At 47.8% G+C, this 71,788-nt stretch overlaps 1 protein-coding gene across 1 annotated transcript; it reads left to right on the forward strand.

The window, feature by feature from the left end:
- The first annotated feature begins 18,469 nt into the window (after window positions 1-18,469).
- Window positions 18,470-39,927, forward strand: LOC144168971 (L-sorbose 1-dehydrogenase-like). The gene is made up of 5 exons (XM_077697976.1): window positions 18,470-18,617; window positions 21,438-21,598; window positions 32,252-32,429; window positions 35,844-36,066; window positions 39,761-39,927. The coding sequence occupies exons 1-5, from the start codon at window positions 18,548-18,550 to the stop codon at window positions 39,915-39,917; spliced, it is 789 nt and encodes a 262-aa protein (XP_077554102.1). The 5' UTR covers window positions 18,470-18,547; the 3' UTR covers window positions 39,918-39,927.
- The last annotated feature ends 31,861 nt before the right edge of the window (window positions 39,928-71,788 follow it).

A 71,788-nucleotide genomic window follows, 5' to 3' on the forward strand; every position in this document is an offset into this window, starting at 1 on the left:
AAAACAATCGTAGCATCGCTGTTCCTTCCTCAGAACCATTGACGTCCAATGCAGAATGGCGAAATCATTTATTGCGCGCCAAAGCAATTCTAGGATTTTCGCCTCGTACAGAAAGTTCCTGAAGGGGTCTAACCTTGGTAGATGCCACTTCAAGAGGTTCTTAGTAGTAAAAGGGCGTTCTTTAACGTAACAGCGAGGAAAACATAGCTAAGCCATAAAATGGTTCGAATAGTGACAGCTTCAATTTTGCTAGTTAACCGCCACTTGCGGAAGCGTTTCATTATACAAGAAATTCTCGAAATAAGGGCAACCTGTTCTGTACCCGATTCTTCTAAGCGAGCGACTTTCGAAAGCCTATAACATGTGGGCACCTGTTGCTGCCCAGATAACGCAAGCTCTAAGGCCTATAGTTCTTCAAATTCAGTTCTCTCGATTTCACAGTCACGTCGGGGTTCTGAGCAGTGGTTAATCTTATACTTATCTTTTGTGACCTCGAGCTCCGTCTCTGAAGACTAAATGTTGCCAACTTTTCTTGCTGCTTATTACCGTTCAAGGAATACGACAGGATTTGTAGGATCATATCTATTATTCTTTTATATACACGTGTAAGGGCCTCTTAGGGCGCTATGTCAGAAGTGGGTGTTCAATAATCGCAGGCCTTATTACATATGGCAAGTGTTACTGTAATGGGCCTTGCCCTCCACAATACACGCTTTTAATGGCAGGGTAAAGCTGCAATTAAGTAACTTGTTTTTATTGTTTTCTTACTATACGTGTACGATACTTTTGAAAGAATGTTAGCATTTTTGGCTCATTTGCATTAATTGGAAATCGTAAGAATGTGTTCAAAAGCGCGGTTTTGTCTGTTCCGACTTCCCATTTGATTTTTTTACTCCTGCTATAATGACACACTGAATGCATGCAGGGCAAAATTGAACGATTTGATTGCACTTTACGCAATGCAGCTGAGGCTTGAATAAAGGGAAAGGTAGTAGCATTTGTAAAATGGGAGATTAAAACTCAGAGATCATCAGACAGCTCAAATTCGCGTCGACTAACTTGACGGTCTAACGGTAGTTGGTGAGATGGTGAGATGACAAGAGAAAAAACACGAGTAGATTCTTTAGCTATGTGTTGGGTGTTGTTGCAACATTCACACCTTTTGTACTTGGGACTCGACCACGAAGCCTTTTGCCGATCGTGTGTCCGCCCCCCCCCCCCCCCCCCTCGTTTTTTTTCGATGGACACCACCTGGTGTACTTGCAATGGCGCACTGCGTGGCAGCAACCCATGGTGCGGTTGGGCACACGACCTTTCGCCGTTGTTAGAGCCACACAAGCGTTTCCGCCGTCGAATGACGCTCTAGTAATCGGAAGCAGTCGTGCGAAGTGACAAAAGCCTCGAAGCATCTGAATTTTCCTGTGCACGCCGCTTTTGATCTTTCCTTTCGTGGCATGTCCGACAGCACTGAGAATGCGGTAGTTGTACGATACGCAGAAAGTGGGAATACAGGCGACTGAGGCAGCCACATTCATCGTGCCATTACATCCAACAAGCAAGAACGTCCAATTTTGCGCAATTACAAACACCATGCCAGAACATTCATTGCGACAGTACATCAATCGAAATCTCCATCCAGTTTCGGCCATCCGACGCGTCACCCATCTATCGCGGCAACACGTCGATGGAGAAACTCCGCCAAAAACCGAGTCCTTACAATCACCGTAATTGTACATCGAACATGCCACTACACACGCCACGGCAGCACATCATAGAGCAGCCTCGTCTGTAGCTGACGCCCCCTATTGCCGAAGTGAGCCAGCCTAATAACCACAATTTCGGGCCTAATTTAACTCCGCAAGTAACTACGCTAACAACAGTTGTGATTGCCAAAAACCACATCGCATACTCGTTTGGTATTGTGGTTTGGAATTGTGGTTTGGAATCCAAACTGGTTTGGAATTCTTGTTTGATGGTATTTCAGAGTTCAAATTCTTAGTTTCAACCGGTTTTGTGCACTTACTTTCAATTAACGCACATGATATACAAGTTGCACTTGCAGTGTGGCGTAGTTACCACTCTTGTGTTGAAAGTACACCAAATAATTCCACTTTGCGGCCCAGGACTATATTGGCCTGAATTTTTACTCTGGCTGTAGCTTGAACTAACGCAACCATAGTGCAGTGCCGAGCGGGCTCATGAAACAGCATTATTTCAATCAAAGATGCTTGATTGGTATTGAACTGGTTCATGCTTTCTTGTGGGTAAATGTGGTGGGTGATTCTATAGACAAATGTAAAGCTTTAGACGAATCAGGAGCTCTTTGCTCCCAAGACAAGCAAAGTAGTATTGTGGACGACGACCACTGCACTCGCACATTCACAGTACCCGCAGCCGCGATGGGCCTCAGCTGTTAAAACAAAAATGCAAATTGCTACACCAAACCTGACCCTTTGCGACTGCCGTTTTTGCTGTTACGTCCACTGACATGGGGCTAATTTCTTATGGCCTCTTTTGTTGATTGTTGATTGTAGGTTTTAACGCGCGGGCGCAGCGCAGTTGATGAGGCACGCCGTTGTGGAGGGCTCCGTATTAATGTCGACAACCTTGGGATCTTTAACGTGCGCCGAAATCTCGTACACACGGGCGTTTTTTGCTTTTTGCCTCCATCAAAAAAGCGGCCGCCGCGGCCGGAATATGGACCCGCACCCTCGTGCTCAGCAGCGCAACGCCTTAGCTACTGAGCCACCGCGGCGGGTATGGCCTCTTTTGTTCTGACAGCAAAGTTACACCAGCTGTCAAACACTTCTGTTTAGGAGCTCATGTTTGTGAAGCGCATATTACCTCATAGTTAGGAGCTGAGTAACGCATACATTTTCCTTCGTGGTTTTAGACCCAACTGGTGAGCTGGCTCATTCTTAAAAAACTTTACCCTAGAACGAATCAGTTAAGCGCCGTCAACCACAGAAACGTTTTGCAAACTTTTGGTGAATATGATCGAAAGAAAGCTTCTTTCTGCATCTTGCACTACGTACATGTTTTACTACAGCAGCTTGAATTAGGGTCACGTAAAGCCACGATGTGACAGAGACAATAAAAACATTAAAGGCCATTACGACAAGACAAAAAAGGAAAAATTGCGAAGAGTAGACGGGAATGTCCTGCTGATACGCGCCTGTATTCTTGTACCGGCTTAAGGACATCTTTATATTTTTAACAGTTTTAAGTAGCATTATCCCACTTGACGACGCTCTAAAGACTGCCAGTCAGGTTGAGATAACAATGTTGTTCGCGAAAAAGATGAGTAGGTGAGTAGGCATGAGGTTCTTTTATTTAGTGCCATTGTCACTATGCAATAAAACCGAGCAAACACGCACAAAAAAGGAAGAGCGTGACACCGGAACCGCGTTCTGGAAAGTGTGTCTCTAAAAAAGTTAGTTTTAGCCACAGCAGCCAAGATGTATGTTACTCTAGTCCACGTGGTGCTACCGCCATCAACCTTGACATATTAATTAAAGTTACAGTGAGCAACTACAGCTAACTAGAAGCTACACCAAACACCGTTTGCATCCAACGGGCGGTTACCTCCAATGGACGGCTATGTTCATTCACCCGCTAAATCTAAACTGCTGTCAATGCACCTACAGAGAGCTATGCTGGAGTGCAATGATGGACGTACTGACTAGTTCGATGCGTCGACATCTAATTAAATACAGGACAAGATCCCAGTTGCCTTCCCTTATCTTCAACATTGATGGTCCCAGTGACTTTGACCTCAGGAAGATGGCTTTGCGAGGTCCATCAGGTGTTTACCTATTCGGACTTACACGTGCGCTTTCAGTGAGTGCTCGCCTGTTTTCAATGCTCCGGATTTTCGTGATCGGTTCACTCCTGACAGCAACGCGGAGAAATGCAGAAATGATAAACCCAAATATGCCTACTGAACAGAGAGAAAAAAAGAGAGAAATAGACCGTTTTAATGAATACCCCACCGGTTAGCACCCCCACATGGCCGAGCGGGGGGGTGAACACAGTTAATTAAAAAGGAAAATAACGGTATAAAAATACGTAGTAACAATGAATGACAGGTTGAGGAAAATAAAACAAATAAAAAGTTTACAACATCAGCAGAAAAAATCGAGTTACAGAACATCGACCAATCCCGAGTCAGACCAAAATTTCAAAAGAGCCTTTGTCAAAAGAGCGCCGCCTCACCGTGATTCTGCACCGGGCCACGAAAGTGATTCAGTTTTAAAGAGATACCTTGTAGCCTACGCATAAGAATTCATTTCGCTGTTTAGCGTAGGCTTTTATGCTGCGGGCGGTAGCACAAGAGATGCCGTATGTCCTCTTTCATAGAGCACACATAGGTATAGCAAAGCAGGGAACCAGTCCCGGTATGGCACTCGGTACACTGTAGGCCATCTACGCATCCGAATAAACGGTTCAGTCGCCTCTGCGCATGCGCAGTGGCCCCGGCCACATACCGAGTACACTAGGTGGAGGGATTTTTTCTCTCTGCTCTAACTCTCTAAGCTCGCGCACACAGGAACGCACTGCTGTCCACTCATATACAGAACGATGTACGTACTTGAACAGAGTTTTCCTATTAACGCGAAAACGCTAATGGGTCATCTATTCACTTTTTTGTGACCGTTAGCCACCCGTTATCAGCAGTACTTATCAAGCCTCCCCAGAAATACGTCATTGCAGCGAATCGGAACCTACAACGTAGGCAGGCAGATACGAGGGCTTGCCTGAATCTCGAATACGGCGCAGCGAAAGCTGGGGTGTGGAAAATAGGGCACTGGCATTACAGCAGAGACAAATGACGGATGCGTGAGTACAGCAGGTGCCACTCCTGCGCAGTAAAATTAGTTGAAATCTATGGTTGGACAGAAGCCCGTCTGGTCGGGGTGGGTCGTGATACAACGCGGAATAAAAAACACCGACGAAAAAATATATTTCGCAAAATAAAAGACGTTTCGGCTCCCACACGGGAGCCTTGTTCACAATGAATTCGTCACTACATCAGACCACGTTTTATGTACGCCTAAGAATGTGACATAGACAGTGGGAGTAAACTGGAGGCAGATTGCCCTGCGTTCGACTCAATGTTCGCTCCGTTGTCTGTATGATCTGTATGAACAATGATTCCAGATGAAGTCGTGACGTGAGATTCTTCTCTTTTGTAAGAATGCGTTAGTTATACTTCCTCCGTAGACATGGCCGCTAGCTGTGCCAGTAACTGACGTTATCACACCAAGCCGCCTCCCCCACTAGAACTGATTCAAGAACCAATATTGTGTCACGCAACTGAACAAGGTGGCAAAATATCAACACCAGTCTCTTCAAACTCACGGACAGCGAAGAATATGAGCAGAAACGGAAGAACGTGTGTCCTAATTTCAAAGAAAACCCATTATACCGCTTCAAATTATGCTGATTTTTAAATTACTCTTCAAGTTACCGCAGCTCTATCACCGCCACAACCCTATCTGGCTAACAAGGAATCACGCGGCATAATTAAGAATTGACTAACCAATAGGTAAGGATTTCATCAGAGGAAACAGCCACTTAAGAATTCAAGGCTCACCTTTACGATACTCTACTATACATCCAATGTGCGCCTGCAGAGGTGACAGCAGGTGTGGATTAAGATGAGAAAAGACTTTCACCCGGTGATTGCACTCCGGAGCGACCCTCTATATTGGCCGCATCGGCAATGCCGTCAGGCACATTTTGCTCATTGCGATTTTGTTAGTTTTCACCGTTGTGTCTTACCCTACTCAAGAACATTTTCAATTAAAATTTTCACAATGTCTGTAGCCTAACTTGTGAAAAACGCTGGAAAGATGTACCCTGTTATTTCTACATTCTTAATTTATTTCTCTAAAAGCATAGTTTTGTTTAGTCAAACTTTCTGCCACTGTGCTACAGCAATGAAATTTACCCTTGTTTTTATCGGTTTACAATACCATTGCCATAATAATTTTAAATATTTTCAAATGAAGAAATTCTTCTCGCGTCTTGCATCCCCTTTCGCAAGCATGAGGTTTTCAAAGCTACCTGTCCACTGCTGAGCTTTCTGTAAGAGCCCTGGTGAGAACCTGTCTGGACGACCAAGGCTGCCAATTCCACCCGCGCTGAATGCATTTCGGCTAAGGACACTGCCTTAAAAAATCAACTCAAGCACATCTCTTGCTATCAATAAATGTTTATTGTCACGTTTGTCTCTTTCTCTCCCCAATCGATATTCAACATTTCGTGCCTCTTTATGCGGCAGGTGATCTTCGAGGTAACCCGTGCTGTGGGTGTGACTTTCACAAGGTTGGGCCACGCGATGAACGTGTACGCATCCCGCGAAGTGATCTTGTCTGCGGGAGCCTTTGGGTCTGCACAGCTGCTAATGCTATCCGGCGTTGGCCCGAAGGAGGACCTCGAACGAATGCAGGTGCGCCATGAGCGGCATGCTCAGGGTTAATTTTCCAAGTCGCAGAAGCTGTTCAAAGGGTCTATTTGCTCTACCAGGCGAAACTTACATGCAGTCAGGAGCCAGTACCCGTGCAGAAGGTGTTCTATTTTGGAGTTTATGGCTGCTAAATGGTTTGTGTGAGAAGCTGAGAAGTCCTAGCAGAGGTTATACCTGAGCCGAAGTAACTGGCTGTAAAAATGGCGCATTGAGTTCACCAATAATTGTCAGAACTACTAACTACCGGCTTACGCTTGCTTCAAAAATTCTGAACCAGTTTCCACAACGCTGCAAGCCTGGTGCTACAGCGGGGCTCTGTTCGACTCACTTATCTAAGAACTAGACGACTGCCGTATAAGCAAATCAGAACCATTTACCCTCACCATTGGAGGCCTGCACTACTTCTTGTTATTCGGGGGGACCAACTTTTTGTCATTCCTGTAGATGCATCCAATATTCCGTGATCATGAGTGCCTCCGCTTCTTACTCTGCTTGGCCAAGATGGGCTTAAAATCACTATAAATAGACTGGCAGTGGCATCAAATCTCAGTAAACTGGATGTTGGCGAAAACCATATTAATTCAAGTTCCCCGCATGGTAGTAAGACACAATTTAAGCGTGAGACAAACCATCTCAAACTTTGAAAGCATGTACTTTAGGAGCCACTTTTGCTTGACAACGTCAACGCTTAAGTTCCCAGCAATAATGATGGGTCCCTTTTTATAAAGCTTCTTCAGCTTAGTGCCGATGAATCGCATCAAGTCATTCTGGGTAGTTAGGGGCAATGTAAAGTTCTTGCAGGCACCAGTACGGGATCCACGGCTCATCGCCGCCGATTACATACTCCCCTCGCAGCGCGGGGCGCTTCCTGACAATCCGACTCTCTAGGCGTCCGGATCTTTCTCGGTTGCCCCATCTCCCATGTGCGCGGCACGGCGTCGGAGGTAGCTCTGCAGCCGGTAAATGTCACCAGAAAGCTGCGTTTCCTTGTTGAAGGAGCTTCCTTAAAAGCGGAGCTGCGCGTAGAACAACCAGAAGGAAGAAGTAGTTCAGAAAGCTAAACAGGCCGAGCCGCTCGAATTTTGAACAAACAAATCCGCTTTTCGGCTTTACCAACTAGCGAAGTCTCGGCATTATTAGTGTGGCATGTGACTTCAGTAGCAAAGGACAGGCCGCGCGTGTTCATTGATGGCGCTAACGAATTCTCGCTTCTTATCTTTGTTCATTCAAGTGGTTAGGTTTCTAATTTAGTTTTGTCTAGCGGGCCCCTTAGCCTTCCTTACGCCATTTTCCTGACCAATACGCCACGTGGATACCAGCCATGTTAAAAAGAACATGACGAGAGAGAGGCGCATGTGCGTTCGGTACTTTTTTTTTTGTTTTTTCTGTTCGTTTCCAGCGCAAACAAGACAGCTCTGCTGTTATAAGGAACTATATTTGGATTTTTATTGTCATTGCGAAGGGTTAATTTGTGAATATACTTATTTACTTAGTTATTTGTTCCAAGTATCTGCAGTGCTTAATGGGCAATAATATAGGGGGATAATTTGAAATCTTAATGATAAGTATACAAACAAACACGAGCCGCAGAACGACAACGAGATCGGTATTCCGAACACAGTAGCGAAATATACCAACAGCAATGATTTTATACAGTGGCATTCAGGAAACGGCTTGAGTAGCAGTTAAAACATTCGTTGATCGTTAGAGGGAAGGTTCCTAGCTCGCCCACTGGGTGTGCAAAAGAACCTTTACTATTTAGAGTAGCTTCTGAACAAGCAGGTTAAATTCGGTTGACGGAGAGGATAGGGGCCAAACAGTACAAAAGTCCCGGTTGTCAGGGGAACGCCACTAGTGAGTCCAGGTTCGGGTGTTGGACTTCGGAACATTTCCAAGCCAAGAAACGCCGGGCGTCACACTTTAAAGCATTTTTGGCAAAAGAGACCACATAGACAGCCAGCTTTCCCTTTAGATTTATTTCAATTGCCTCGATGTTAATCCAGTTTAATGAGCAGAAACCAGAATTATGTGAAGCTCCGCTGTGGATCCCAAAACAAACTCTCTGGGCGATAAGCGGGCGGCCATCTCTGTGAAGGGCCCAACAGGCCACCCTGTAGTGGGGCAGATATCCAGCGCCCATCTCACGTCCCGCTATCTAAGGATGGCGAAAACACCATTAAGGAGGACGTGAAGCTGTGGTAGAACTGACCGATCTTGATGAACCAGTCATCAAGATGATGAGGCATGGCAAAATAAAGCTGTCATCATTACTGCGGTTGAAAGTGATCTGCAGCAATGTCCTGATGCACACTGCCAGTGCCATTGCACGTGCTAAACCCACATCTAGAACGAGGAGGGCAAACTTGATAATATCGGCTAATGGTTGTTTTTTCTTCAAACCGGTTTAGTGTGTGGCATGTGGTGATGCAAGGCAACAGCCATTCCTCATAAAATACAATTGCACCCTTTGTTAGCAGGCCAGCCCATATTTGCCGTCCCATACCATGTGGAACATGCTTCACTAATTCTGGCGCTACTGAGGATCATCTGCTATACCCCTAAATCATAATGGCCATCTTCATGTTTCAGATATTACAGCACGGTAAATTACCACGTATATTCCAAAGGCTCTTAACACTCATACAATGAATATTTTAGTGGTAAGAAAACCGACAAACAACCGCACGTATGCGTTTTCTGCATTCTGTACTTTTGCGCTTTCAGCGGTACCTTACAGTAAAACGTTTGTAATGTTCTTAGGGTACTACTACGTAGGGGCTCGCACTGCATCGAATGCGGCTAGAACGTGACATAAAGCGACACTGCATGGAACCGTCTTGTTGCCTCGCTGATTAACATGGTTCAATTATTATTTCCCTTTCAACAAAACAAAGCATTTGACATCAGCTGTCGCATTAACGTCAAAGAGCCGTCACCGCATAGCAATGCACTTACCCTGGCAGGACATGAAACGCTGTGCCTTGTTGAGAAAGGAAATAACAGGATGTAAGCCTGGCTTCATTGAAATACCTTCCTGCAAATTTACTGTAGGAAGCAGTAGGGCCTGCCTTACAGAGGATCATCTCAGGCCATGTGAAAATGGCTCAAGATTGGGCTGGTAAGCCTTTTTGATGCTGAACGTAGTTTGAAAGCTTCAATACCAAGTGGGACACCACTTTATCGAATATATTAGTGCAATTCATACACGCCAAAGGTCCCAGCAAACCACTAACATCTCTGCGACGTCCCAAAAAGATCCGAACGTCTATGTCCCAGCAGTATCTCTATTAGACATCCGTACAACGTGCAATATTTTAATGAAAATTTTTGGATGTTGACATAACGTTGCTGGTACCTTAATGTCGGACGTTCTTTCAACTTTGCTAAAGACGTACTCTCGATGTTGCTGCTGCTTCATTTGGGGACGGTATTTAGACATATTTTGCTGACGTTGTTCAGATGTTTCTGGTATGTCCGTTTTTTACTTCGAACATGTCTATCGCAGTTAAATTATTTTAGCTACATCTGCTACACTTTATTTTCAAACTTTCCGCAGCCGCACTGTACTGAAGTTACCGAGGGGTTTTGAATGTGTTTTGTAAGGGTTTTGTACCGAGGGGTTTTGTGCAAGTATTGTAATCCACCACTATTGCTTTTAACCTTTGACCTTCAAAACATTTGCCCAATACCGAACCTCATGGAAAGAGGCAGGGACTTAGTGCAGAATTCGTTTAGAAGCGACGTTGCCAACGAGCCTTGTAAGGTTTTTTTCGATGGGTGGGGGGGGGGAGGAGGGGCGGGGGTCATTGCCGTCAAATATGAACAAAATAAGATAGGATGATGAACGAAGACTCAATTGCACAACTTTACTTGCTACTTGATTTAACCTTGATGTTACGTACCGACTGCAGCTTCATGCATTCAAAGTGTGAGCAAAGCAGATTTCGGGGCTGCCTTGATACTGAGCTTACCGTCAAACGTCACTTGTAGGTTAAACGGCAAGGTACTCTGCCTTTTTTTGCCTTAAAAAAAAGTCGATGACACCCTCATTGCAAAAAAAAAACTAAAAAAAATCCGTGAGACTTCGCTAAGATTCGAACCACAGACTTTCAAAACAACACAAGCACCTAAGCTCCAATCCACTTGACCACGCCAGGAAACAATGCGTGTACCCAAGAATTTGGTACCTTTTTTTTTTATTTTTTATTACATGGGAAAATACGCTCGGACGTTGCAGTACGACGAATATAAGCAAACAAAATTATACCCTGAAGTTATGAGAAGCAAATATACATCAAAATTCAGTCAAACACACACAAGCGTTCAAAAGAGGGAACCAGTCAGGTGGTTGATCAAGCGAACTATACACACTATGTACAAATGCCACAGTTTCTCGGAAATAAGACTTAGTTTATCTTGGTGGCTCAGCATGCCTATCACATAAGCGGCATCGCCACAGACTGTACAAACCAATCAACACGAACATGTCATAAGGTGGCTCACCAGGATAGTCGAATGGCAAAAATCGGATAGAGAAAGGCGTAATATCCATGTCTTTTTTCAGCGTTCGCTGTAGAATGTCCCAGAAAAAGACAGCATCTCTGCAGTCTACAAAGCAGTGATCAATTGTCTCTGGTCGAGTACAGAGCCGACAGTCTCTGTACTCGACCAGTGTGCCAGTGCCAGTGTGTAATTTGAAGAAAAATGTTTTAACACCTGGCGGAACACACATTTTACACACTCTATTGAGGACATCCTGGTACGGACACTGTAGGTACAGAACACGATATAGAGGTGTGGGAAAAAGCCCAGAAACCAGGGCATCAGAAATAGACTCGCGTGTAGCAGTAAATATGTACTCAAGGCTAAACCGAGCCTGTAAGAAGCGAATTGTGTCAACCACTTCTTTGAGGAAACCTCGCGGGCTTCGGGATGCGTCCACAGACAGCGAAGACACCACAATATCTGGGAGAAAATGTGCAAGACGTATTTGCAGTACAGCTTTCAAAAAAGGATGTTGAACATCTCGAAAGTAGAATAAACGAGATAGAAGCTGCCAAAGAAACAGGTGAACAAGCCCCAGTCCCCCTCGCACAACCGGAAGAAAAAGGTTATCTCGACGCAATGGCTCACTACGCGAACACCAAATGAAGGTTGCAAAAATCCGGTGAAAAGCCTGGATCTTGAGTCGTGAGCAATGTAACACCTGTAGGACATAAAGAAGTCGGGTCACAAGGAACGTGTTACACGCCCGAGCACGAGAAAAGATGGACAGCTGCCGTCCCCGCCAGTCATTCACTTGGCGCTGTAGCTTCACCGCCTGCTCCGACCAATGCGAGTCAGTATTGCGAAACTGCGAGAGGGGTACTCCTAAATAAGTTAGGTCTCTATTCCAATTGATTCCGGCGAAACAATCGGGTGTGGTTCCCCATTCTCCTAACCAAAATCCGCAGCTTTTCTCGAAATTCAGGGCCGCACCTGAAACCTCGCAAAATTCTTGTGTAATGGCAAGAGCATTCTCCACACTGGCCTTGTCAGTACAAAATAAAGCGACATCATCGGCATATGCTAAAATTTTCACTTCGAAGGACGATAGCGTGAACCCTCTAACATTATTGTCCTCTATTATGCGCATGCACAATGGTTCCAGATATAAGCAAAACAGGAGTGGTGATAATGGGCACCCTTGACGAACCGATGAAAGAAGGTGGATTGGTTGGGTTAGTCGATTGTTGACTATCACTCTTGTCGAGCCATTAGCATAACATATTTGAATACCTTCGGTAAGCCAAGATCCTGCGTTCACATGCTGTAGAGCACGAAACAGAAATTGGTGACTGACGCGATCGAATGCCTTTGCCAAATCTAGTTGTACTAAGGCTACCTGGGCTGACGTACCCGAAACACACTCCAATATAGACCTTGCTATGTGTATGTTAGTTTGAATAGATCGCCCACGGATGCCACATGTCTGATGGTCACGAACTAGTAGCTCAATCACATTTTGAAGACGGTTGGCCAAAATCTTAGCGAAGACTTTATAATCTACATTACATAAGGAAATGGGACGATATCCTTCTACTTTACGCAGTTTGTCAGGATCATTACTTTTGGGGATTAGAACAGTGTGGCCTTCGTACAGCGTAGGTGGAAGAAATCCAGTCTTGTAAGCCTCGCGGTAAACCTCAAGTAAAAATGGAGCCAGCAGAGAACAGAATGTGTGGTAAAATTCTGCAGTGAGACCATCAGGTCCCGGGGTTTTGCCTTTCGACAATGATTCAATGCTAGACACCAATTCTTGAATGCCAATCTCCTGGTCAATGGATTCACACTCGTCCTGGTTTAATTTGGGCAGCAAACTAATGAATTTGTCAATGGAGTCCTCGCTCACTGCTCTTTTGGGAGTTTGGAATACAGTTCTATTGTAATCGACGAAGGCCATCATTATCACAGTAGTGTCATCAGTAATTTTCTCTTTATACTCAATTTCAAGTATTTGTTTAGACAGAGCATGACGGCGCTCATCACCTAGTGACCGGCGACACGGTTGTACTTCAGCAAAGCGCTGTGATCTCGCTCGCACTAGTGCTCCCCGGTATTTCTCAACATCAAAAGCCTGTAGCTGCGCCTTGACATTCCGAATGCAGAGGCTGCCAACGAATATTGTCGGGTGATTCGTTTTGGCCGTATTTGACAAATTTCGGCAGTGCTAACGCTTGTTTCTTCCGCACCGATCTTGGAGGCGAGGTCAATTATGCTAATACTGCAAGTGATGTAACCAAAGTTCCCTTATCTAAGCCAAGAAAAGCTATCGCGCTTCATCGTTCCCCCTATGCAGGCTACGGTAGCCGCGAATGAAATTGAATGCACCGCTAATTTTCTGGCGTTGATAAACTTTGTTCGTTACGCACCGATCTTGCAGACAAGCCCTCCATGCTAACACTACAAGCGATGTAGAGAGAGCTCCGGTATTTAACTGGCAAAAAACTGTCTCAATCCCCCGATCTCCCCGATTAAAGCCAAGCTAGCCACGAAGGATTGCGCAGTTTCGACCAGAAATAGCTTGTAATTTGCCTGAAGGCACAAAATTACCGCACGTTAAAAAAATGATTGTTTTTTGCGAATGTAATGACCCCAAACCAGGAGATGAACATGGAATCCGGACGATGTCGCGGGCTTTCGGATGCTTTCTGGCGCTGCGTCGACGCTGATATCTGGCGAGCAGCATAGACATCGGCGTAGCTACATAGGAGCAGTCGGAGAGTGAACTTGCCAGCTCGGACCTAAGTAAGCAGCTTTAACTCGCTGAAAGGGCGAAGACGGCAGGCCGCACCAACGGAGTGCTGGACTGAGGACCCCGCCAACTTCTAAGCTGGATCTACCTGTTCGTTCAAAGTTTTCTTCCCCTCCTCCTCCTCCCGCGTCAGCTCACGGCGCCGTGCATTTTACCGACGCCGTCAACGCGGGGCGATGTCGACGCGCGAAAGCACAGAAAATATTCTGCAAGTGGTTGCAGCCTCAGAACAAACCGTAAAATTACGGCGCCCACAACCACACGGCAGCTGCATTTCCACCGCATACCCTGAAATTGCCTTAAATGCCGTAATCTAGATTGTAGGTACAATTACTATTTTCTTTAAAAAATACTCACGCCCAAGCTTTTCTTGTACATAAATGGCAACTAATATCTTTATTTACCAATAACTTGGCCATATATTTCGCAACGCGTTTTTATCAAGGTGGGTGTCTTTCAGGAACTAGTTTTTCCCTCATACGAACACAGACAGGAAGTCGCTGCGCGCAAAGTCCGATCGTCCGACAGTGTATTAACTGCACTCCTTACCGATACGCGTGCTACAGGCCGGTGACGGCACGGCGTGCACGCCTTCAACTTTCGTTATTTCGGTGACTTGACTACCATGGATTTATCTACCGGATGAAGAAATACTGCCAAGTAGTGGAGGTAAGCGAGTACTAGTGAACCTTGTTTTCTTGTCATATGTATTTAACGTAGCAGAGTTGCTCTCGAACTTCGGTACGCGTAAGCGGTTAGCCCTAATGATTTGAGGGACTCGCTTTGTGCGTTGCGGAGATTTGTCGGTAGACCTTTGTACCTGGATGCTGCGTTTGTAAACAGAATCAGTTTTCGCGCAGTTTCTAGCCCTGTGTTTGGTGAAGTGTTTGTGTTCTGTGCTGTTTTGCTAGGCGAATGTTTTGATATGAAATGAAATAAGGGAAGCCGGAGAGTGCGAATGTAAGTGCGTGTGCGAATGCGTTACACGCACATCGTGTACTTTTAGCGTGATGTTGGTTTTTGTTTCGTTTCTGCAGATGCCGTTTTTTTCGTCATAATAGTTCTCGGTTAAAAAACGTGCACAATACATTGAATGATTGCCGTTCGTGTAGCATTAAAATAAAATATTAATCCAGGGAATTCCGAGAGTACAGCATTAGATTAAAATGCAATCTGGATGCTGTTTTCGCGTTTTCATTGAGTGTTCAATTTTTTCGAACGCTCAGTTTGGTCGTGAAATGTCGGAATGAACAACGTGTATGCAACCCGAATCTATTTGTAACGTCAGAACTACACGCATGTCGTAACTGGTACAGTAGTATGAGCAGCGCTGGTTGTGCTTCGTACTCTTACTGCAGCATCGCAAACGTAAATTAACCTTTCAGAACCTAGTAAAATTATTCAAAAATGGCTGTTAAATTTCTGTCACTTATGGAATTTTCAGCTTAATGAATTTAGTGTGTAACACACCTTGGTGATCAGAGTAACACAGCATTTGAAATTTCGCAGGTTTAAGGCACAGTATGATTCTGGTGTCTGGCCTGTCGTTTGCTAATACCTTAGATGTTGCAGGCTGCTGTCTGGTGCAACTTGGACTATGTGTGAATGTGATTGTGCTGTAAAAATTTCTTGCACTACTTCGATGCTTCCCGCTGTACAACGTATTTCAACTAAAAATGTACGCCTAGCAGGACAGGCGAACAGGACAACATGACGAGTGTTTCAGTGATGTGCTTTTTGAAGGTTTAGTTATGCATATATACCAACTAGCCCACCTCGCCATTCTGCTGCACGAAGTATACGTCCATGGCAGTGACGTTGTCCGGTTTTGTTCATGTTTCCTTTTGCCACATTTTGTGGACATGGCTTCATGCGTGTATATATTGTCACTTCAATCCACCAAGCGGTTTGGATAGACACAGAAAAATATTTTGCAAGTTCAGATGGGACCTGTAGCTGGGCTAAAATGTCCTCAAAATCCCCATTCACGAAATGTAGTTCTTATATTTAGTGGTACCTCACATTAGCTGTCATAGTATTAAGGTTGCCTTAGTAGTGCCAATGCTGGCATTAAAGTATATCCACTCCGCTCTCTTCCTGTCCCTTAATGTTACACCCATCCTCTAGCGTTCTGTTGCCTGCTAAGTCGTCCTTAATTTATGTTAGACCCTTTTAGTTAGCCTGGAAGTTTCTGCCCCGTAGGCGAGTACACTCTCTTTTTCAGGGACAATGTAAGCGGCTATTCCGTATTATACGAGTCTTAAAAATCTGTATTACAACACAGATTTTCCTGTACCCATGCCTAGATTGATGAACTGGCTTGCAAGGGAGGTGCTACTGCAACTGTCTGCACAATGCGCCTGCTCAAGCTACTGTTGACGGTCAACTTGGCGCAGGACTTCTCCTGGTTTGGAAAACAGGGAACACGCTTTTTTCCACCTGCGAGTGGCATCCTGCATTGTGTGTAACTAGATATCTTCGTGTTGTTACATACATCAAATTCTTTAATGTATACGCCCCAGATTTTTATTTTCAGTCCATCCTGCGCAGATATCAGCTTTGTAGACAACCTGCGGCTTCTTAGTTTTTATTGCTAGAAGCGGTATTAAATTTCTTTCAGCCTTTGGACCATGAAATTTTTACTCACTTTGCCAGCAATCCGGTTTGCTGAAACTATTTTGGCAGTTTCTGGCGCACCACAACGAAGAACGCAAACTGTTCAAGACTCCCTACCATAACTGATGATGGAGGCATGCACCATTGAACCACTATTGTATCATTTCCGTGCTTCCGTGCGTTTTTATTTTGTGTGATTGTTCTTTGAGCGTATCACTTGGTGTGAATCACGTAGTCAAGTAAATCTGGCTTCTTGTAACTAATATTCAATCATTTCCGTGTTCCCCGTTTTTTCGTTTGTTCCCAAATCATATCACTTTGTGTGAAATATTGAAATAGTGTAACGTTTTGTTTTCCTAACCAGAATTGAATAAGTTGTTTCTAAAGTTTTTTGTTGTTTTATTGTTGTCCTGCCATTTCGCTAAGTGTGAATCATTTCATCACGTAAATTTCTACTGCTCTTGTAACCGCCGTACAGTCATTTCTTTTACACACCTTTTCTATAGATCATAACCATTTCCCTAGATGTTGGTTTGTTTAAAGTAGCTTAAATTTGTATGGCACTCACAACCACCACTCAACAACACCACTTCTGTGTTTCCTAGGTGCTTTTGTTTTATTGTTCCAAAAACTTTTCATAGATGTGAACTATTTAGTTCCGTAAATTTGCTGTGTTTTTATAACCACCATTCAATAATTTCTTTGTTTTCACACTTTTCTTGCGTTGTTTTTCACCCAATTATTTTAATGTGCGATATTTAAAGTTGGATAGCTATCTTGTGCTTGTACCCTGGGTTTACATGTTTGCTTTTTTCCCTATTTTTTGTCAACCTTTCTGTGTGTGACTTGTTTATTGTCATGAATATCTGTTCTATTCTTGTAATTGTACAATGTGTACCCTGTGGTCCAGTGCAGATAGGAATGAAAATTAAAGTGGTTGTGTTGCGAAAGCATGTTATATAATTTGGAAGTCAATATAAACTGTTTTACCCGAACTCTTTTGGTTTTTATGTGTGCTTTGAAAGCGTTCTTACTACCCAGCTGCAGGTACTTACAGATAGGATGGGAGACTGTCATTTTAATTAGATTAATTTTTGAATTGTTTCTGTGATAGTTTATCTGCAGAAGGTCTGTACAGCCGTGCTGTATGGTACAATTCGATAACGCCACTGTGGTTGCCTTAGTGTCCAGGGCGCTTGTGCTGATCAGGACTGGTTTGCTGTTACTTACTGCTTCTTGTTTTCGATGCGACATTTCTTGTTTAGAGCTGTGCTTCGTGTGCTTCTGCGAGAGTGTGTGGTCAGCTTGGCACTTCACATATGAGACTTCATGCAGTATGCAGCACTTCAAAAGTGGAAACACATTAATCCAGAAACCAGGTGACAAGTAACAGCAAACAGTGCTGAATAGCTAGTAAGACATGTATTTGAGGTATAAATGCCCACAACACGGAGGCAACCTTGGAAAGGGGGCTGGCCAAACTTCGAAATAATGTATAAAGAATGTAAATTTCAGGCATACAGGTTCATCTCAACAATATCATACTAACGTACACAAGTCATGAATATAAAAAACTAATGCTTGTGCCAAAGACAGAAAACCAATGTAGAACAGACATCTATATACGTCTTGCATGCGTACCACGACAACATCCATAAGACGTACCACTAAAGTAACATCCCGTAAACAGCGTATAAAAGTACCAGGAGACGTCTACTGGACGTTATCCTTCGCGTTATTTGGATGGGTTTTTTGCGGTTGTAGCAACGTTGAGTATATGTAACTCCGACCCCAACGGTACGTCTCCTGGACATCTGCAATGTCGATTGCTGACGTCTCCGGGATATCTGCACGACGTAACGTGGTTTGCTGGGGTACTATGTGCATAAGAGCGTCATTTCCTGGTGGAGTATTTGGTACCCAGAAAGGTACTTTGTGTACTACTGCTATACTTATAGGTCTGATATTTCTGCTGTCTTTGCACCATTTATGTCCTACTTACATATAGTACATCACCAAACATTTAAAAAAAATGTTTGGCTGATGTATTATTCCACAACCCTACTGATGCTTCCCTGGGTCTTCAGATTCCTGTGATTGCAGATCTTCCGGTGGGGAGGAACCTCCAGGATCATGTAATCCTGTTCCCGGGGATTCCCGTCACAATGAGCTCTGCAGTGGGAATAGAGCCCCAAAGCCGGAAAGATGAAGAAGAGTACGCCCGGCACAAGAGCGGTGAGAGCATCATAAATGACAGCAAAATAACGCGTTTTAACGGAGCCGGTTAAAAGCTTGCGGCCAGAAAATACGGCGCATTATTTATCACGTAAACGTTAATCAGTATTTTAAGGTTTGATCTAGAACACTTTTTCTTCTCTATCGTTGGTGGCCGCTAGCATGGCGATACCTTCAAAAAAAATTAGGACATTTTAGGAATCAACGACGGCGGCTCCGTCTTCACAGCCCAGATAATGCAAGATATACTACGGTTAAGCCTAACAAGTAATCCCAAAACTACGCCACACCGCACGCCAGCGCCTGAATAAGACGATTTGACATGTGCTAGCAATATACTGCGACGCAGAACACCAAACGTAGGACGAAGTCTTGCCATTCATGAGCTTCGCATAAAAAACCGCCGTCCAGGACACTACAGAGCTTTTTCCCTTTCAGCTAATTCGCGACCGGCAAATCACCACAATTTGGATGCCATTCTGCCACTCCTGCCCAACTAGTACACTGATGAAAACGCCCAACTTTTATCTCAGTGCGCCGGGGAGGCTCGGCAACAGCAAGCATCCGGATTAGTACTCAGCAGTCCTTTGACGCTGCCCATGACGATCTTTGCCGACGTGACGCGCGCTTTAGGTACGGTCACAAGGTTTCACTTTTAACGCCTGTAGGCCGCCGTGGACTATGCGAAAAGCTCATTAAACTCTACTTCGGGCCATACAAGATAGTGCGAACGTATTTGTCCCGTCAACTACTAGGTACCTCCAGAACGTGCGTGTTGATCATCTCGCCAAGTTTGACGCGCGGACGTGGTTCATGTTGCAAACGTGAAGCCTTACTTTGACTGTTAGGACGTACCCGTCGCTTTCTGAATGCAACGCGTAACACATTTTCTGTACAGCCGCGTCGGGACGATGTGCTCTTCAGGGGAAGGGAGGGTGTAGGTAATGCTGCAAGCGTAAGCACAAAATCAGTATCGGTGCACCAGTCACTGCAATGTTTGCTGCGCTGTCAGCTGCTCTAAAGCTCAGCTCTGACCGGGCATTCGGTGAGACCCTCTGCCCGACGCAAGAAAACAGCTCTGGGACACCGATACGGAAGCACGCAGAGGCTACTGTTATGCTTTCAACTAATTTTTTGGCAATACTTCCACCGTTACTACATGTCAAACACTGAAAAATATCGCCTAATCGCTGTCAATATTGTCTTTACAGGCGAATACTAGGTATTTCCTACAAAATACGACTAAGTGTTGATACGTAAAAGAAGAGTTAAACCAAGAAAAACGCGATTGCTAAAAGCCAGGCTTACTATTCTCTAAAAGTTTATGCTGTTTATAAGATTTTGCACCTGTTGCAAGAATATGGTAAATGATAAGGAATTGCAATGATCGTTCGTGTTAATGTGGCTCAGTTTTGATCGCTGAGTCATTTTTTCCGAATACATCACTTAAAGAGTCACAAATTTATGGTAGCGAAGTTATTTTCGGGCACATTCGACTGACTGAAAAATGTCCGTATGTGGGCCCCTCCACAACACTCAAGAACGACCAATAAACAAGAAGAAATGTGCAAATGTGGTGAATGACGAGTCCCAGCATGCGATTTGAGCAAAACATCGTATCTCAGCCATAAAAACACCGCAAGGCGTCAAACTGCACTCATAGTGCAGATACTATTTTTGCTCTAATCGCATGCTGCGCATCGTCATTCGCCAAATTTGCACATTTGGTCACGACTATTTTCCGTACTGAAGTGTCGTGACTCCCCAACGGCAAATAGAGTGTTGTGACTACAGAATGGAGTGTTGTGGCGATTTTTAAGAACGTAGACTGCAGGTTCAGCTTATGTGGTTTAAAGCACCAAAGCTGCACCTGGGCTGTAAGGGGTGACGTAGTTGGAAGGCTCCCGTTAATTTTGGCCAGCCAGGGATGCTTAACTTGCTCCGAAATCTTGGAACACTGGAGTGTTCTCTTTTTGCGTCCATCAGAAAAGCAGCCATGCCGGCTGAAATCAAATCCACGCTCACTGGCTTGACAACACAACGCCTTAGCCACTGGGCCACCTCGGCGGGTAACATGGGCTGCATATGTGCATGACAAATCAGAGGTGCTGTGATGATGTCGGCTATACAAGACACAAGATTTGGCTCGGAAGATCAGATACAGACAATTAGCTGCGGAAAATAAGGAACGGAAGACTAGGTACAAAACGTTTGTAAGGAACATTTAGCGTGGAAGATTGCATGCCGAGGACACGATGTAACACTGCGGGCAAAAAAGTGTGAAAGACATGATAAGTATGCCACAGTATTTGTGAATAAGTAGAAAACGGCAACATCGTAGAGACAATTCATAGTTCAAAAGTAGAGAATTCCTTCGCTCTCCAGTATTAAGAGCGAACGAGATGCAACAGGAGAACCCTAGTTACCCCGGGAAGTCCATGCAAAACACGTACTGATCCTTTTAAAAGTCCCTTTAACTTCAAAGATCTTTATTATATGCTCATTTTATTGCCTTATGCGTCAAACGAGCGGAGATTAAAGAAATGAGTCCCGGAAAAATTCATCAGACATTATCTAATACCAATGTGTGCAGTTACTGCAGGGCTTACGCGTTCTATGTTGCCTTCGCAGGTGGCATACTCTAAAGGAACACTTGTACTATCGCGCCTAAGCAGTCTGAATATATACAAAGCTCAAGTAAACCATTCTTCCTTCGAAAAATGTGCTGAACTGAACCTTTCGTAGCGCGCTCGTCCAAATGCTGCAAGTTCTGCTGGTCAGCAGCGCTCACAAGTATAGTACTTTTCTAAATCTCTTCAGGACCACTGGCAATTCCAGCCGGCGTGGAGGCATTGGTGTTTCTACACACCGATTACGCTCCAAGACCCGACCTCCCGGACATTGAAGTGATCCTTGTGTCAAGCCAACCCGCAAACCAGCTGGCGAGAACAATGTGGCAGAACTATGGATTTTCTGCTGAGGTATGGCAAACAATCTACCATACCATTAGGCAGCCTTGTACCTGGTAGGCAGGCAACTTTCACGGGTGAAGGTTATTGATGTTGTGCATCTGTGCCCACCGATTTATTACATGTTTCCTGAGAATGCCGAAAAACAACTTGCCTTTTTATAAGGTGATGCTAGAATGGAAATGCTTTTTTTGCCTCCATGCATCCAACTTGCGTCCAGTTGGTCCTTGTAGCGGTGAAAGGGGTGATGGTAATTAACGGGTGGACCTAGCCTTGTGTGGTATGCCGGCAATTTCTCCACTCCTATTCCTTTCTGATTTATTTTGCCATACCTGGTTTGCCTGTCTCAATCTAAAGCAAATTTCCGCGCTTGTCACTTGTACTAAGCATTTAGAGTGTGCCTTCTCACTGTTAAGCGAGTTTGTTGTTTTGCGCCGCCAGCCTTCGGGGAACGAAGGGGGCCACCGAGCAAGCCAGCTTCGAACAGGCCCTTATTTTTGCTGAACTCTGGGGCACAACTTCCATGATGAGACCAGTGCAAGGGGAAAACGGAGCATTAAACACTTTAGAAGAATAAATAGACGACGCGAGCGACAGGTTTTATATACATCGCATTACCAGGTGAAACTTTATTAGGGCTGCGCGTGGTAAAACCGAAGAGGTGCAAAAAATTACACAAGAAACAAGCATGACCATGTACATATCAGCATAAGCCACCAACGAGAGCTTATGTCTTTCCTTCGTACCCAATATTGTAGCGGCGAGGTTGCGTTTTGCACTCTACTTGAAGGCGACCAAGGCGTAACTTGCACATATGTCGCATCTAGCAATGCTATAGAAAGACTACGATTTCTCCAGTTAGCGTATCTTTGTGACTACAAACACGCGTACTTCAGAAAAACATGGCATGAGCTTCAAACCCCTCCGATTTGCAAATACACTCGTATTTTTGCTGCTGAAACTTTCTCCCCTAATTTAACATTTGAACACTTGCACGTCTGTCCGACGTAGTATCGCCTGCCGGAGACAGGAATATTGTACACAACAGCTGTTTCCTATTTCGTGAATCTCTTTAAATGTGAAAGCGCCCACGCTCCCGTCCGGTCATGGTCGTCTTTCGGAAAAACGGATGAAGGCGACTGCCCACCCTTGGGCACAACTTTTAAAGACGACAGCCTTTCTTAGACAACTTTGACGCGGAAATTTTGATCTCCCTGTCTGTGGGTCCCTCGATTCAGCCGCCGGGCAAAAATTAACGCGGTTGTCGAATGAGACATCTATATAGGCTACTGCATTTCTGAACATAAATCTAGTGGCAATATTGATACAGTTAAAGCTCGTTAATTGGAACTGGAAGGGGACCATAAAATCGTTCGAATTAAGCGAAGTTCGAATTAGCAGGCGGGCACTAGAATGAATCCACATCGCGCCACATTGCGTGGCCAGAACACAACGAAGCCACCCCTGGATTCGTTATTGCAAATGAGGCGCTACTACACTCCACAGCGACCGCGACACAAAGACATCCTGCAACGGAATGCGCCGGGCACTGGCATCGCGGGGGCGGCGCCCGCTGCGGAAGCGAAATAAGCTGTCGCAGCAGCGTAGCGCGCGCGCTATCCTCTGGTTTTTTTGGTTCGTTGTTGTCCATCACTAGTAAATTGGGTTTGGTTAGGATTTGCAACACATTGTAATCACTTTCGGCTAACTACTTCTGTGAGGAGCGCTGGAAACCAGGGAATCGTTGTTCCAATTAACCGTTCTGGATATCGACACTCTCCAATTATCGGACGTTTTTCCCCAATAAAATATACAGGGCTGTACCGGGTCCAGGGCGCCAGTTAACTGTAATTTTGAATTAACGATGTTCTAATTAACGAGCTTTTTCTGTACTTGTCAAAGTAGTTGAGTAAATATAATAATACGCATATCCGAGGCAAAATATTAATGCATAAGGAATATGTGTAGTTTTCCTGATACATGATGCTTGAAATGAAGTACTACATCCACTGTAAAACATCCGTCGCCTGCTGTCGGTGGTGTTCATTGAAACGTTTAGCTGTCAATTTCTTCGGTTGGCAACACGGGAACCGGCCACAGACATGGCCGCTGCGCCACGGACATGGCGCGGATTGTGCCACTGCGCCTGCACGCTGCAGAAAAAAAAATACCGGCCTGCGTCACCTGCTCCGTTTTAACCCGATTATCAAAGGTGGTGTCAACAGAGATCTTATTAATCGCACTCACATTGGACTCGAGGCATTACTTTGCGTTCGGGGAAGAAGAGTTTGTAACATCCAACACACATAATACCACAGAACCCGACGTTATCAGTGACAGCGCACTCACATGGTTGCCTGCATGCGTGCGTCGCCAGAGAGGACAAGCTATAGCTCCTGGCGGCATTAAGTTGTTCAACTGTAACGAAAGATTTGAGTAGATTACGCGTGGACCGCGCGTTGAGAAGGGCGTCATCGTGGAGCAGTGGAATGCGGTAAACTTGAATTTAGTTACGTGGCAGGGGCAACAGACAACTATTGTCTTTAGGCGACATTTGAAACACACTCATCAGATACGCGGCGAATTTGTTCAGCTTTACGAAGCATAGAACATGGTTCGAGCTGCGTAGCATGCTGCCGTTTTATTTATTAGCCCATGGGACACCTTGTGAACATAACGAAGCACCAACGGCCTACCTACTCCTGTCGAATCGGCACCTGTACGTTCGCTTTTATGCATAACCTGTACAGTCGTGACCAGGTTTTTGCATGTACACAAAATTATGCGTTCGAGGTACCCAGCTCTTCTGGGTCTAACTAACAGGTCCTGCGTGGTGACCTGAATAACACCATGGGGACCAAATGAGCGACACAGTTATGGTGTTGTGCATGGCCTTCTAGTAGCCAGACACACTGTTTGAAAGTGGTTTCTCTGATTTAGACTTATACATACGGCAGACATCATCCCTCTGGAACCTCGTTCTGAAATAGACGAACTGATGATCGTTGAAACTTTGCAGCAAGAACGTACATTAGGTCCCAAAGCATACCCTTTGAACAATTAAAAAAAAGTACACGTAGCGCCACTCTCGTCCTTGGTCCCTGTCAAACACAACAAAACCATCAACGTATTGGAATGTTTCAAGAACAATGCCAGAGAAGGCCATAATTAAACCACTGTCTGCCCGATCAGGAACCACTGCAAAGGAAAGGAACAGAGAGTGGCGCGTGCAGCAGCTGTCTGCTCTACCTAACAGGTAATTTCGAAAGTCGTGAAACTTCTCCGTCGTACTGGGAGTCTGGTTAGTGTGTACGGTGCTGTTAAACTACTCCCACAACGACGCAAATTGACACACCACTTCATTAAAAGGATTGATGGTCAGTGTTTGGAAATGAAGCCCCAAGATCTGGGATACAATGGTCGTGGGGCAAGTGGGGTATTACAGTAAAACCCGTTTATAGAGAACTGGAATGTGCACCGCGATTTGTTCGATATATCCAATAGTTCGATATACCCGAACCGGCCTATAACGACCTTATTGTAACGAGTTCGCATTGCGCAGTAGCCCCCCCCCCCCCTCCTTGACTCTACCATTCCCGCATGCAGAAACGAACACAGTAAAGTAGCCATTAACCATACCCAAAATAATCCATTTATTGCAATTAATAAAGCTTCTTTCCGCCTTAACTGCCTACTTTGCAAAAACAGCGGTGAGTTTTGTTTTCACTTTCGCTTTGGCGGCTACTACTAGCATAGCATTCTCTACACGAAACATTGTTTGGAGCAGTACGAGTCTGCGTTCTCCAAAATTGAGGAAGCATTGGCGGAGCACATCGACTGCCGAAAGCGCTTCACTATAAGCATCGGACGGCTTTCACTCGCGACATCATCGGCAACGTTGGCGAGCTCTTCCCACAGTTCACCGATGCTCATGTCTTGGTCCGGACTCGCTGACTGGGCGGGTTCCGTCGTAAGTCCCACCATTCGGAAATACTTACGGAAAGTGTCGGCCGCCGCGTCGCTCCGTGCAAGGCGCAATGTCCCAGTCGCGGCTCTTGCTCCGTGGTCGCGGCCAATCCACATCTCATCCACCGCTCCGAGACCATGCCTTTCGGCGGCCATTCTAGGCCCGCGGAGTTCGATATATCGGATGTGCATTTCGTTATAAGGAATATGTTTCCCATGTATTTCCGTAACTGAATTTTTTATGTTCGATATATAGCATAATTCGCTCTATCCGGGTTCGTTATAGCCGGGTTTGACTCTAATCAACGTCGATGCAGCAGACTGAATCGTCCTCCCTAAGCTGGTTTTTCCAAGCAGGCTCTGGCGGCCAGCGTCTCGTAATCCTTTTCGGATTGTTAAAGGGAACCGCCTCTTCAACCACGGCGCTTATCTTCTGCAGCTGCGGACGACTTGCGTGGAGCTTGCATTATTCTTCTTCAACGCCGTTCGGTCATTGCAGCCGCTTTTAAAGAGCATCATCGCCTCTTAAGGAGTTTCATTGGTTCGGCTGGCTTAGCGGCACGTTTTGTTTTGAACCGGTCCACACCCAGGTTGATCTTAGTTTACTTGCTCTGGAGGCAGTCCGTTCCGCGTGTTGCTTGGCGAACTAGTGGAACACTGTCGAACTAGTGGTTTCCCCCACCTTCAACGAAGATGTCTACAGCGTGCGTCCTCTTAGGTCTCAACCTTCCCACTAATTGCTGCTGACGTCACGGAGAGTAGCGCGATTTACCTTGAGTTCGCCTGGGGAATGGAGACGTTAAACGCTTCTCGTAACGCCTCGTATTTCACGGCACCCTAATCGCTGCTCATGGTTCCCAAAATCAACTGCCACGCCAAGCAGAACACACTTCAAACATGCCATACGCCTGCTCTTTTCAACCCAGCTATGCAAGGCGAAATATTCACTTCAGTCGAATCCTACCTATACCAGATATCCTTGAATGTTTCATGTATATTATTCAATGGTAAAAGTTCGCTCCCACAAACATTATTTACTAAAACAACCTTGCGCAGTATTTGGCCGCTTAAAATGTGGCTAGGTACTATGTACACGCACCCGAATCGCCGGCCGGAGACCAAGCAAATAATACTCTTCCCAGCAAACGACTGCAAGGTCTTCTCCACAGATGCAGTCACCTGAAACAAACGACGATGAAAGTGTAGATTCTGACTACGCCCAATTTTGCAAGTTCCTCCCTCATGAAACTGGGACTTCTTAGGCAGGCCTCCTTCGTTTCGATGATGATTTTCTGTATATTCAGAAGAGTTGTTGCAGCTATCAACGAGTCCGTATGTTTTATCGGTGGGACAAAGAGAAAACATCTGAGTTAGTATTACAGATGTATAGCGCAAATAAGACGAAGGACAAAAAATGCACGAGGACGAAGCGGTAACTTGCAACTACTGGTTTATTGAAAGAAGCACACATTTATAACAACAGCGTACAAAATAACAGACAACCTACGTGACACATATCAGAAACAAGAAAAAAATTTGATACCCCACTAAGCAATCTTACCGCCCCCTTCCCGAGCCACGGGCTTCCAAATAAGCAATCTCTTTTGCCGATAAAGCAATTGATGCTCGACTAATGCATCCGTCTCGGGCTTTGTGGATTTCTAGCACTTCCACTATTTTCCTGGTCGTTTGGTTCTTACTATTTTCCTGGTCGTTTGGTTCTTTCTTTTGAACAAAATCTTGCACTGTGAAAACAAAGGCACGCAGTGCTGCCCAATGTGGCCCTGTTTGTGCCGCACGTTATAGTTGTGCTCCCTCAACCTGCATCGACCGGTTTGGCCTATGTATTGCTTGCCACACCGAGTCGGAAAGGAGTACACCACGCCTTCTGCGCATGGTACGAACTGGTTTTCGTGCTTTATCGAGCACCCTTTCGGTTTTTGGCCAACTGGATTCGTCTGTTTGCAGAGCCGCGATAGCTTATTTCGCGCGGTAAACAAAACGTCGACCTTGGCGCGCTTCGCAATCTTTTTAATGTTATGGGATATCCTGTGCAAATATGGTATTGCCACTCTCTTATTACGTGGTTCGTCAGCGTTTTGTGCGTGCCGTTGGTTTTTAGCGTCATGTTTAAGTTTGGCGGCCAACCCTTCACACACTGAGATAAGTAAAGGTTTTGGATACCCCCATTCAGAGAGACGTTCCTCTTGCTTAGTAAAATTTTCTTTTATCGTGTGAGCGCATGATTTTTCTCGGGAGTTGCTGAAGCACAGCCCCACAATACCTCTCTTAACAAGCTTCGAATGCGCAGAGTTAAATGGTAAAAGGGCCTTCTGGGCACGCGGTTCGTACAGCCAGCAAATATGGTCTTGGTAAAAACGGATCCTATGATCTAGAAATTTTATACTGTTTTCTTCGGGAAACTCGTGCGTTAAAGTAAGAGGGCTAAGATATTGACTAAAAACACATAAAATGGTATTAAAAATCTTTCAACTTGCCCGTCGGCTGCGTCAATCAGTACTAAAAATTCGTCGACATATCTAAAAACATTAACAATTCGAGGATCACCCAAGTCGTTGTACATAGCGTTGCTACATGATCCAAGGTACAGATCGCTAATGGCAGAGGCAATGCAAGAACCTATACAAATTCCTTTTCTTTGCAGGTAGGTGCCATGGTCCCATTCCGCGTAGGTGCTATTAAGATAGACATCTAAAAGTTCTAAAAAACCAGCTACACTGATCCCAGAGGCAGTTTGGAAGGCAACATCTCCATACCTGTCAATGGCATATTCAACACAACGAAGAATGCCAGCATGAGGCAACGAGTAAAATAGGTCCTTAATATCGACTGAAAAAGCTGATAAACTTTTCTCCTCATTACATTTTAAAGTATCAATCACTTCTTCAGAATTTCTAATCACGTACGGATCTTCGCAACTTAGTTTGTTGAGCCTCTCCCACCGCCACCACAACCTGTAAAAAGAGCGCTACTGACTTCTGCCAAGCACCCGTCTCTGATACTATTACTCGGAGGGGCGTTCTCACTTTGTGTGTTTTGGCTGCAAAAAGTAAATCCAGGCTGCATTTTTTTTCCTTTCCGACTCGGCGTGGCAAGCAATACATAGGCCAAACCGGTCGATGCATAAACTGCAGGTTGAGGGAGCACAACTATAACATGCGGCAGAAACAGGGCCACATTGGGCAGCACTGTCGCGATTGTGGATGCGTGCCTTTGTTTTCAGAGTGCAAGATTTTGTTCAAAAGCAAGAACCAAACGACCAGAGAAATAGTGGAAGCGCCAAAAATCCACAAAGCCAGAGACAGATGCATTAGTAGAGCATCAATTGTTTTATCGGCAAAAGAGATTGCTTATTGGGAAGCCCGTGGCTCGGGAAGGGGGCGATAAGATTCAGTAGTGGGGTATCAATTTTTTTCTGATATGTGTCGCGTAGGTTGTCTGTTATCATGTACGCTGTTGTTATAATTGTGTGCGTGTTTCAATAAACCAGTAGTTGCAAGTTAGCGCTTCGTCCTTGTGCGTTCTTTGTCCTTTGTCTATTTTGCGCTATACATCTGTTAATAATGATCGACCAACTAGCCCAACAACGTAGTTTAAAGTTAGTGTTGTTTTCATTTAAGACGCTGTCCTATATAATTTGAAATTCATGAAAACACCCCGAAGAACTGGCCATTCAAGATGCGTTCTTAAAACGTCTCACATTCTTTTACGCAGGATGCGGTCTGCACTCTTTTTTCACGCAACACCCAAGCAAATCCACACAACGCTCAAATGAATGGGATCGTAATACTGGTTGAAGAAATCAAGTTGCTCTTCCGACGTCCTAACCATAATATGATATATGAAAAGAAGCTGATCTTCTTAATCCGTGGGTTAAAACACGAGAAGTTCTATGGCGTCGCTTGTAGCTCACAAACAAACGTCGATAAGTTGTCAGTGCACGCCATATCGGTGGCGATCCTCTAAGTATACTCGAGGCGGTACGCCCGGAAAGACAACACAATCTTCCGGCGAATCCTTTCGACACCGGCGGAGTAACGGACACTTCACTGGAAAAAATCCTCGCCATAGTTCAATAGGAACTGCGGAAACTCTTCCTAATCACACCGCAACTTGTAGCCGCAGCTCTACCCGATTTAATCAGTGAGGTAATGCAATATGCACTAGCTAACTCTACTAATCAGGGAACACGCCGACAGCCCTACACTTTTCCGTAAACCACTGTCAATCGTTATCCCGCCCTTACCTCGTCCGTCGACTGTACACCCCGCGTAACCGCCTTCCAACCTCTCACCTCTCCCGCCCGACCACCACTAGTCCAGAACCCTCCTCTCTTAAAGACCGACGTGTAGCGAACTCCTGATCATCACCTGCTGTGCTACTACTGCAAAGAAGCCGGCCAATTTTGCTGCTGCCGCCCCTACAGGCAACTCAATTGTTTAGGTCTCTTGGTGGACACCCCATTCCTCCTTCTAGGGCAGCGTCCGAACGAGATCAGCGAATAGCTTTCTCCGGCTAGTTCATGCCGAGTATTTTAGAAGTGTGCCCAAGCACCATGTCCGTACGGGCCACCCGCATCAGCAATACCGGCTTCACGCGTGGAAGGGTGCTAGATCACGTGCGAGAAAGCGAACGCAGCAGCGTCGGAAACTAAACTTTTTTTAGGGGAAGAAACTTCAACTTTCCAACGTCGCAACCAATGCCCAGAAGACTAAGACCCTCGACGCGCCTACAGCCCTACAGCCTGTTTCATCCCTGAAATTACGCCTGAACAACGAAAGCATCACAGCATGGCGGATTCCTGACATTACCTGACATCCTGAACAAGATATTCATGACGACGACAGCGCATTGCAAGCGCCGTGTACGTGCACTAACCGTGACACCACTCTGCGAAGCACCCAAAACGCGAAGGCTGCGATATCCTAATAAAGCTATTTGTCGATGTTCATTATGGCACTGATAGGCAGAGAAGCTGACTACTAGAGATGAGCACCAAATCCGTGTTGAAGCTGAAGACACGAGAAGTTGGGGGGGGGGGGGGGGGGGTAGTAGATCGATCCGGCAGGCGGCAATGAAGTCACGCCAAGAGCGGCGTGTTCTTTGCGCTCCACCACAAGCGGCGCCATACCATGCTTAATTCACCATACTCCCCAACTGATTCGGGCCTTTCTGACAACGGCCCAATAGTTTAATCGTAACTAAGTGCGTAAGTCTTTTTGTCGATTACGCTTTAACGCGAAATCACAGCTTTAAACAAGGTAATTATCCCACAATCACCGAGGATCACGTCACTCTGCCACGTCGCCAGAATATCACGTTGCTGTTTCTTACACCGAAGCTACAGTGAACAATGTCAAGAGCTCGCTTCTCGCCCGTGATGTTTCTCTCACAAGAACCATTGTGCGCTTCAAACCAAGTAAATTGCAATTTCGCAGAAGTTTTTCTGAAGAGCATCAGCACCTCTACAAAGGCGCACTTGAATTTCTAAAACATTTCCAGGAACCAAGTGACATTCGTGCTGTCGCTGACTTTCAACATGACTGCTACGACGCCTGGAAGACTGCTGAAGACCCGACTGTATCGCAAAGACAGCAAAAAAGTGGATGTTTTGCTTCCCAGCTACTGCGGTTGTCTTTAGTCGAATTTGAAGTCACGCCGGGTGCCCATTCCGCAGCATCGAATTCTCACCGAGGCCTGAGACTTGCAAATCAACGTCCGCAGACCTCAGTGCCTGCACGTCACGTCTCCCAAACGGAATGGTGTGAAATGGAATGGAATGGATGACTTTATTACAGGAGGAGGCCAATAGGCCCTGGTGTGGGACACGGGGAAAAAGGGGAGGGGAAGATTGTCCATATAAAGTCTGCACTGCACTGTGAGCGTTCACTTAGCACGATCTTTGCCTAAAGCCGACTAACTCCGATGATCAGTGGCCTGATATAATGTCGAATTGTTGCTGTAATTACCCTATCATCGACGTCACCATCATGTATGCCTACTATCCCTCTGTATCGGCGTGCGCTCCCGCAAGATCTTATTCTTAGTCATCAGCAAAGCTTACGAAGGCCCAGTCGCTCCTTCTTGGTTTGTTATGGTGGCTTATTACAGAAGCTCCCCATGGGGCCTATCTGCTGAAAAACGTATCGCTGTACCACCAATAGAAAAAACAATAATAAAGCATAGCTTTATATGGCTAGGCAAAGGAAACATTTGGTGGCCCCGTGTATGCAGAAAACTCCTCCGGCACAACTCTATGCGGATGCGCAAAAAATCATCCTGTAGAGGGGTTAGAAGTAACGGGAGAGAGATCGGCTGGGTTTATACATGACGCACCTGCACTCTCTCATCTACCGACCCTTCTTGAGTGGGAATGGCGCATCGAAGAGAGCAAAAAACCGTCTCTGTCGCCGCAGAATGCGAGTGCCGCGAAATACAGCGTGACGTACTGCTCGGTGTTCTGAAAGAAAAATTGAGCGTGAAGCACTGCTCAATGCTGTATGCCCTGAGGGTAAAATAAATAAATAAAAAGCGACCGCGGCGGGCAGGGTCTGGCGGTGCGGGTGGATCCGCAAGTTACAGCTGCACTGGTTACCCATCTGTACGGAGGTCAAGGGCGGATTTCGTTGTTCAGTGTAGATATTGTCTGATATATTAACATCAGCTGTTTCTTTTCAGTCGTATGACAGTTACCTCGGTCTTATGAACAACAAGCCTGGATTTCAAGTGGCCGTGGTTCACAACAGACCGAAGTCACGAGGAGAAATCAGGTTGCGGTCTGCAAACCCTACCGATTACCCAGACATCGACCCTCACTTCTTCCAGCATCCCGACGATGTCAAGGCGGCTGCACAAGGCATGTTCCTAATTTGGTATGCTAGAAGTCGTCAATGAACGATTACGACGGGGAATCTGCTGATGAGTGCCAAATACAGAGACATCTCAAATTACATACTTCTGAAGCGGGGTTTTAAACTACAATGATGTAAATCGCAGGCACCAACTGGCATGACAGTTTTATAGATTGCCAAATTTTAGCCTTCAATCTAAGTTTCAGCAGCAGGTAAGGAACACCATCTTAATGACAGCTCACGCACATAAGAATGCGCCCTACAACAAAGAAGTTATACAATTACCTCCAGCAAGAAGTTTCTTGTTACGGCTCATTCTCATGGAGTTACAGTATATGAACACAGTGGGTATTTTCTCTTGTGCCAGGAGCAGTTCGTAACCTTGTGAAAGTATTCATGCACTGCCTCGGAGTGGTAGCGGACCTGATGTCGCCTATGTCGACAGAAAAGGCAATTTCCGGGTTATGCTTTCACTGTACTCGCGAAATGTGTCGTACGGAAACGCAGACCTACAATTATTGGAGCCGCGGACTTGCGAATCGCAGTGTTGCAAATAGGGATTCTTCTACGATTTTAGCACGACATTTCCGAGGAAACGCGTAGGCATGCTGTGCAGAGCCCTCAGTTAGACCTTCAACTTCACCTGTAGTGTAATTCGCTCAAACGGCGTACGGCATGACTCTTGCATTTACACGCAGGCAATCGACACGCACGCTTGAAATTTCTATGGCAAGCATGCGGACACAAAAGTCAGCTGGCCAGTGGTAGCAGTTGGTCTTTTGGCGTGTCTTTTTCCCCAACTATGCTGTTTGGCGCTATTAGGGAAACACAAATGATTGGATAGAAGTTCGCATTATTCAAACACTTGGGTACACATATTGTCCTATGAATGGCCATGCGCCACAGCAATCCAGAAAGAGCTCTTTACTTTAGTAGCATACACATTTTTATTCCTAGAGGTGCGTGCAACTCTAACGGAAAAAATGCATAACACTTCTACAAAATATATCTACATAGACAAACCGGATAGTGCGCAAGCGTGCCGCAAATAAAACTAACGAAAAGTCAGCAGCGAAGAAGGGTATGATGAGAATTCAACATTTGGTGTTACTGACGTGCGCAAAATAAACAACCCAAAGACAGATAGCCTTTCTCTCTTACACAAAGACCATCTTATTCCACAGAAACACGACAGGACAGGAGAAGTGAACGAAATACTAAATGGCAAGATGAAATCTGCACGCCTACACTATGTACTGTGCGAACGACCCTCAACCCAAAGCAAGACAAACATGCTCTACGTTCGTGTTACTCACTTACCCAAACTACTATTTGGCTCAGTAAAGAGCTCCTTACATTCACTTTTTCCACTATTTCTAGAAACCATCAATGGCATACCCGCCTTAGGGCATTACCATCCCTCATCGAAGTTTTATGGTAACGTTACGGTTCACAATATGGTTCACCAATGGCTGTTCTTCCAAGCGGCGGCCAGAAACCTCTGTTATGAGGTTGAAGCTTCGGATAAATTTTTTTTCCGTTTTAGGGCGGGTCAAAGAACTGCTGATTCAAAGGCAAACAAAACGAGTTTTGTTTTTCATTCCTTAAATGAACAAACATTAATGTAGTGCACAGTACATTCTCTAGCATTGTCAATCGACCTGACTCCATTATCCGCTGAACACTTTGAACGTCGTGCAGTTGTCAAATACACAACAAAAGAAAAAATACAGGACGGCGCAGACCTCTGGGCTGATGTTATAAAAACGTAACGCATAAATAAATATAAGCCCAAGCCAACGTATCTGCTCAACAGTACGTCTTACACAACATCTGAGAATTGTGCGGCAAATCTTGAAGCAACGACCAGGGCAATGACCAGGGCAACAGAGAAGATCAAGAGCTACAGTGAAAGTACGCCTCAGTCAAGCAAGTGGTCAACATGGACGTGCTGACCACGGTCGTCCACATACTATGACGGCTGTCGTCACCAACCTAAAAGATACCCTGGCGATCCTAACTCTCCGCCACACGACCACGTTGAAAGCGGAAGAAACGTGGTAGAACTAGCCATCGAGCACACCGACCCAACCAACATCATCACCGATTCTGAATAGGCTTGTAGATCCTTCGTGTACGGAAGGCTTCTCAATACGAGCACTGACCCTTCTACAACGGCCACCCTAGCGAAAGGTCACCTTCGTTTTGGCACCCGCTCGGTCCAGTCTCCATGGAAACCTCGTCTCCCACACGACTGCCCGACAAAAATAGCTTTCCACACCCACAGCACGGTCACAGAGTGCGGAATAACCGCTACTGATATTAAAGGTCATAACCCAACCTTATAGACTCATTCACAAGATGTATCCACCGCGCCACAACTCCCTCCGCAAAGAGCATGAGAAAGCGCTGACAGGGTCGAACACTTTTTCTCTATCCATCCGCCTACAAGCCATGTTCCTAATCTTTAAACCTCTACGCGCCCATATTTTGGAGAGCCTGCCCATTCCACCACATGGTGTGCGCGGTCAACGGAACACGGCACTCGATGCTATCCCCAACCCCAGTTACGAGCAGTGGGATAGGGAGCTGACACACTCACACATTAAGGCCCACCTTGGCTGGTGAATCAGGCGATGGCGGCTTCTAGATCAACCGGGGCCGTGAACTAAGGACTCCGCCCACTGCGAGCACTGCTGCTTCGATACATGTATACTCCTTCTCATCCTCCAGAAATTGGGTTTTGTTCAACCCCTGCTATTAACGAGTACGGATTCCTGGGCAAGTTCGTGTGACAATCCGGAGAGCTTCAAAGCGCATGCCACAAGAACACCGAAGAAAAGGGGGTCCCTGCTCTTTTCTATCAGTGTTGTATGCGCTATAAATATTTAGAGGCCTAAATACTGCACAGTTCAGTTGCTTATTGAAGTAATATATCATTTTATGAATCTACCAAAATACATTCATTCTTTTGGATCCAATATTTTCATAAAGCTTAAATTATACTGTATTGGCTTATATTTTCGATGTCGCATTTACCTTTTCGATGGCGTGGCTTTTTAGCTACAATTTAGACGCCGCTCTCGCTGAAGTCGTCATTGTAGTTCATTGTGTGATTTTATAGCCATGTGACATTTTAGGCCTATACTGCGAGCGCTGCGATGGTAACGTAAACAATATTTGCAACATTTTTTCTGGAGTACCAAGAAAACCTTCTTGCTAATAATACGTTTTATGGTGTCTTAAGCACACAACACCACCGGCACGTTTAGTTTGCCGTTGCCTTTAGAGCTTTACAAAAGGGTTAGCCATTTTCTACCCTACTAATGAAAACAGGTAATAACTGCTAAATGGAATAGTAATACGTATTACGTTTCTGGGCGCTCCTAGAGTTATGGCGTTTCTGCGCGGTTCTGCAGGGATGAAAGTATTCTTCGAGAAACTGTTTAGCACAAAGGCCATGCGGAGCATTGATGCCAGCCCCTGGAACGTGGCGTTTCCACCTTGCGCCTATAGCGGGGCCCTTTGGAGCCTGGCATATTTCGAATGCCTGTTTCGCCACACCGGACAGTCCACCCATCACGCATGCTGCACGGCGCCAATGGGCTCGCATTCGGGCGCAGTAGTCGATGAACGCCTCAGGTAAGAGAAATTAAAGCATCCAATACCACTGCTACACGGGCGTTTGAAAGTACATTCAGGTCACATGGACATTGAAATTTCAAACGCCATTTGACGTGAAGATGTTCCGCCGATCTACATGATGATTTCCGGGGGCAGATTAAAGTTGCCGTGTTCATCCGCCATGTTTTATTGTCACAACTGCTGCCGTCTTCCGTTTCACATAGCTTAAAAACCTAATTTTAAAGATGACTTGATCAAAAAAATATACTACTGTGCGTGATAAATTGATCAGAACCTACAAACATGCGCAATATTCCATCGGCAGTACGGCTTCCAAAGAGAGTTTGTTGTACCGTTTTCAGCACATCCAGTGAACAGTGTCCAAAGTTACCTTTTAATTGTAGACTGAGTAACAGTACAAAAAAACAAGTGAAAACGTATTAAGCGCGTTTTTACTGAAAACGAAGTTTTACTTGTAAATAACTATTTTTGTACATGTGACTTGAAGGAACTGCGCCCGAGATTACGAACGTTCCCCTTTCAAAGTCCTTGAGAACCTCAAAGGTTGGTAGGGGGCTCCTGGGACTCTGTCAAAGACAAGAAAGCAGCAAAGTGGGTTACACGAAAACCAGGTTATTGCGACCTGGCGCTGGTGATTCGGTTGAGGAAGATGATGTCACTGGCCTCGCTCATCCCTTGTATTCTGGCTTCTTTGCTTCTGCGTCGTCGTCTTTAAACTAGATCACATTATGTAAGACTCATATGGCGTTTCAATCCAGCGTTCTTGAGAAAAGTCTTGTAGTAGCTCAAAGACGGCATTTGAGTCAAGTTACATTTGGTTCAAAGGTCTTTGAAGCGCCGTTGTAACAGGGCTATCAATTATAGGGGAGTCTGTCACGAAGCTTGTGGTGCTGCGTCTTTACCACGGGTAACCTTCGCCCAAGATGGTTTCCCGTCAAGATGGCTCCAAAATCACGTTGATCTTGGAGCACACACGAAACGCACCTTTCTACCAATACCTTCATTTCTCGGGACTTCCAATATAGCTTCATCTTAGCCTGAAAACTTTTAAACATCGCTGACACATGAATTCTGCTTACATTAACGTTTACCTCTTTCACCTTGGACTACCGACAAACACGTACGGCGACAACTGTTCATCTACGGCTACAGTTGAACATAATTTAATAGAAACTGTCTGAGCCTACTTAACCCCAAGATCGCAGTTATTTCACGACATTAAGCTCATAGAACAAGGACGGGTATCTCAATATTATTCAAGGCCCAATGGCTTGCCCATCGAAGCAGCTCCAAGATCTCAAAATGTGGTCTGCTATTTGGACAACATTGGCCTCATTTAGAAATTGCGAATTCAGTGGCGCAAGCTAAAAAGATAGAGCGCACTCGAACGCCAAGCCCACGTCAGTGTTTCTTTTTCTTTCTGTCCGACTACTCCTGGAGCCTTTTTTTGTACATCCCCAATCCCCAGCAAAGAAGCATGTAAGCGATTTTAAACACCGGTAAAGCTTTGTTACTTAAATAAAAAGCCTTCTCTCTCTTCTCTCTCTGAACGTATTATGGATGCCACACAAAATATATAAGTCCCAAACACAATCGCGTAGAAGTTGTATGAAGCCTAAGAGTTTGACCTTTTAGCACTCATATCCGATGGCACTTGCGTTCCTTGTCATGGCTTTGGAACAGCAGTGCAGAAAAAAGATGACTGACCCTCCGGATCAAGACGCGACGCACTTGGTGTAGATTGTCTTACTATGGCAAAGCAACGTTTGCCTGCTTTATGAATAAACTCTGCAACATAACGGGCGTACGGTACTTGGCTACGGCCGATCGTCCCGCTGCGGAACGGGCCGCGTACACTTAGGCGCTCCTGTAACGCGCACACCAAGTCCCCTTTCTCATAACAGCACCGTTCTTGAAGACATCGCGCCGGAGCCTTGCATAGTGTTGTGGGCTGCTGCAGCGCTCTCGCTTCATTTTTCTTTGCGCCGCCACAATAACAGCCTCAGCCTCCCAAACTCAGTTCAATCTTGAATGTCTTGGCTTTCGCCCTACTGTTTTTGTGTTTTTCCATCGGGACCGCAGCACTGCAGACCTTAAATGACTTTAGTTTGCACAGCATTCTCTCTATGAAAGTATTTGCTGTAAAAATAAGGATTTAATTAACCTTGCCTTTGCAGTCTTCTCGAACAGACTCCCTCTAATTAAAATACCGTAGATTATGTTCATAGCCACTGTTTATACACGACGTTGCCCCTAGAGCAGCAGTTGAAGGTGGTTTATGACGACGCAATTGACTTTACCAAATAATAGGATCAAAATCGTGTTCATCTCTCCCACTGAATTCAAAGCATTTTTTTGTGAACATTTCCGCTGGTTATTCTTTTCATGGCACTACAATATATATCACGATGTACGTAATTACTCTGTTTTTTTGTTATTGGCTCTGTAGGTTACAGTGGGTCAGTGGGTCGGTCAACTGTTTGTCAATGTCAAGTAGGTATGGTACTCGGTTTTCAGTTGCGCTTTCGCAAAAGCTGAAGTGGTTACTTCGTCGTATTTGATTAAAGGTTCCTGTTTTTGGAATGTAAAACACACTCTAAAAGAAACACAGGCCCTTGTTTCTGGAAATCTTCAATATCTGTAGAGGCTACGTGAAGGCTGTGCATGCTCATTTTAAGACATGGTCACTGTGAACTCTTAGAATAAATGTTCATATTTTTAAGAACTGTTTTTTATTGATTAGTGAGTAGCTATTCGTAAGTTCCAAAATAGCCTTTTAATTTCCCCAGTACAATTTTTTATGAGGTCCTAGTTTTTCAGGTGCCTTCAGTACAAAACTTGTCTCGATTGACAGCAGGAAAAAAATTACGCCCACCTCACCTCGCGGGAACCCTGGTGATGCGACGCTGAAGGGGGTTCCATTGTGCGTTTCCGTTGGGTCGATTACTCTAACTGCGTGAGCAATCGTCGGGTAATGCGAGAGAGAGAGAGAGAGAGAGAGAGAGAGAGAGAGAGAGAGAGAGCAGCCGTAGCGCGGACGACCGTCGACTGAGAGATCGGCCGGAGTGCGGCACTCCGCTTGTATGCGCAGTGCGCACGAAGGAGAGGAGACCACGGAGAGAGAGGGCGCTGCACATGCGCACAGCGCGCTGGCGCCGCGCGCAGCGCCACCCACCGGCGGAGTGAGAGTGCGCTGCGCCACGCACCCGCAGATGTTGGGCGAGAGTGTTCGCTATCGGAGAGAGGAGAGGGGTGAGCGGAGGAGAGACGCAGCTGTGCGGACGCGGACGACGACGCCGCAGGAAGGACAGGGCCGCCGGCAAGAGATTCTCATTTCAGCGTCGCATCTACTAAGTTACAAAACGACGACCGAACTGTGACTGGCTCCTCATCAGTTGGCGAGTTCACAGAAGATTTCACAAGTCTACGACTCCCCTCTGCTTCTGAACGAAGCTTAAAATTGCTGTCAGGAAATGGAAACAAAGAATAACCACTAAACCCAGAACTATGAAATTTTGTTTAAAATTTTTATTAGGTTATGCACACAGCTAGAAGAACCGGAGTTCGTTCGCCATTCCTTGGCGCATATACCTAAACGCTACGGGTGCGAATCGATGGTGCTCTCGTTACTTAATTGTCACGTTGCGAGCACCTACTTGTCTCTGATCTGGTCAACGTTTCGCCGACACAGGGTCCGCGGCGGAGTGACCCGACTGAGAGTGGCGGACGCGTCCATCATGCCGGACATTGTGACTGGTCACACAAACGCACCATGTATGATGATCGGCAGCAAAGCCGCAGCCTTGATATTAGAGGACAACCGGCACTCTGCCGGCCCAAGAAAATAAACATATAAGACCCGCATCCTCAGTGTTGACTTGTCTTATATCACCAGCCTGGTTTATTAAAAAATTACCGAATATTGCTCTTAAACACAACAGTGCCCTTCATGTGGAAGTGATCACAAAAAATAATTTAAGCGTTTAACATAAAGTAGTTGTGCATTTCTTGAATACAAGTTCGACGGCTATCTTTGGCTGCTACTGCAAGGAAGGATGTTGCTAATACTTTTGTGCTTTATGCCGCAGGCCCGCTTCAAGCTCGAAAATCTACATTAACTATGGGACCGCTGAAAATAGGCAATGATGAGAATACATTGTTCTCTGCACTAGTCTGCGGAAATATGCCTGTTAAGGTACCTACGGCGACAACACATGTGAGGAGGGTCATATCTTACTGCCGGAACACAGCAACTCGTTTTTACATTAAATAAAAAGAGAAATATGAGAGGCTGCACACTACACGTGAAAAAACAACAAAACAATTACCGTTACTATTTGTTGTGCAGAACATCATCTTCAATTTCTTTAAACGTACCGAGAACTTGCTCGCATAGTTGAATCTTCACCGCTGCTTGTGTGAAACGATTCAGGTAATACCAGCTGCATTTGTTGACGTATCCTGGTTATCTATTGTCAAGCGACTCGCATGAAAACTTTCATGGCCGCAATGGTACCGTCAACGTTTTATAGTGGGCTCAACCGACATATACTACAGGAGAGAATATTTTCACGAACCCAAAGATGACGCAGTTGTCTTGAAGGAAAAACAAGTTTACTGGAGCAAGCTTGTGCTCCCCTAATAACTCAAAGAATACAGAGGCGGCGAAGCAACAGTCAACAAAGTGACGTTCACAGGCGAGTGCCGGTAAATAGAATGCCGCGGCGTCTGCTCCGCGGGCATTTGCGAGTTTTTCACGAGCCGTCGAATTACATCAAGAACCCTGTAGATCAAAGAAGATTATTCTAGGCTGATGACGTTAGTTCAAAACAATCTCCCTACCAAAAAAGAAAGAGATAACACGTGTGGCATAGAAATAAAGAACGTAACACGCGCTTTCCTTGGCACACAGATAGCACAGACCAGTGTAGCCGGGCGGCAAAAGCAAAGCCTAAATAAACAAACCCAATGCATGGTTCGCGGCAATATATAGACTCAACAACGTGGACCTCATGCCGTCACTCAGCGACTGTCCCTTTTTACATCAGTGGAGACCACAGCTTTCCAGCCACCAATGAATGTTCACCACCACAAACGGCAATTCGGAACCCTTGAACTGAAAGCCGTCAAACGAACAGTTTTATGCGAGTCAACCCATTTCTATGGGTTTCGGAGGAAGCGTTATGGAGAGTTCAGGAGTAGGTTGTTGAACCAGCTAGGATGCGTTAAAAGTACAACAAACATTGATATAACTTGCGGATTGTTAAGAGCCAGAAACTTCAGTTGACCCATTGTAATCCTACTTGGTAGCTTTGACCTCCGTTTCGTCGGTTTAACCACAGCACTCAACAAGGTGCAGTTAAAAAATCGGTAATTTTTGCGCCGTTTTCTTGGTTTATTGCGCTGCGTGCGAATGCGCGTTTCTGAGTGATGAAGTCCCCTTATTGGCTCGGATGGTCGGTGTCTCCGGTCGTCGTCGTCATTTCATGTAGTCTCGGTACTGAAACATAGGGACGCTCGTTTTCTAACTCCTCGAGCTAGAAAGCAGCCCGTACTAAAAAGCACTCTGAGACACTCGTTCTCTACCACCTCACGCTAGATTTTTTCATCTCTGTGGGCAAATACTCGTATAAAGAATCCACCGGTACACTCGTTTTCCAACGCCTCGCGCTAGAATGTTTCGTTCTTCGAAGAAACGAGAATTACAGCAAAACTGTATACCTCTATCCCCCCACGGTTTCACCTCCGAGGGCAAAACTGCCGAGGTGCCAAGAATGAACTTATACACTGCATGCTTTGCCCCTCCCCATTTTTCACGTTAGTGGAGATGCCCTGGAATTTTCTTATAAGGATATACTAATGCCATTTATTCGAGATTTCACTGCAAGCGAAGCGAATCTGTTCCAATTTATTGCCCCGGGTCTTATTGTCCAGATAGAGCATTCATTCCCAACGGCGTGTCGAGATTGTCTTTTCTGGGCTACTTAACGGGAAAGTTTTGGTCGTAATGGCTGTGTGTCCCTCGGTTCAGCCACCCGGTCAAAGTATAAAGAATTATTTAACGAGGTGTTTATATAGGCAAAGTGTTATTGAACTACTGAATGTTCATAGTTCATAGCAATGTTCATAGTTGTCAACATTGTTGTGCAAAAAGAAAACATTATATTTGTTGCGGAACACCAGTACATCAGTGATGTGTGCGCTGTTCTTTTAATAAAAATACATGGCCCCCTGATTTTTGCGAGAGCAAATAAAAATTACGCTTTGTAAAAAATGTTTTCAGCTCAAAATGCAAATAGCACTTGGAGCGCCCCCTCGTCGAAGTCTTCCAAGTTCAAAAGCAGCAAAAGGTTTCAGCAGACGATGCGAGCATTGGAACAACGCAAAATATCTTGACTCGAGCAGGCAGATCTCCACTCTGATTATTGTGCCAGGAGCGAAACGAAGAAAGAGCGTCAGAGGTAGGTGAGTTTGGGAAGAGAGCCATTTGCGTGACAGGGGCTGCAGAATACTTCTGTCTTTCGACGACATTTTCCGTGAAACGAGCCGATACGCGTCAATTCCTTATTAAGCTGTTGTGACACCCTGTAAAAAACTAGGTTACAAAGCAGCCGTTTAAAGCAGAACAACATTACATACAGTACAACAATTACGAATGAAACAGATATCCCCGCATGTATGCTGTCCGCTTAAAATTGGGAATGATCTATTTTCATAAGCAGTGCGTAACACGGGCTACGGCCCCGTACTCGCTCACTTCTGTACTTGGGCTCATTCATATCTGCCCTGCCCGGTATCAAGCAATAAAATCTTGTGTATTTCCCAATAAACATTCAATAAAAAAAGTTTCAGCATCTTACCGCAGGAGAACCCTGAGTAGTATGCGAAGCAGCAATGCGGTCGACTCAAGTTCCCATTAGTTTTCAGTTAGGCGGTGTTACCGGCGGCGGTGCCCGTGGCACTCACCGCGGCGTTGCGGGAAGAGAATGAGGGGAGCGGCGCGCGCGTCATTTATACTGCGGAGCTACAGTGGCGCCCCCAGCGGAGTATGCAGCGGCTACCGTCGCGCGTCTAACCTTAAGCTGCTTCGCATTGTCGCGCGCGGAGCCACAGGTGTTGCCATTCGTTCATGTTGCCATTCGTTTGTTGCCAATCCCGGAGAGGGGAGGAGCTTCGGAGAGGAGAGGAGGAATGCCAGAGAGGAGAGGAGCGTCGGAGAGGAGAGGAGGAATTACGAAGAGATGAAGAGAGGCGGGGGAAGAGGATGCGCATGCGCATTGGGGGTGTGGACGCCGCACAACGGTGGCCGCACAACGGCGGAGGGAACAGGCGCGACCATAAGCTGCTTCGCATCTAATAACTACTTACATAAGGATTATCATCGGGGAGCACAATTGAAAATAAATGGCTGCGGCTTATTTCAGCTAACCCTGTAGATGACAAACGAAAGCTTGACTTAGCCTCATTAGGCCTTGTTTTCATTTGATTAATCTTTGATTTAGCTGTAACTATTATACTATTCGCCCAACGCCTGCCTTTTTCTGTGGGTGTGGTCCCGCTTCGGGTGTTTTTTGAGCCGAACGGGCGACATCCGGGGGGTAGTCAGACGCCGCTTGCTTGCCAAAGACCGCTCAAAGTCCCAATCAGCTCTCGTGCAACGCCCAGAGAAACGGCCAGGCTTCCGTGTCATCCATGGCGAAGCTCGCATGCCCACGGCGGGCCGGCAGTGGCGTCGGCAGCTGCTAGTCAACACGGCCTTCGGGGAACCCGGCCCGGCGGCTCACGTGCTGCGCTGCCAAGGCTACGGCGCAGCTCCTGTCCAATGAAGGTAAAATTTACCGCGCCGGCGAAGCCGCCCGACGAGATAAGTAAAGCTTTGCTTTTAAAATGAGTCACATTAGGCGCGTGAAGGTGAAACAAGCATACAACGGCAGCTGAACAAATGCGTGCGATTCCAGTAAATGTTTTTTTTTTGAACAAGCAAACCGCCGCTTACTAAAACTAGAGAAAAATCTGTCTCTTGAGCTATCTTTTTCAACGCCAACTATTCCCGATTCTCAACTTCCTCAAAACACAGCGCTTTATGAGCGCTGTTTTCTGCTGCTCGATGTTTTGGTAGGGACGCATTCTTCCATTTCTTTGTTTCCACGACCACAACACCTTGAGGTAATGAAATAAATCTCAATAGACATCCATTTTTCCGTCTCGCTACATTTTGTGGCGATATTGGAAATTCACAGTGGAAAAGATGCGATGCGAAATGGGCGTTAGATGATCTGTAAGGGTGGCCCTTCACCATGAGAAAGGCAGGAGGACCTGAAAGTTAAGGTACTCACTTTATCCGTCATATGGCAAACTCTTACTCTGAACCTGGCATAGTCGCATGGCACAATAAGGACGCCGCAGAACACTACGCAAGTGCTTTTTTCTGAATTGAGATTGAAACCATGTTTATTCGCCGAGCTGTTTAATTTGGTAACTCTAAGCTGGAATTGGCGGCAACAAATTGACGTGTTATATAATTTAAAGGATACTTGGACGTTGTCCACGTAAATAGAGTAACAAATTGATGGAGGAAGCAACTCCCCAAGCCAGTTCATCTTAAGTCTAAACAATGAGCAGCTGGTACTCTACCCTGAGGCACACCATTTTTTTTTGCACATAAACCCTACAAAGTGCAGTACCACTCGAGACGTTCTTACACACATGTAACTGCCAAGCGTACCCACCACGTCTCATGCAAACCGAAATATAGGTTGCTGAGAATTTCTAAACGCCAGACCGAGTCGCAGTCCATTTCTGAACTAAAAGTACTGTTATATAATACCTTTTATTGATGAAAGCTTCTTATTGTACGATTACAAGGCACCACGTTTACCTTTCGTGGATCGCTCACCCTGAAGTCTGCCTGGCAGCAATCGAGAAAACCATTGCATTATAAAAAGTACACAAGCCTTTTATTTATCATCTTCTCAAGAAGGCTCCGCAGCCAGCTCGTAAGAGGACGATAACTTGGAGGGGATAAGACATCCTTCCCCTTCTTAAAAAGCCGTTATTACGGACTCTTTTCAAGACCTGAAAGGCACCCTGAAAGCCGTATATTATTCAATAGGCCGGGTGTAAACGATATGTAGGTGTGGATGCAGCGGCTCACAAAGGTGTCATAAGTGGCTTCGGTTCGAGAGGTCGTCTGGGAGGGCGCTTGTGTCTTCGCAGCGTCTGAAACTTCCAACAGCTCCACCAGCTGGATCTGCCAACTGTCAATGCATGGCACCAACTACCAACCCATGCCCGATACCACTGCACTAACAACTGCCCGTCCAGCAGCATACATATAAAACATCCGTGTTGTGACTGTTTCCCCTATTTATTACATACGTGTCCTACTCAAATGGGAGCCAACTCCTATGGCCATGCCAAACCTCTCCTGGATATTCAGCACCGCCGGAGATCTTGAAAACTTCCCTGCGTCTCTGACGCTTCCTCTATCAACATACCGAAGTTCCTTATTCAGTATCATTTACGACAAAGAACCATCAGAGTACTATCGCGGTCACACTTAGTGGGAACACGGGAGCGCGTGGCGCGAGCTGCTACTAGAGCATCCTAACGGCGCTTGGCGGAAACATCGCGCATGCGTGTTGTGGGGGAAAGGAGAAAGAAGAGTACAGACCACGGAGCAAGATATGAGCAGACCTCGTCGGGCGCATCGCGTCAACAGGCGTCAGCGCGTCGTCTGCTACTTGCCAGCTGCCGCCGCTCAAGAAGCAGTCGACGTTGCCAGTGGCCGCCGAGAACGGCAAAAATGAATACTGTGGCGCTGGAGAAAAAGCTCAGCGATTTCTTTTCCACGCAAATAAAAAAACGGCTGATACCAGGAAGCAAGTACGAATCGCGGTCTTTTTCTACGACGCGCACCGGAATTCTGCGGCCGTGAAGATCTAGCATGAGCCGTCACTGCGAGCTGTGGAATACTTCCAATGATCGACGAGACTGACGATACGCGACCACCACGGGAATTATCTGCAGCGGGCGTCGCAATCTACAGAACTTTCATGTATGTGGGCGTAAATAAGGACGAATATCGACTGATTGCGAACCTCGCTTGAAACCAAAAAAGCGAGTCTTGGCCTTGCGATGCTCCTGTGCCTTATTTTGTTCTATCTCCGTGTGTTTTGTGGAATGTTGTCAGTAACAGCAGCTCCTAGTTGCTTCTTAATTTGTGTATGGCTCGCGGCATAACTAGGTTTACTGCAGGTTGAGGAGGACCTTTGTTAAACTGGCGAAGCTGGCTAACCTGCGATAAGAAGTTGTGCAGTTGTGCATTCGGGGGAAGCTAGCTTCTCAATTTCAAAGAATTTTTATTTCACGGCCTAGCCCAGCTTATATCGGGGAACAACCCCGACGATGGGGAAGTGTGGCGTTCTTGGTTTTCTGGCAAAATACACGCGCAACTTCCTCGTCTGCGCGTCAGTGAAAGTATCATAAATTGTGGAGTAAAGCCGACCTGAAAACTTTCCGTTCTCATCCGCGAATTTGGGGAGAGGGGTGACATGGCAGGTAAGAATAAATTTTAAGATTTTCGCATAGCTTCAAGTCTAAGTACTGCTACACTGTTTATATGCCCCCGGGGTCAGCAGCAGTGGTCTATAATAACAATACATACCCATTGTCGCAGGCGATATCCCGCAAGTGATCTGGTAGCAACATCCGGCCCATGTGCAGCGCGCGTGTCCTTCAGTGGGAAGAATACAATGTCGTGGCGCAATTTCTAATCTCGGGTGAAGATACACCAGTCTACGCTAGCCCGGTGTCCCCGGTCGTCGTTCCATAGGTGAGTTACCGAAAATATTAGGACAAGTTATGGTGCCTTTGAGCCAGCGAGGACTGCTTTGTGATGCTTTTTTTTGCTTACAAATGGACAATCGAGAAACTGTGCTGTAGTTTCTTCAACCACGTTGGTTGAAGGCATTACTACGTCTGTGCGGCTGTAACTCGCAGCTCGCAGTGACAGCTCGTGCTGGTGACCTTCATGGCTGCAGAATAACGATGCGCGTCGTAGTAGAAAAAAATTGGGCCCAACTCCCCGCGAGGGCGACTAGAGTAAATGCGTCGCATAGGGGGTGGGTGTATTGCGTTAAGGTTTAGTGTTTGGGGAGTTGGTGGTAGTGAATGCGTTGTATCAGCAGCTTCTTGACGTAGTTTGAATGAGTCAAGGATATAAGGCGCGTTCGTAGCCTTTCATTCTGTGTCAGTTTTGTGGCGCAGTGGGAAGAGCACCATGTACCTCGCGTTCCGCCCGCAGGGTCGTGGGATCGAAATCAGGCGCCGGTAAGTATTATTTTTTTATATAGTGTAGGGGGAGGGGTGCGGACTACTACGGACGCCTAGAACGGGTGACATCGTGAGTTAAAGAAATGCTCTGCATTTAAAAGACCGCGATTCGTTCTTGATTCCTTGTCCCCGCGTAAAAGAAATCTCAACTTTTTTTCCAGCGACCCAGCATTTACTTTCACTGTTCACGGCGGCCACTGGCAAAGTCGACTACTTCTTGTGCAGCGGCAGCTCGCAAGTAGCAGACGGCGCGCTGCCGCCTAATAACGCGATGCGCGCGACGAGATCTGTACTCTCCTTGCCTTCGCAATGCGCATGCGCGCTGTTTTCACGTGGTGCCGTTAGGATGCTCCGGTAGTAGCTCGCGACACGTGCTCCCGTGTTCCCACTAAGTGTGACCGCCATAGTACTCGCACATATTTTCACTACTTATTGCTTCACCAACCTTCCATGTTGTATTTTCAGGTGACTGCTCCATCAGCATACGGTTCCTTTTCGCTATGTGCTGATGCTACAGTGGCTGGACTGATACTGAGCCGGGGAGAGCGGTGGAGGCGGTGGCACGGCATCGCCTTCGAGTGCGCACCCCATTGACAATGAGTAGATCTCCCTATTGATACGGCACGGTGAACCGACGTTCGGTTTTACGTAAACTGAGATTTCAAACGATCTCCATAATACCATAAAAACACAAATGCCTTCATCAACGTTTAAGCATCCCCTTCCCTACATTTTCTGCGAACCATTACATAGAATTTTGACGTGGATATACGCAGTTCACTTGCTGTACTCGGAACATTGCTGGCGCTAGGCGGGACAAGGACGACGAATTACACACAACTGGAGCGCACTGCTGTAGTTTTGTTTTGTTTTCATACATTTGTCTACTGCATTTACATAAGTAATATATGTGTATATGAATTCGTTGTACTAATATCGGTGTAAAGCAGGTTTTCTAGGATGTTATAGCCTGTTTAAGTAAACAGAATATAACATTCAAGAAAACCTGCTTTCTAAACTTGTTTTTGAAGCTGTGTGTTTTATTTGTTGAATTTGTTGCTCATTTATTGCTAAAATCTGCTATTGTAATAAACCATGTACGCATAACTCGTTTTTCTTTATATTATATCCGTTAACAATACGCATCCTAAATGCTAACAGCTGCACCCAATCTCTTCCATTGTATATTATCAATAACAAATTTCCCTACAGTATACGCCTCGAGCGCGGCCTGTAGGACGCTACTGAAATCCCCCTAGCGGCCCGTATGGAAATCAGCCGCGGGAGTCTGCGTCCCGCTCTACACTGTCGCCGCTGCTTTGCGGCACGTTTACGACCGAGATTTACCGTTTGCGGGCGTTTGAAATCCATATTTATGTGGAGCAGTCACCCTGTTAGCAAATGGGGTGTGTTTACGCGAGTGTAAATGTTTCTCACGCGATCTTAGTGTGGTATATTCGGTCTGTATAATCGCCAGGTGTGTGTCACAGGCCAGCGTCACGGAACCGGCGTATGATGGAGCCGATTGTAGTTACACTGCCCTAAATTTACTAGCAGTGTCTCCGTAACCACCGGTTCTTCAGATGTTCATTCTACGGCTATACACTACAATGTAAATCAGTTTTGGGGGCTTACATATTCAGCGGAGCACTCATACCTGACAGCACGCCTGTTACGTTTGCCAATATTATACCTTTGATAATGCCGCGAATCATACATTGGGTTTGTTTATTTGTGTTTTGCTTTTACCGCCCGGCTGCGCCGGTCTGCGTTATCTCTGCGCCAAGGGAAGCGCGTGTTCCATTCTTTCTTTCTGTGCCGCATGTGTTATCTGTTGTGATAGGGAGAGCATTCCGATTTAACGTGTACAGCCCAGAATGCTGCGTCGCTATAGCGAATGTTTTTCGTCGAGCGCAAAACTACGTCAGACCCCTCTAGCGAAGCACCGAATAATAACCGAAGATGGAGCCCGACCTACCCGACAGTCACCGTACCGCGTCTCTTCACACGAACGGGAAGCCATCCGGACTCAAGTCGACGACATGCTCAGCGACGACATTATACAGCCATCGAAAAGCCCCTGGGCTGCGCCCGTCGTACTCGTAAAGAAAAAAGACGGCACATTAAGGTTTTGTGTTGACTACCGGCGACTGAACAAAATCACGAAAAAGGACGTGTACCCCCTCCCCCGAATCGACGACGCCCTCGACCACCCCTGCCACGCGAAGTACTTCTCATCGATGGACCTGAAGACCGGCTACTGGCAAATTCAAGTGGACGAGAGAGACCGAGAGAAGACTGCATTTATAACCCCAGACGGCCTATACGAGTTCAAGGTGATGCCGTTTGGGCTGTGCACAGCACCAGCGACGTTTCAAAGAGTCATGGACACTGTGCTAGCTGGCCTTAAGTGGCACACCTGCCTCGTATACCTCGACGACGTAGTGGTATTCGCCCGGACTTTCGACGAACACCTTGCAAGGTTGGAGTCTGTACTCGAGGCCATTCGTACGTCGGGGTTGACGCTGAAGCCTGAAAAGTGCCGTTTCGCATACGAGGAACTCAAGTTCTTGGGCCACGTCGTCAACGCCGCGGGAGTCCTACCTGACCCGGCAAAAACTTCAGCTATCGCGAACTTCCCTAGGCCGAAAGACAAGAAGGGCGTGCGAAGATTTCTCGGGCTGTGCGCATACTACCGGCGCTTCGTCGCAAACTTCGCACGCATTGCAGAGCCACTCACGCGCTTGACGAAAGACAGCACCCCTTTCAGCTGGGAAAACGACCAAGAAAAAGCATTCTGCGAGCTGCAAAAACGCCTGCAAAGCCCGCCCGTGCTCGCTCATTTCGACGAAAATGCCGAAACGGAAATGCACACGGACGCCAGTGATATAGGCTTGGGCCAAAAGCAAAGCGGCCTTGTCCAAAAGCAAAGCGGCTGCGAAAGGGTAATCGCCTATGCCAGCCGTGGTCTGTCGATGGAGGAGAAAAACTATTCTGCCTCTGAGAAAGAGTGCCTGGCTATTATATGGGCGATTTCAAAATTTCGCCCATACGTGTATGGAAGGCCATTCAAGGTTGTAACAGACCACCATGCGCTGTGTTGGCTCGCCAATTTGAAGGACCCCTCTGGCCGTCTTGGGCGGTGGAGCTTGCGCCTGCAGGAGTTCGACGTTACAGTCGTTTATAAATCCGGCAGTAAACACTCCGACGCCGACTGCCTGTCCCGCGCCCCCATCGACCCACCACCACAAGACTCTGATGAAGACAGCGCGTTCTTCGGGATCGTGACGGAGAGCGACCTAGCCGCCCAGCAGCGTGCCGACCCCGACTTACGCGTCATAATCGAGTACCTCGAGGGATGCAACGTCGCCGTACCTAGGACCTTCAAACGCAGCTTACAAGCGTTCAGCCTGAGAAACTCCGTCCTCGTGAAGAAGAATTTCAGCCCCGGAACAAGAGCGAATTACCTTCTCGTCATCCCCGCGGACCTACGTGACGAAATTTTGGAAGCGTGCCACGACGACCCGTCTTCCGGACATCTCGGCACAGCCCGCACTATTGGAAAAATCAAGGCGAGGTACTACTGGCCCGGCCTTACCTCTGACGTCACCCACTACGTCCGGAGCTGCCGTGACTGCCAGCGACGAAAAACGCCGCCGACAAGACCCGCCGGACATCTACAACCGATCGCCGTCCCATCGAGACCATTTCAACAGATTGGAATGGACCTTTTAGGCCCGTTCCCTACGTCACGATCACAGAACAAGTGGATTGTCGTAGCGACAGACTACATGACGCGCTACGCAGAGACCGCCGCTCTTCCGAGGGGGACTGCACAAGAAGTGGCAAAGTTCTTTATAAGCCAAGTTGTGCTGCGACATGGAGCCCCGGAAGTCTTAATCACAGACCGCGGAACGGCATTTACTGCGGAGCTGATGCAAGGAGTATTACGCTACAGCAACACGGATCACCGAAGAACGACGGCGTACCACCCCCAACCGAACGGACTAACAGAACGTCTGAACAAGACAATCGCAGATATGCTGTCAATGTACGTTGACGTTGAACATAAGACTTGGGACGAAGTGCTCCCGTATGTCACGTTTGCGTACAACACGGCTATCCAGGAGACGACGCAGCTGACGCCGTTCGAGCTTGTCTACGGTAGAAGGCCGACTACGATGCTCGACGCCATGCTTCCGCACGTAGAAGACGACGACCTCAACGCCGACGTCCACGGATATCTTCAACGTGCGGAGGAGGCCCGCCAGCTCGCTCGAGTTCGTATAACGGACCAGCAGCTGGTGGATGCGGGCCGCTACAACCTCCGACGCCGAGACGCCCAGTACCAACCAGGGGATCGTGTGTGGGTTTGGACTCCCATCCGACGACGCGGACTCAGTGAGAAGCTCCTGCGACGCTATTTCGGACCCTACCAGATTCTACGACGTGTTGGCCAACTTACCTACGAAGTGATCCCTGATGGTGACTCCGGCACATCACGACAACGCAGGCGGCCTGAAGTCGTCCACATGGTTCGCCTAAAACCTTTCTACGGACGATGACGAACTTTTATTTTCATTTGTTCGGACTGTCGCTTATGTTAGCATCGGGTCGATGCACTCTTAGAGGGGGGGGGGGGGGTAATGCCGTGAATCATACATTGGGTTTGTTTATTTGTGTTTTGCTTTTACCGCCCGGCTGCGCCGGTCTGCGTTATCTCTTCGCCAAGGGAAGCGCGTGTTCCATTCTTTCTTTCTGTGCCGCATGTGTTATCTGTTGTGATAGGGAGAGCATTCCGATTTAACGTGAACAGCCCAGAATAATCTTCTTGGATCTACTATGTTCTCGATGCGAATCGACGTTTCGAGAAGCACGCGCGCCGAAAGATAAAAAGCCTGCAGTGCGGACGCCGGGGCATTCGATTCGACGACACTCGCCTGTGCAAGTCACTTTGTTGACCGCTGCTTCGCCGCCTCTGTATTCTTTTGAGTTGTTAGGGGGGCACAAGTTCGCTCCAATAAACGTATCTCTCATTCAAGACAACTGCTTCGTCCTTGTCTTCGTGACAATATTGATCACCACCATTTAGAAGTCAGTCTGTGTTAATTCTGCGAATATTGAACAAAACTACGATGGACAATGCATAATTATACTCGGGGATCAGCACACGACAGAGTCGTCTTGTCGTGAGGTGAGCGCCCGCAAACATTCATCTGCTACATTTATCCTCTGCGAGCAGCGCGGAGACGGGCTTAGAATATAATCCGCGTCTGCGACTTACATGCTTCTTTGGAAATATCGTCATATGCACAGGAAGCCTGTAGAATAAAGCAGAAACGAAAATTAGAGGGCCTTAACACATGCCACACTCTTCCAACGACCCCTTTCATCACTTGTTTAACTACCTACCCGGTATACTTCCAAAAATGCGTCCGCCGTACGATCAGCTGTTTGTTGAAGTCGAAAAACAAAAGGACAGTGAACGCGAGATTTGTGTGTGTGATTACTAAAACGTTCATTTCTTGATTCCGCTTCGCATTTGTACACAGCGTCCCCCTCCCCCACCTATGTTTCGCGAAATAGCAGTGCATTTCTCATATAGTCGGTCTGGTGAACCCTACCTGGCTTGTATAAGTTTCGACGAACGTCTTTAGCATGTCAGAAGCTGCACTGTTTTTTTTTTATTTCAGTTAGAGCTATTATGTTTGTTCCGCACTTGCACAGCATTTATTTTTCCGTGGTTTCAATAACTTGCCTTGGCACTTGCTATAGGGCGTGTGTGGGGAGATATTTAACGACGCACAGATTTGGATATACTTAACATTTTCGCATGGTTTGTATTCTTATAAAAGGCATAAGTTCTTGTCCGGGATTGGGTAATCATAACCCCGAAACATATTTTCCTGCTACGTATATATTCGAAACGAAGCCGCATTCGTTGTCCACGCTGGAAAATGAACTTAACCTCTCACTGCGCCAGTATCAGGCCTAAACGAGGCGACAGTACAATTCACTTGTGCTTGAAGTATTTGGAGGTGACAGTGGTGATATGCTGCTACCGTTGCCGACGCCCGGAAGAGCGGCGACGATGTGCGCACAACAGCGTCCCCGGGTAGCTCTTATCGCGTACTCTACGAAGACGCAGCAGCTTTTTAAGTGAACTAAACGTACTCTTTGCTTATAGACGTCACCATAACAAGTTTTATTTGGGCGCGGAAAGGCGAAAAGAAGCAAAAGATAACCGAAACACTGCAGGAGCCCCTATCAGCCACGCAGCGCAAATCCCGTCAACGCCGCTGAGAAGCGGCGGCAGGCGGCGCAGCAGGCAGGCAACGTACTCGGAGTTTGTCGATGAGCTCAACAGAATCATGCGCAAGCATGAGGTTCGCACACGCTCTCGTGGAGGTCCTAAACAAAAGCGGTGGTGAGACAGGGAAATCAGAGAGGCCGTTGAAAAGCGGCGTGCGGCGAACCGGGCAGTGAAAAATCTCACAGCCAGTGAATGCCTCCTAGCCTGGGAAAAGTATCTGCACTGCAAACGAGCAGTGCAACAGCTGGTCCGATGCAAAATCGCAGAAAACGACCAAAGGCAACTGGCGGAAATCACTACAGTAGGCCGCAGCAGCACCCGGAAGTTTTGGACCTATGTTTCCTCACTCGACCGCAAATCGCCACTGCCAAAGCTCCGAGATGAAATGACGGGTGACACAGTGCTTGATATACGTCGGCATCTCACATCGCATCTTGAGCGAATCTTTGAACATACACCCAACCAAGGTGACGTCCAGCACAAAGCCAGCCCGGTAGGAGAGCCGCCAAGTGAACAGGACTCGTACATGGCTGACTGCCAATGGGAAGTGACACCGCTGGCTCTCAAATGTGCTCTTGCTCACATTGGGGCTCACACGGAAAGCGGACTCGATGGCATCCCTGCGGAACTGGTCAAGTGTCTGGGGAAGCACACCTTGCAGCAATCCTCACCGGCATAATCCACGGCGACCCCATCCCAGAGGCATGGCTACTGGGAAAAGTGTCATTAATACCAAAGAAAGGCGGTGACATCAGCGTTCTCAGGGATCACAGGCCACTCACAGTCACCAGCGTACTGTATAGGCTTTTTGCCCAAGTGGTTAAGGCCTGGATGAGCGTGTGGGAGGAGCAATGTGGTCACCTGACGGAGCTGCAAAATGGATTTAGACGGGGTCGTCGGGTGGAGGACAACCTGCTTGTACTCTCCCAGTGCATAGAAATTGCACAGAAAGAATCCCGCGGCCTGGTAACATGCTTTCTCAACGTCAATAAGGCATATGACAATGTCCCACACGGCCTTATGCTGCAACACATGAGTGAGCTCGCTATGCCATCCAAATGGATTGACCTTCTGCGGCGCTTATACACCGGCAACAAGGCAGTGGCATGCTTCGGAGAAGTCCACACGGAGCCAGTGGCAATACACCGGGGACTGAAGCAGGGGTACCCGCTCTCCCCGCTGCTATACATGCTGTACGTAGCGGGGTTGGAGAAAGCCCTTATTGCCTCGGGTCTTGGGTTCACGCTGCCCTATTCTGAAGATGGACTCCCGCAAATGTGGATACTTCCGGGTCTGGTCTTCGCCGATGACCTTGTCCTGCTCGCTGGAAGTGTGGCTGAGCTACAGGGACTTGTCACCGCCTCGGCTGAGCATCTGTAAACACTGGGACTGGCCTTCAACACGCGCAAGTCAGCGGTCCTGTGCTTCTCCGACCCAGAGGACAAAGCTCGCATTGTGCTGCTGCCTGGCGGTGAAGAGGTTCCATCGATTCACAGCTATTGTTACCTTGGCATCACTTTCAACACCACTGGCGACAAGTATGCGACACACGAGGCACTACTGAAAGAAAAGTCGAGACGCGCCAGCTCTATCCTGCGCAGGCGGTGCTTATGGGGGTGCAACCGATACCTGTTGGTCCGTGACCTGTGGAAGTCGGTGCACGTCCCATGTCTCACCTTCGCGAACGCTGTGGCGTGTGTGTCGACGCCAACACGGGGGTGGCTCGAGCGTGGTCAGCGAGAGGTGGGCCGCCTTGCCTTGGGCTGCCATGGCCGAGTGGCTGTGGAGGCCATACAAGGTGACTTGGGATGGTCAACGTTTGAGGCTCGCGAGGCCACCAGCAAGATTGCATTCGAAGAGTGACTCCAAGTCATGAACGACGATCGCTGCGCGCGGCGATTGTTCCGCTACATGGCATTCAAGGGTGTACGCACACTGTGGTGCAACCGCCTCTACAACATCCGTCGAAAATTCCGCTTCACTACCAACCCGATCGAGGTGGGCCCGCCGCACAAGATCACGGAGAAGGTGCGCTCCAGGGTGAAAGAGGAGGAATGCGCTCACTGGTGGACCGCAATTCACCAAAAGTCTGCCCTGGAACTGTACCGCAACCACAGGCAAGATATAGGCCGGATGCGTGTCTACGACAACAGCAGCGGCAGCACACTCCTCTTCGAGGCCAGTGCGGGGGCACTGCGCACGCTGCTGTACTGCCGGCGCTACGACAGCGCAACAGACGTACAAGCAGCAAAGTGCAGGGCATGCGGCGACCACGAGGAAAGCATGGAGCACCTGGTGCTGTACTGCCACAAGCTGCGCCCAACCGCCAGAGTCAACGCCACTATACAACAGGCGCTAGGGTTCGAGGACGGCGTCGACAATGCCATGGACGTACACACGACGAAAGGACGACTGCAACTCTGGCAGCGATCGGTTCGGCTGGGTGCGGCTGTGGTGACGGTGCAGTGAACGCACGAGTGAACTGCAGTGAATGGTGACAGTGCAGTGGACATACCTACGCATACAGTGTACCATATGCACAAGACTGCAGGAAAACTGCTACCTTTAGTTTTCTCGCTGGTGGGGCCGGTGCAATGACTTAAGGTATTCAGCCGTTTTTTATCTTTTTTATATGTATTTTGTTAACTTTTTCACCTGGCTTGGACATTTCGGTGTCCGCCCGATACAAAGGGTTGCTGGCCACAACGATCATCATCATCATCCAGGCGTATATTACTCTTTGATCACTTTTTGAATTAACTATATTCCATTGGTGCACACTACTAAGACCACAATAAAGTTCTTTTTCTTCTTCTTCTTCTTTCTCCTCCTTCTCCTCCTCCATGTCCTCATATGTGTCTCGTATTCTTCCGCATAGGCTTTCGGTGAGTAAGATTAACAATAATGACTATTAACGGGTGAAAAAACAATTAAGTTTGTCAGGCTTTGTCTTATTTCTTAGCATCCGTTCATGTTCCTTCCTCTCCCATTCACTGATAAGAACTTATTTTCCACTTAGGCAGCTGATTAGGGCAGACGAAACATCTGGTTTTAAAGCGGAAACTCTATATAGTTGCATAAGAGAAATTCTTTAAAGCGTGCCGGCGTATTAGTGGTAATGTTCTTCTAACAGCGGAGCGGTTTTAAAAGCCGTCAGCTCGCCGTTGCAGAAAAAATACGAAGAAAATGCCGAGCGCTCTTGAGCACGTTCCTCGCAGTGACCGCCGAGCGTTCCCGACATGCGCAGTGGCATTACAAAATAAAACAAAACCTCCAGCGGGGTGGTCAAGCGCTACCACGCATGTAAATACAAAAACCTTCACTTCTAATCGTAAAGAATAAAAGTATCCCTCCCTGTTGGGGAGGTCACCGCAGCCTTCCACATTCTCTATAAGCCATTATGGATGATTGGAGACATGGCTATAAGTGTGCCAAACCTCCCCGAGACGACTTGCAGATCACGCCACCGCTGCCTCGAGTCGATGACGAAGAGCGGGTGGAAGTGTACAAAGCTGAGTATGACTTTGCATCCACCACTGGCCGCAATGAAGACGCCGGCCTCTCCAATGCATATGACGACGATTACTAGCACCGAAACTGTGCAAATAAACAATGATAATGAAACTTAACAATATGTCGGGCAGTGCTCGCCTAAAACAGTTTCGCTATTGAAGTCTTGCGCGTGAGTGCAAGCTTTTCTGATTTTTTGTTGTTGCGTCAGGCATAAAATGCAGCCCCTCCCGCGGCACATAGCCACCTTTTTTTGGTGTTTCATTATTTGTTTGAATTGTCCCCAACCGAAACGGCTTCCCGAAAGCACGTTGAAACACAAACACAATCACTGCGGTGAGTGGTTATGTTCTCGCACGGCCTTCTCCAAAACATCGTCTGGTCCATCGCCAGATTCGGCAAAGCCGCGACGAGCAACCGAGCATTACCGAAAGCTTCCGTTAACGCCGGGAGGATAGCCGAAAACCTCCGTGCTCTTCCGAGTGGCTCACAGTCGAGTAGCTTCTTTATACAACACTGGGAGGCGCTATCGTGAAAAGGCATCGGGATTGTCTCTTTTCGGACTTTAACGCTAAAAAAAAATTTCCCGGTGTGTTTACTTGCCAAAAATGTGTATCTTACTGCGCACGTTTCGGTAAAAGAACGTCTCAACACTGTCTGCGTGAAAAGCGTTGTATCACGTATATGTAAGTTTGTCTAAACCTGGAGTCGAAGGCTTAAATATTCTTCAACAAGACCTCAGCTCATGCAATGACAACTGAGAGTTGTATGAAGCGCCAGATGATTTGTTACCCGAATCACTTCTTTTCACAGAATGTTTTGTGCTGCATGAATGTGTTCGTGTAAAGCGATGAACTTTAAAATTGATCAAAGGGTTTTTATAAGGATCTTCCCTCCTTTCCTAGTGTGTTCCCGTTGTGCTAACTATGGTCAGGCTATGGGTCTATTGTCCTGTAAGTTAAGTATTTATGTAGAGACTTCGGTGTGTATGCGTATCGGTTCACTAAGGCGAAAGGCTTTCGTAGCTCATTCTGCGAAAAGGCACTGTTGTTGTTCTAGTGGCCCAGTTAAGAAAATGGCCGCCGCTGTGAGGAGTCCATAAAACATAGCTCTCAAAAACTGGGATTTCAACGCAGGTGGACACAGTACCAGCCTAGTGCTCTAACAACTATGCTATCTCCACACGTCCCGAGCGTAGACGAAAAGTTGTTCGTTTCTTTCATACGCTACCATCCTGGAAGCGGAACTCTATGCCATCATTCAAGCCATACACTTCCTCATGTTCGACATTCACTCCTCTTTTTCTTCCTAGGCAGGCATCCCGACGGGTTCATTCGAAGCTCTACATATTCTGATGAGCCCCAGATCGACCACTGCCACCGCTTAGAAAATCCTTCATCATATCTACATTCTGAAATTTAGCGGCATTCATCGCGCATAAAGTTGTCTCCTGAAAACGAGGGGTCATCCCTGGGGAGCCAGGCAGCCCTCTCGGCTGCACGGGACTGTATCTCTATATCTCCGCTGCTACCCGACTTGGCGCATCCACCTTCTGAGTAACTACGGCCAGATATACAGCTCCTACGATTCAAAAACTAAAAAAGACTGCCTCAAGGCCTTCACTCAGACCGGCTTTTTATCTGACATGCCCCCGCAGCAAAGATCAGCGCACATTTTCATAAACAAGTATTTTGCCAATGCTGGCGTTTTCCCAGAGACCATCCGTAAATGGTGCACCCTATCTCTGCCGTTTAGATGTCCCTTCCACTCTTCCACCCCATCCGCGAATCTCCAGGGCATAATCTGGCACTGTCCGAAATTTGCGCGTCACAGAACCTTCTTCACCAGCATCTTCACGAGCCTGTCTACGCCCATTGCAGGGCAAGGACGTCTCCCTATAACCTTCAATTATCCCGGTCCTGCCCTAACTGCAGCCAATTTATCCCCGCAAACATCTTGATCTCATATACCCACCTAACTTTCTGCCGCCCCCTGCTACGCTTTCCTTCTATAGGCATCCATGCTGTTCTCCTTAATGACCAATGTTTGTCGTGCCTTCGCATTACATGCCCTGCCCACACCCATTTCTTCTTCTTAATTTCTACTAATATGTTCTTAACACGCGTTTGTTCCCTGACGCACTCTGCTCTCTTCTTGTTCCTTAATGTTACACCTATTATCTTCCGTTCCATTGCTCGCTGAGTCGTCGTCTATTTAAGTTGAACCCTCTTAGTGAGCCTCCACGTTTCTACCCCGTAGGTGAGTACAGGCCTGGAATAAACCTCTTTGATCTGCAATGTTCTGGATGTAAATCGATGGTTCGAGAAACACTCGTGCCGAAAGATAAAAGCCTGCAGAGCAGACGCCGCGGCATTCGAATCGTAGACGCTCGCCTACTCACGTCACTTAGTTAACTGCCGCTTCGCCGCCTGTGTATTCTTTGAGTTGTTAGGGAAGCACAAGTACAAGTTCGCTCCAAAAAACTTGTTTTTCTTGATGACAATTGCATCGTCTTTGGCTTTGTGACATCTGGTAGCGGTGCGGGGTACCCACCCCTATGCTCCTAACCACAGCTGGAAGCCCCCAAGCCAGTCCAACTAGAGCCAGCCGCCGACTGCAAAGTCTGCCGCCCGAGTTTGGTCTCCTGCCAGACGGACCAAAGAGAACTACTGCTGCAACTACCAATATAGGCATGAGGACACTCCCCCATCGTCCTGCAACCGCCACGGGAACTGCCCTCATTCCGCGGATCTCCCACTGAATGCCTGTTGAATTTCCCGCAGGAAAGCAGTCACGGGAAGCGCCATGCGCATCGCAGCCGAAACAAGAGAAGAGGACGAAGAAGGCTGGCAACGGGGTATGCGCGTGAGCACGCAATAAAGAAAGAGGAGAACCAGGAGGTGTTCGATGTGGTAACGCGGGTGTCGGTCTCTTCGCTGTGTCAATATTTCTGGTGCCGAAACCCGGGAGACGGCCGGAATCCATCGCACCGATACGTTACTGAGCATTGGGAAGCTGCGCAGGCAGCGAGGCATCCTTCGTGGTTCTACCACCGGACTTCTGACCATGGCCAGCGCATCGATATCCTGCTGGAGGACACTCAACCGTCATTGGGCGACCTCTGGGAAATTATCGACGGGCTTCGCTCTAAAGAGTCCACGCTCGCTGAGATGGACAGCCAAATCGCCGACTCCCTTGACGGTGAGGCGTTTGATGAAGAAGTCGTGGGTGCCACAGATTACTGTGACAAGATCGTCAACGCGATGAGCAGGCTTCGGTTCGCCATGAACGCGCGCGCTACAGCTGGTGCTCCTGTCAGTGAAGGCCAGCTACAGAGGCTTGCGGGGACTAGCAACGAGTCCAGCAACGCCATCGGAGCTGCTCACACGGAGCTCACCAGCGAAAATGCCGCCGGTCACGGTAGGCCACGAGCACCGGGTCTGCGCGTGAATTTCCCAAAGCTTCAAATACTCATCTTTGCCGGTGAGACCCGTGAATGGCAGGGCATTTGGGAGCACTATGAGGCCACCATACACGTTCACCCCGGTCTCGCCGACATTGAAACGTTCCAGTATTTGAAGACTTACCTGGCCGGCGCTGCAAAGCAGGGCAATCGAAGGTATACGCCTGACTGACGCAAATTATAAGATTGCCGTCAAGGTGCTCACTGAACGCTATAGCCGAAAGGATGTCCTCATCAATAACCACATAGACAGCCTGCTTTCCATCGAGCCAATCCAGTCATCGTCTCAAGTTTCACGTCTGCGAGACCTTTATGAGCAGATCCAATTCCGGACCGGCTGTTTGGATAGCCTTGGCATGCCATCTGCAGAGTACGCGGCTGTTCTGCAGCGGGTACTGATGCGCTCATTGCCAGAGGATCTGGCAATCCTGTACCGCTAGCGCACGAAGACCTACACGGCCGGAGCGGACGCTGCAGCGGAATCACGAGAACAGCAAGTCAAGGCCATCCTGAAGTTCCTGCAAGTGGAGGTTGAAAGTAGAGAGGAGAGTCGAGTGTCACGCGAGAAACCCACTTCAAGGATGTTGCCAGCTATTCGCAACGTGACACCGCCTCGAATACCATCCGCCCTAGCACTGGCAGCACGGTCCGCATCGCCAGGTGCCGATCCGTCCATGGCTTCGCAGACTAAGTGCTCCCTCTGCGACGTTCCAGGACACGCGAGACGTAGGTTCCAGGCCACACTGTCAGCGGAGGGAAAGCACCGACGGCTGTCCAGGAAGCGTTGCTGTTTCAGGTGTGGTAAAAGGGGCCACACTGCCCGTAATTTCCGATCCGCAGCAGGATTGAGGTGCGACCATTCCATAGGGCGCCATATGTCTACACTGTGCGACATTTGGGGACGAGCAGCAACGGGCACTCCACGACCACCTACTCCTATCGGAGCTGAAAACCGAGAGGTGGAAACACAACAAGGAAGGCAGGTGACAACAGCTCCTGCAAGCAGCACGTCCTCGTCACCCGTATTGCTCCAAACCGCCATGGTGTGGGCGTCAGAAAGCGCGACCGCGTGCCGGTACGGATACTGCTTGATACCGGAAGCCAACGGTCCTTCGTCCGTCAAGACGTGTCGCAGCAACTGTCTCTAACCAGCACTGGAACTGAGGATTTCGCAGTGTTCACATTTGGCAAGTGCAACCGCCCACGCCAGTACAAATGCCGAAGGGTGAACATTACTCTCTGTGGCGGCTTTGAATCAAATGAGCTGACCCTCCAAGCTCAGCAAGTGCCACAGGTCTGTACAGTGAGGGGCCCGGCCATAGAGAGCACCGTTGTTGCAATGCTGCGTGACCGGAATTTACCCTTAGCCGACGATCCCAAAGACAATAAACCTCAGGACTCCGTGATAAGCGTCTTGATCGGCTCTGACAAATACTGGAGGATTGTAACCGGACGTGTCGAGCCCTTCACCGACACCCTGTACGACGTGGAGACAATATTCGGTTGGGTCGTTCAAGAAACCTACACTGACGTCTGCCATCGTCTGACACCACGTACCACCAGTGCAACTGCATTATTCCTGGCTTGAACTGACGATTGGCGCATGAAGTTCGGACCGGGAGACCCGTCGGAGACGTGGCGGTTGGTCGCCATCGGTATAAGCGATGCAGGTGAGGAGCACGACGTCGACAAACACCCGGCGCTCCTAGAGTTTAGTAGCGCAGTACACATTGTTCCTTCCTGCGCATTCCACGTTGTTTGTTACTGGCATCGCAAGGTCATTATAGTGCGACGATACATTTGTTCCCTGATGTCAGCCCGCATGCATACGGCGTCGCAGTGTTCGTACGTCAGCCAGTCGTCGATGGCAGCTTTACTGTTCGGCTACTTATGAGCAAGACTCGCATTGCACCACTGAAGACGGTTTCTCTACAGCGTTTAGAACTTCTCGCATGCCTTCTAGGGGCGAGGTTATGGCACTACATTCGTAAAATGCCAGAGTTCTCATCCTGTGTCGCCTATTTTTGGTCTGACTCAACCACAGCATTGCATTGGATTGCTGGCGACAAAAACCGCTGGGAGAACTTTGTGAGGAACCGTGTCCGTGAAATTCAGCAGTTGACCCAAGGTTTCACCTGGCGGCACTGTTCGAGTGCGGAAAACCCGGCGGACCTTTTGACGCGCGGAGTACCAGCAGTAGTTCTAACCCGAAACCCGACGTGGTCGACTGGACCTCTGTGGTTGGCGGAACCAAAACTCAACTGGCCTTCGATCTCTTGCACTGCGATAGCAGTGATTGAGCTGATCACCGAACTTGCGTCCGTGTGCCCAACCGCAATCTCGCAGCAATCTTCACGTCCGCCCAGTCCACTGCTGGACATCAAGAACTACGGCTCACTCTCCGACTCCTCAGAGTAACCGCCTGGATTTTGAGGTTTGTTTGCGATGCTACCCGAAGGCAACCAACCTTTTCTGGACCACTTACGTCACTTGATCTAGATCAGGCGGAGCGGTATTGGCTCCAGCAGATTCAGAAAACCGCCTTCCCATCCGAGATCGCCGCACGTAAAACTGGCCAGCCGTTGCCACCATGCTCCAGCGTTCTGACCCTACGGCCACATGTTGGCCTGGATGGCTTGCTTAGCGTTGTAGGCCGCTTACAGCAACTTGATGGGTCAGAGGAAGTTAAGCATCCAATCCTTTTGCCAAGTGACCACGTGTTTACGCGACTCTTGGTAGCCGCGACACATGTCCGTCTTCTGTTAGCCGGAGTTCAAGTTGCGCTTCTGGACCTTCGATCAAGGTTTTGGAACTTAAAAGGAAGGCGAACCGTCAGGAAGGTGCTCCTCTCATGCTTACCGTGTCGCCGTCGACGTTTGCTTCCCGCGTCTGTCCTGGTGGCACCATTACCGAAAGACCGCATAGCACAGACGTCACCGTTCGACGTCGTGGGAGTATACTTCTGCGGATCCCTTTACTGCCGCTCTACGCCACAGTCTGTGAAGCTGTATATTGCCGTTTTCTCCTGTGCAGTGACGTGAGCACTTCATTTAGAAATAACTTTAGACATGACAGCACAAGCATTCATCCTCGCCTTTCGTCGTTTTATATCCAGACGAGGCATCCCGTCTTCAGTATATTCCGATAACGCCAAGGCATTCCGCAGCTGTTCGAAACAGTTGCACTCGCTGCTCTCGGATACGGTGCAGGACTATGTAAGTGCTCACCGCATCCACTGGAAATTCATCGCTGAACGACCTCCGTGGTCGGGTGGCTTCTGGGAACGCATCAACCGGACAGTGAAGGATGCATTGAAGCGCTGCCTTGGACGAAGCAGCCTGAGTTACGAAGAGCTGATCACTGTACTGGCCGAGGTAGAAGCGATTGTCAACTTCCACCCTCTAACACAACTCTGCGAGGATTGCGAGGATGCAGTTGCACTGACGCATCCCACTTTTTAACCGGCAGGAGCACTGTAGGGCTACCACCAAGAACTGCCGACTGTTTGCCTAGCTCCACCACGCATGACTTGCGACCAGGGGTGAAGTGCAGAGATGAGCTTCTGCGCCGACTAAGGAAGCGTTGGAATGAAGAATATTTGCTTCTTTTACACTCCGCTCATCACTGCCCGCCTTCGTCATCATCCCGACTCGGCGCTGGAATAGACGCTTAGCAGAGTGGCTGAGGCGTTTACTGGCCAACAAGTACGGCGGGCTGCTCAGCGGTTATACCCCTTGGAGGCGGACAACCACTCCGTGGGCTCGGCAGGATGTTCAATTTCCCGCAGGAAAGCAGTCACGGGAAGCGCCATGCGCCTCGCAGCCGAAACTAGAGAAGAGGACGAAGAGGGCGGGCAGCGGGGTAGGCGCGTGACCACGCAATAAAGAAAGAGGAGAACCAGGAGGTGTTCGATCTGGTAACGCGGGTGTCGGTCTCTTCGCTGTGTCAATAGACCCTGAGGGCTCGTTGGAGAAAGTGGAGCGCGTCCGCATCTTTAACAGGTGGGATGATAAAGAAACATTCCGCCCTGTTTTCTTCTATTTCGAAATAACAGCCCGAATGTGGTTCGAGAACAATAAAAGCTGTCTAACCAACCGCACTTTCTTTAAACGCGAGTTCCTTAAAGGAGCCATGAAGAGAAAACAAAGTTTGTTTTATTCGAAAGATTAGGTGTTTCATAGTACCCCAAGCGCTTTCCCGGAAGCAAATGATGCTTTATTCACTGAGAAATAAGACAATTTAAGCCAAATTTTTAAATCTGCCGCTAAAATTGCACATTTGGTGACGTGAACAATGGCGTCATACGAGCCGGCCCATAAAACAGATACTTAGTATTTCGACTCCATATAGCACCCACACGCGGGAGTCAGACAGGAACCGAAACTCGCGCCGAAACCGAGACGGCGGCCATTTTAAAAATACTAGTGAAACCTAGTGCGCCCATAGCCCTAGTCATAGAATCGCCTGATCCGGAGAACAAAACTCTCGCCGAGGAGCTAGGGCTTGCATTTAACAACCTCACACCACTTGAACGCTCAATGCTTCTAAGTGCACGAGCGGCAGGAGTTGTGGGATACGCGGCGGACGGGAAAGCGACCATTCCGCGATAGCCACAACAGACGAACGCCCTGCCGTCGGCACCGCTGCCTCGTCAGCCCCGTCCCGACGGACGAATACAGAAAGGTACGTATGTGCCGTATTTTTATTACGGTTAATAATAGTTCAATCTCAGTAGCAGTATCGCTTATGCCATTTGGCCGGTGTCGTGTATGGAAAGCCGTTCGCGCGAGCTCTCTGCTCCGGCCAGAAAGATACGAGCGTCAACGTGCGGTGTGTACGGCGTTTTTTTCCCCCAAGGTCAGAGCGCTTTGACGGCGATTTGACGAAGTCTGCGACGAGCGCCAGCATGTCCCAGGAGTGTGCTAACGTAAGGGTCCCTGCCGTAATCACTTCGTCGGAAATGAAGAGAGCACACTCGTACTTCCTTTAGCTCAATTTCTCCTCCGTTTGCAAAGTTCACAAAACGTAGCCACTTGCTTCGCCGCGGTTCGTGGTTTGGCAGCACATCAAAGGACATCTCTTCACCGGCGGGCATGTCGCACTCCTTTGACGATTTTCCCGTACTACATGGGCATTTCAAAACGCAGCAACGAAATTTCATTGTAAAGTACTCGAACAAACTGAAGTTTTCAGTGGTTGTAAACTAGAAACGAGCTCGTAACGACAGCAGCAAGCCAACACCATTCGAAACTTATGTGACGACTGGCACTATCTCGTCGCTTCTTGCTGTTCCTTACTCCCCTCGTTTCTATTTTTACCTATGCTGGTTGGCGATATGACGGCCAACCTCCTGTCAAGGGATTAAGATACCAAGCAAGGTCGCGGCTGTACGTGCTGGAACGGTTCGTTGGCCCCTAAGAGCCTCGAACCCGAAAATTCGTCTGCGCGACGGCGAGATGTCGAGCTCGGCCGGCGGTAGTTTCGTACGCATTGGCGCACACGTTTGCGTGTTCGTTCGGAACTTCAACCGTTTACTCCACCGTTCTTTGTCATAAAAAGAATGTGCAGTATGTTTCACGGGCATATAGCTCGCTTGCAAACTGTAAGCCCTGCCTAACATGCGTTTTCTTTTGCCGGCCTCCGCCAATCGCAGAGCATTCTCGAGTGACATCATAGGTTCTGTTGCGGAAAATGAGCTGGTGGGTCGCATGGTCATTTCCTTTTTTCCTAATTATGTAGCTTAATTGAGCGAAGTTTGCGTTATAAGTGGTGTCGTTATGGTTCTAACAAGGCAACCTTTCGAATGAACCAAACTTGTGTTTTCTCTTCATGGCTCCTTTAAAACATTCGCCGCCGTCGTGCGGAAAGAACGAGCCGCACTTTTATTGGAAATGCGCACGCAGGACCCCAACGAAGGGGTCGTGATCTTTGTTGAGGAGATAAAGCAACTATTTCGCCGCGCGGATCCTGTAATGGCTGAAGAAAAGAAGCTGAGGTTTCTAATGCGAGGAGTGAAGCAAGAACTCTTTGCTTGCCTTGTCCGCAACTCCCCAAAACGGTGGCTGAATTCACGTCTCAGGCTGCCGCATTGGAGAAGACGGTCTAAATTCGAACAAGGCAGCACAACCTCCCTGTCAACGCGCTGTTCTCGGCGACAATCGGTGCCGCAACTGTAAGCTCCGATACATTGCTGGAGACCATCGGAGCAGTGGTCAGGGAGGAACCATTGCTTCGGGAGCTTTTTCAATGACAAAGCCACCTCAAGCGGCTTCCCTGACTGACGTCATCCTAGAAGAGGTTCAACAGGCACTGAGTGCCTCTACGCCATCCGAAGCACCCCGTGAGCCACAAGCGATGACCTGTTCCGCAGCTCTTCGTCGACCCCGCCCTGCTCCAATAAGTCGTCACGAGGTCCCGCCATAGCGCCGTCCCCTGTCGCCCGCCCGACCCCGGTAGTCCAATACCAGACGCCGAGGAATACCGATGTGTGGCGAACGCCCGATAATCGCCCGCTGTGCTACCACTGCGGAGATGCCGACCACATCTACCGTTGCTGCCCTTACAAGAGGCTTGGTTTGCGAGGATTCTCCGCCGACGCACACTGAACACGACCCGGCCAGCGCCCTACTGGGATCGCAGAATACCTCAACAACACCAACCGAGGACCAGCCATCTTGAACCATTCACCGTCACCCTACCCGTCCCAGTCAACGAACCGCCGTAGCACTGCTGATTTCTCACGTGGAAGGTCCCCCAGCCCACGTGGGGGAAACTAAAAGCTGCAACTTCTGGGGGTAAAGTCGCACAACAGCGGAAAAACGAAAACCCTCCAACGACGCACGGACGCACCGAACACCGTACCCGCAGCCGACGACCCGATCTAAGCCGGATGTGACTCCCGAACACGACAACGACACGGCGTGACGCGTACCCGACACGGCGTGACGCGTGCCGCTGAGAGAGGCGATGACAATGACGACGCAGAGTGTCTGACTGTCAACAAGCACAATCCGAGATACGACGCCCCGACACACCCGAAATTCGAGGGAAGCGGCGTCCGACGTCCAGTTGTCCATCAATGGCTTTGACGTAGTCGGACTCATCGACACGGGCGCCGACTACCCAGTAATGAGCTGGCCATTCGCGCCTAAGCTGAAGAAAGTTACGACAAGATGGGATGATCCGCACATACGTACAGCAGGAGGCCATCTCGTAACGCCAAGTGGAACGTGCACATAGCGCGTCACCATAGATGGCACCACATACCCTGCGACGACATTCGTCATTTTGCCTAACTGCTCCCATGACATAATTCTTGGAATGGACTTTTTGACGGACAGCGGTGCAATCATCGATCTGCAGACCAAGACGATAAATGTTTCCCCGATCACTTCATGACGCCAAAACCAAACCCCGGACACCATACTGCCGTAAGGATCGCGGATGATCATGTCACCCTGCCACCCCGCGCAAGCATGATGATCACTGTCTACTATGAAGACGCTGCTCCTGACGTCGACGCTATCGTAGAGATTGCCCAAAGGTTTCTTCTTGACCGCACTGTCTCCTTCACAAGAGATATTGCGCACTTTAGGCAACACCAATCCCAAGTTTTGGTCACTAATTTCACCGAGGAGTACCAGCATTTAAACAAGAGAGTTGCAATTGCGTTCCTCGAAGAATCGCAAGAAGCAATTGACGCAATCGCGGTAGCCGACTTTCAACGCGCATCCGAAGATACCCTGAATCTTCCGCACCCCTTCGACGTGAATCCGGCGCTACCGCAAGAAAAATGGAAGAAATTATTGGCTTTTCTGCGTCGCTCCAGCGAGTGTTTTTCCTCGACATCAAACTTACGTCAGACACCTTTAGCGAAGCACCGAATAATAACCGAAGATGGAGCACGACCTACCCGACAGTCACCGTACCGTGGGTCTTCACACCAGCGGGAAGCCATCCGGACACACGTTGCAGACACGCTGAGGGACGACATTATAGAGCCATCGAAAAGCCCCTGGGCTGCACCAGTCGTACTCAGGAAGAAAAACGACGGTACGCTGAGGTTCTGCGTTCACTACCGGCGACTGAACAAGATAACCAAAAAGGACGTGTACCCCCTACCCCGTATCGACGACGCCCACGACCACCTCTGCTACGCCAAATACTTCTCATCGATGAATCTGAAGACAGGCTACTGGCAAATTGAAGTGGACGAGAGGTCGAGAGAAGGCTGCATTCATAACCCCGCACGGCATATACGAGTTGAAGGTCATGCCGTTTGGGCTATGCACGGCGCCAGCAACGTTTCAGAGAGTCATGGACACCGTGTTAGCTCGCCTGAAGTGGCACACCTGCCTCGTATACCTCGACGACGTTGTGGTATTCTCCCGGACTTTCGACGAACACCTTGCAATGTTTTAGTCTACACTCGAGGCCATTCGCACGTCGGGGTTAAGGCTTAAGCCTAAAAAGTACCGCTTTGCCTAGGAGGAACTCACGTTTTTGAGCCACGTTGTCAACGACGCTGTAGTCCTGCCTGACCGAGCGAAGACTTCAGCCATAGCGAACTTCCCAAGACCGACAGACAATAAGGGAGTACGAATGTTTATCGGACTCTGCGCATACTACCACCGCTTAGTCGAAAATTTCGCATGCATTGCAGAGCCACTAACGGGTTTGACTAAAGATAGCAGCTCTTTCAGCTGAGAAAACGCCAAAGAAAAAGCATTCTGCGAGCTTCAACAACGACTGCGAAACCCGCCCGTGCTCGCTCATTTGGACGCAAACGCCGAAACGGAAATGCACACGGACGCCAGTGATTTTGGCTTGTGTGCCGCCCTCGTCCAAACCAAAGCGGTTGCGAAAAAGTAGTTGCCTTTGCCAGTCGTGGTATGTCGAAGGAGGAGAAAAACTACTCTGCCTCCGGGAAAGAGTGCCTGGCTATCATATAGGCCATTTCAAAATTTCGCCCATACGTGTATGAAAGACCGTTCAAGGTTGTAACAGACCCCCACCCGCAGTATTGGCTCGCCAATTTGAAATACCCCTCGGGCCGTCGTGGGCGGGGGAGCTTGCGCCTGCAAGAGTTTGACGTTACAATCGTCTATATATCCGCAGAAAACACTCCGACGTCGATTGCCTGTCCCGCGCGCCCGTCGACCTACCACAACAAGACTCCGATGAAGACAGCGCGTTTTTCGGAGTCGAAATGGACAGTGACCTTGCCACCCAGCACCGTGCCGACCCCGACTTACGCGTCATGATCGACTACCTCAAAAGACGCGACGCCGCCGTGCCTAAAGCGTTGAAACGCAACTTACCAGCATTCAGGTTAAAAAACTCCGTCATCGTGAAGAAAAATTTTAGCCCCGGAACGAGAACGAATTATCTTCTTTTCGTCCCCGCAGACCTTCGCGACGAAATTTTGGAAGGGTGCCACGACGACCCGACTTTCGGACATCTTGGAACAGCCAGCACCATTGAAAAAATCAAGGTGAAGTACTACTGGCGCCGCCTTACATCCGACGTCAACCACTACGTCCGGAGTTGCCAGGACTGCCAGCGACGAAAGATGCCACCGACAAGACCCGCCGGACTTCTGCAGCTGATCGCCGTCCCATTGAGGCCCTTCTAACAGATTGTAATGGACCTTCTGGGCCCGTTCCCTACATCCCGATCCGAGAACAAGTGAATTGTCGTAGCGACAGACTACATGACGCGCTAGCCAGAGACCGCTGCTCTTCCGAGGGGGACTGAACAAGAAGTCGCGAAGTTCTTCATTAGCCAAGTTGTGCGGTGACATGGAGCCCCGGAAGTCCTACTCACGGACCGCGGTACGGCCTTTACTGTGGAGCTGATGCAAGGAATCTTACGTCACAGCAACACGGATCACCGACGAACGACAGCGTACACCCCCAAACGAACGGACTTACGGAACGTCTCAACAAGACGACCGAGGATATGCTGTCTATGTGCGTCGACGTTGAACAAAGTACTTGTGACGAAGTCCTCCCGTATGTCACGTTTGCGAACAACACAGTGATTAAGGAAACTACGCCGATGACACCATTCGAACTTCTCTACGGAAGACGGCTGGCTACGATGCTTGACACCATGCTTCCGCACGTAGAAGACGACGGCCTCAACGCCGACGTCCCAGGATACTTTCCACGTGCGGAGGAGGCCCGCCAGCTCGCTCGAGTTGGTATATCGTACCAGCAGCTGGTGGATGCCAGACACTACGATCTCCAACGCCGAGACGCCAAGTACCAACCTGGGGATAGTGTGTTGGTTTTCTCCCATCTGACGACGCGGACTCAGCGAGAAGCTTCTACGACGGTATTTGGGACCATACAATATTTCACGACGTGTTGTTCGACTTACCTACGAGGTGGTCCCCGATGGTGATTCCGGCACATCACGACAACGCACGCGACCCGAAGTCGTCAATGTGGTCCGCCTCAATCCTTTCTGCAGAAGATGATGGACTTTTGTTCTTGTTGTTGTTGTTTGTCCAGACTGTCAGTTTATTTTAGCATCGGGTCGATGCACCCTAAAAAGGGAGCAATGCCGCGAACCATTCATTTGGTTGATTTATTTATGGTTTATTTTTACTGCGCGGCTATGTTATCTGTGTCCCAAGCGAAGCGCATGTTCTATTCTTTATTTTTATGCCGCTCGGGTCATCTCATTCGGATAAGTAGACTGTTTCACCCTAACGTCACTGGCCTGGAATAATATACTTTAATCACCATTGTTCTGGATGTAAATCAATGGTTCGAGAAACACTCGCGCCGAAAGATAAAAGCCTGCAGAGCAGACACTGCGGCATTTCAATTGTCGACGCTCGCCTACGCACGTCTCTTTTTTACTGCTGCTCCGCCGCTGTGTATTCTTGGCGTTGTTAGGGGAGCACAAGTTCGCTCCAATAAAGTTGTTTTTCTTGAAGAAAACTGCGTCGTTTTTGGCTTCGTGACAATATATAGCGACAGGCGGTAACCGAGGTATGCCCCCACTATGGTTGTAGAGGTAACCACGTGCATACGTATGTCTTGGTGGCACCGGCACCTACCAGTAAAACCGGTACAAACGACTCCCAT

This window comes from Haemaphysalis longicornis, unplaced genomic scaffold, assembly GCF_048455015.1.
Source record: "Haemaphysalis longicornis isolate Haplotype H1 unplaced genomic scaffold, Haemaphysalis longicornis Haplotype H1 scaffold_2, whole genome shotgun sequence".
Lineage (NCBI taxonomy): Eukaryota > Metazoa > Arthropoda > Arachnida > Ixodida > Ixodidae > Haemaphysalis > Haemaphysalis longicornis.

Excerpts from the sequence above, each read along its gene's own strand:
- LOC144168971 (XM_077697976.1), top strand. The coding sequence starts at position 18,548 with ATGAGCTCTGCAGTGGGAATAGAGCCCCAAAGCCGGAAAGATGAAGAA. Across the intron at positions 32,430-35,843 it reads TGTCAAGGCGGCTGCACAAG|GGATGAAAGTATTCTTCGAG; the intron begins GCATGTTCCTAA and ends GCGGTTCTGCAG. Across the intron at positions 36,067-39,760 it reads GTAGTCGATGAACGCCTCAG|GGTCCGCGGCGGAGTGACCC; the intron begins GTAAGAGAAATT and ends TCGCCGACACAG.